At 40.3% G+C, this 71,823-nt stretch overlaps 2 protein-coding genes across 6 annotated transcripts; one reads left to right on the top strand and one right to left on the bottom strand.

Moving 5' to 3' along the window:
* Window positions 1-4,118: 4,118 nt before the first annotated feature.
* On the top strand, window positions 4,119-46,520 carry CYLD (CYLD lysine 63 deubiquitinase). Of its 5 annotated transcripts, none has more exons than XM_048959104.1 (17): window positions 4,119-5,871; window positions 25,314-25,977; window positions 26,945-27,247; window positions 28,092-28,197; window positions 29,121-29,219; window positions 30,335-30,451; window positions 31,924-32,303; window positions 33,824-33,989; window positions 34,726-34,867; window positions 35,761-35,883; window positions 37,021-37,112; window positions 38,185-38,251; window positions 39,308-39,440; window positions 40,077-40,185; window positions 40,852-40,970; window positions 41,574-41,790; window positions 43,348-46,520. In XM_048959104.1, exons 2-17 carry the CDS (start codon window positions 25,471-25,473, stop codon window positions 43,530-43,532), a joined length of 2,865 nt encoding a protein of 954 aa, XP_048815061.1. In that variant the 5' UTR covers window positions 4,119-5,871; window positions 25,314-25,470; the 3' UTR covers window positions 43,533-46,520. The 5 variants fall into 5 exon arrangements, with proteins under 5 accessions (XP_048815061.1, XP_048815062.1, XP_048815059.1 ...); XM_048959102.1 differs by lacking the exon at window positions 4,119-5,871 and adding an exon at window positions 21,293-21,476; XM_048959106.1 differs by lacking the exon at window positions 4,119-5,871 and adding an exon at window positions 21,298-21,476 and having other exon boundaries at window positions 26,945-27,112.
* On the bottom strand, window positions 5,878-17,199 carry SNX20 (sorting nexin 20). The gene is made up of 4 exons (XM_048959108.1): window positions 17,079-17,199; window positions 15,176-15,357; window positions 13,381-13,532; window positions 5,878-11,198 (listed from the first exon to the last, which is right to left on the bottom strand). The coding sequence occupies exons 1-4, from the start codon at window positions 17,123-17,125 to the stop codon at window positions 10,530-10,532; spliced, it is 1,050 nt and encodes a 349-aa protein (XP_048815065.1). The 5' UTR covers window positions 17,126-17,199; the 3' UTR covers window positions 5,878-10,529.
* Window positions 46,521-71,823: the final 25,303 nt, after the last annotated feature.

A 71,823-nucleotide genomic window follows, 5' to 3' on the forward strand; every position in this document is an offset into this window, starting at 1 on the left:
GTAAGACCTACTAGTTGTAAGATCTTGAATGATATAATAGCACTAATATGAGACCCTTTTTTTATTTGACTGATTAAAATAATTAGCTCTGGATGTCAAACATACTTCGATAACTTTGCCTTCTCTTGAGAACACCTGCAATTATTTGTGTGTGTTCTAAATATTGATCATATTTTTGCAGACTTTTTTTCCACGTTCTTTGGTTACTTTGATAAACATGTATAGTTACAAAACTGCACATACAGACACATTACTGCTATACTTGGTCATAAATCAGCAAGTATCAGTAGCTACCAGCCTGAGGTAATCAGCTTCTCCTTAGAAAAGTAACTGAGAAATATTAATGCAACACAAATCAAGAATAAAGCAAAGTTTTCTGTGTGCAGACTTAAAGGTGGCAATTCTCTCTCAGCCTGTTCTGCTCTGAGCCTTCAGAAAACTTGGTGGGAAACCCACTGGTCTAGCTCCACAGGATTTAATGTGCAATCGACCAGATGTGATAGCACAGGTGTCACAGGGAAAATTACAGTGCTGCTGCCTCTTGGCATGCCAGCATCTGCCTTGCCACAGAAGGGCATGTTCCCCAGGGTCTGCCACGGAGGTGGCAAGGGCATGAGTGTGCTTTGGGTGCAGGAGGCTGTGTGGGAAAGGAGTCTGCTGCTTGATCTGCACACAGCTTTGAGTTTGCTGTTCAGTTCAAAGAACTGAGACTGCCTTTTCTACCTCAGCAAGATACTGATCTATTTCCATTTGGCCATTATCTGGGTTAGAGGAAATGTATGCAAGCAGCCCCTGCTGATGAGATATCGGTCAGCGAATCTACAGAAGCAGGCTAGAAACAGCAGCTGGGGGAGAAACTTGCTCAGAAGGTTGAGTGGCTCTTCGTAGCGTGAATTAAAGGCCTGCTGCTGCTTTAGGACTGGTCTCCACACACAGCCTTCATCTGATACTGTATATTTATTGCAGTTCCTTTCAGTGTGAGGGGATGGAATCACATCCCTGCTTCTGGGGTCTGAGGGCACAGGGCTAACTGCCTGCAGTCACTGGAATGAGGGGCCTGGCTCTGGCAAGCATCATTCATTGCAAGCCTGAAAAGTGTTTTGTTCTGGCAGATCCTGAAAAGTGATGTAAACTGTCATTCAGCACTGGAGGGTAAGGGCCTAATCTGGGTTTGGTTTCTGGTTTTAGTACCCCGTTACCTTTTCAGCACATGTGATGGTGGCAGAGAGCAAATAGCATTGCAGAGAGCACTGAAGCTCCATGTTTTCATATGCACAGTTGTTGCAGGATTTACCCCAACACAGGTTATTCTTGGGAGTAATTTTTTTTTACTTACTCATTGTTATCCTGTTTTGTTTCATTCCTAAAAGCTTTTTTTCCCCTTCTCCTGCACTCCCATCCCCCGTTGTCTTTGTGCCTGGTATTTTTCCACACTTTATTTCCTAAAAGACTAGCAGGTTTGACGACGCATTGTGATTTCTTTTCTACAGGGCTTTATGAAGGAAGCTGGAGGCAGTTCTCATTAGTCTCACTGACATCTTTTATCACTTATCAGAGGAACAAGCAAACGGAGAGCAATTCCTTTGATCATGGCAAAAGTAGAAAGAGTATTAAAAACCCTATGAAGATTCACTAAGTAGAAAGTGGAAAAGACAGTCTGTGGCATGTTTCAAAGAAGTAACATGATTTAAAGTTGCCAGATTTGCTTGTATATATTAAAGAATTGTTAATGATGCTACATTTTACATGCATCCTAGGGTTTTTTTTTTTTGTTGTTTTTTTGGTTGTTGTTTTTTTTGTTTGTTTGAGAAAGAAGCGAAGGAGTTCTTCAGTAGAATGGATGGATTAGATCAATTGGAAAATATCTCTAAAGGGTGAACTATGTCAGAAAGGAATTCTGTGATTCAATGAAAACTGTTGAAAATAAGGTTGTATGGTGGCACAATGGGTCGGAAAGAAAAAAAACACCCAACCCTGCTCTCATGGGAGAATGTTGAAAAATCTTAAGAATTCCCTTTCTTTTGGAGGCATTCTGTGGTGAATCAATGTGCCGTTTGTGAAGGCCGCGTAGGAGCAGCAGTACTTGCAATTATCCACATGTACCTGACTGCCTAACTCTGACCTCAGTCTGTCATTCCTTCTTTGTTCTATGGGAAAATCAGATTTTTCTGAGTATTGCCTCACCTAGCATGTTGCCCTTGTTGTGTGTCTTCCATTATTAGCGACAAGGCAGTGAGAAATGACGAAGAATGCATTCCTCCCCAGAGCTATTGAGCATTCTGCAGTCTAGAGCCACCAGTGTTTTTCTAAATGGCTGGAGCTCAGTTAACCCACTGCTTATACATACCTTTCTGACTTCTGCATGTGAGCAGCTTGTATCTCAAAGCATCAGATACGAATTACTCTTGAATGCCCTTGTCTTAAGCAGTAAAAATACAAAGACCGCAACTATTTAACTGTTTTCTTCCAGCATAGACACTGTGTCATCCTTGCCTTGCAGTGTTCTTTACTGTCACAGCTAATATTTAACTATGTTGAATTTGATTCTGATATGATGCAAAGTAGTACATTTCTATAGCACTTTCTATGCAAGCATCCCCTGAGTACTTTCTGATCAAGCTAAAATTGAACTGCATACAAATTCCTAAAAGATGCATTTAAAATAAACCGGTAAATAGGAGGTAGAAATATATGTATTCAGTTCAATGTTAAAATGGGCAAAGGGATGTCAGAGTAACAGAGGAGAAACTGATGTAGTATTTTCCTCCATAACAGCCTTGGAACGTGATGCTCTGAGCAGTGCAATGTGCTGCTCTCATAATACTGACCAGAATGAGTTGTGTGACTACTGTGAGTGACCTGGAGGTGGCGGGTGAAGTAACATATAGCTGGGTTATCAGCTCTCCATGTGTGTACGTGCTGTTCTAACACTTCTTCTTTCTGATAAGCAAACGAGAAAGCCACACAATTCCTTGTGATACCTGACTTCATTTGTACGAGGAAGACAGTGGGAGGAATAGACAAATAGTTTTGAGAGACCCAAATAGTGGATCCAAGATGACTTTTTTTTGTTTGTTTTTGTGCCAGATCAAAGGCTTTGGAGATGGAGCAAACACTGGGTGGTATTTCAGCACTTAAAAAAATAATAATAAAAAAAAAAATAGTTGCCAGAAGTTGTTAGCATTGTTAGGATGGACAGGTGATGAGGAAGAAGGCTGAGTTAGATCCTTCTCCACATCTTATGATCTAAATGAAAAGCAGACTGACCTATCATCTTTCACATTATTACAAGACTTTCTTTTAATCTTTTTCTTCTTCATAAAAAAAAAAAAAAAAAAAAAAAAAGTTTAAGGTAGCAGCGTGCTCACCACTGTTTCTCCTTTACGGAAGAAAACTGCGGAGCCTGGCAGTGTGTTAAGCCTACTGGAGGAAATTAGATTTTTGCATTTCACATGCTTTTTTGAGATTAAGAATTCTATTGAAATAGGAAGACAAAATATGGAGAGAGTGTACGTTCAAGCTACAGCAGTCATTAAATAAATCCCAGCTGAGTTTGGGGAAACATAGGCAAATTAGGAAGTTAAGATGTCTGTGGAGCCTGTGCTGCTGCAGCCAAACCTTTGCAGTGAGGTGAGTTACATTTCTGTTGGCGGAGTGGTGAGGTCTGTTGAACTGCATGGTGACATTGTGAAAGGGATGCCAATGGCAGCTATAAACACATCCAGCAGAAAGACAACCTCTGGGCTGACGCAGAAATAGTCTGACAAGGTCTTCCATGTGCTTCCTCTCACTGTGATTAGATGGCCTTTGTTTTGGCATTTCCTCTGTTTGGTTGTTTTTTCTGCTGTATTTACTGCTCACTCACGTTCTCTGTTGTTAGTGTCAGTGGCATGCTACAGGGTGGGAGCAATAAGGAAAACACGCTGAGATCAGATAAAGGATCCTTATCTGCCTCTCAGCGTAGGCATTTGAAGGGTTTGGGGTGGTGGCAGCAGATGAGGGCTGTTTGAGAGCGCATCGTTTTCACAAAGAGACATGAATTACTTTCCTAAACAGGAGATTTATTTGGCAAATTAGGTCAGCTATCATTACATTACCTCACAGCATGTCAAATCATAATTTTAAATAGATTTAAAATATAATATTTAAAATACATTCCGAGGTTACAGTACAAATGAAGCTCCTTACGGTTGCTATGTGGACCAGTCAGATGCACGGGAAGCGTATTAATTGAGGAACAAGTCAGTAGGGTTCACTGCTGCTTGTGAAGACTACATAATTTATACCACTGTTTGTTTACTGGTAAACAAGTGTCCTCTGTGATAACTCCTCAAGATAAAAAGAAATGTAAGTGCATAAACCAAATCCCTTCTTCCTGTCAGTCTCTCCGAATTAATGTTTTACCTTACAAATCCTCATGACCCTTTGTTCTCCAGAGAAGATTAAATGAAAATAAACTTATGTTCTTCCTTTACCAAAGTTTGCCAACATCAGTTCTGAGAATGAGGCCATCTGTTATGTGACTGAGCTCCACTCCTTGCCCACCCATTTGTTTGCTTCCTCCCAGATTGCTCTTCTCTCCTTGTCATTCCCAAATCACACACTTCTCTTCCTGGCTCTGCATTCTTTGAGTCTCTTCTTTTGATCATCACAGTTTAGTTTCATGGCAGACTTCATAATCTCATGGGCACCAGAGCCCTCTGCCAAGGTTTATGCAGATTTAAAGCCTGGATTAATCTGGCCTGGTATTTATATAAAATGTTCTGAACATGGCAAGCACTATAAAAGCACTGTATATTATTACTGAGTCCATGGAAATCCCCCCTGCTAACTCAGCACATATTAAGCTGCTGTTCCTGGAGGTAAGGTGAAGTGACAGAAACAGCCAAATCTACGTCTCATCTTTGGAGACTGCATCTTTTTTCTCTCTGGTTTTGTTTTTTTTTTTTCTTATTTTTTTTCCTTTCCAGGATTTCTGAAAGAAGCTAAATGGATGAGAGAGGAGACCCCCCTCAAAGATTTCACCTCCTGAGAGTATTGTTTCACAGATTTTGGCATAGCTTCCCTGCCTTTCACTGCTGCTATGCTGCCCAACTCCCTCATGCTGTTTCCTAAGCACTTTTGAAAGCTGGTAGCCTTGGAAGAAACCTTTCTGGGGATATAAAATCTTGGTGCAGGGGGGGCTGCTTTCAAACTCTGGTCCGGTACCCATGCTGGGGGAAAGCAGCCTCCAGATCCCAGCTATCCCAGCAATCCGAAAGATCCCAGCACAAAACGGGGACTGTAGGCCTATAGCCAGATCTTTAAGGAGCTGCTTCCAAAAATTTTTTATTACTTAAAGCGTACATGAAGAAGATGAGTGGTGACTACAGCCCAAGGTTAGTCAACGTGTCTCCACCTTCCATGTTATTAACAAGAGGATGATGCTTGAAATAAGGTGTGTATATATTAGTGAGGCACTGGAAGAGGTTGCCAAAAGAGGCAGTGGCTGCCCCATCCCTGGAGACACACAGGGTCAAGCTGGAGGGGGCTCTGAGCACCTGATGGAGCTGTAGGTGTCCCTGTGCATTGCAGGGGAGTCGGACTAGATGGCCTTTAAGGCTCACTTCCAACTCAAATGATTCTGTGGTTCTATGCTGTATGGTAACTTGAGCCGTGGCCTGACCCACTGATTGAGCACCTGGGGAAAGAGCCCAGGCAGCCCTGGGAGCACAGGTGAAGGCAATTCAGCTGTGTGACCAGAGGGGTGGAGCCTGGCTGCATTTCTCTTAGACCTCATTTAAGAGCCAACTGCCCCAGGAGGAGGATCTCTGGTTGGAGATCCTTCCTTGGGGAAGCTTTCCCCTGCAAACTTGGAATCTTCTGATAGGGGTGAGCAATCTTCTTCCCTTCCTTTATAGTGCCTTTCTATTATCCTTCCATCATCACGCCTCTGTTGTGGCACCCTCTCCTCTTGTATTGATCTGTTGGATTGCTACGTATATGTACTGTTTAGGATATATTCATGCCTTTATGTAAATAAATTATTGGAGCTTTAAAATATTGTACAGTAGTCAAAATCAAAATGTGCCTAGCTCTCGTTTTCCCACTGGGGGTGCAGCAACCTAAAATGGAGTCAGTGAGCTTTTGTGGCACTGTTCAGAAGGTGTTATGGGTTCATTTATTTTTACTTCCCTCCCCCCATTATTTGATAGCTCTTTTAAGAGTTGCGAGTTTTACTTGGTTCCTTTTGATCAGAAGGAAAAGGTACTGCAGGAACTGAGGTGCTGCAGTGACTCTGGCTTTGAACTCACCAGGTCTAAAAGCCTGCAAGAACATTTTCTCTTTCAGCTTTCCAGCCAGCTCATAGAGCTAGCTGGCTGATAAGGGGTCCTGTTAAATTGTCCTGAAGGACAGCTAGAGAGCTGGGCACTGTAGCCTGAGCTCACAATGGAATTGATATACGTATATATTTAGTTTAACCATATTAAAACATAAGGGGCAGGCTTGAGAAGTGTGTGTATATATATATTTAACTTCAAGCAGTTCAATCCTTTCTGTTTTTAAAAAAAGTTTATTTTTCATTCGCATGCTTGCAGAGGTGCCGTCTCCTACAAATGCTGCAGCTCCATCTAGTGGCACTGCAGGCAGTTGGCGGGGAGGAGGCAAATCTGAGAAATTCCCTGACCCTGAAGGAAGGTGTTAAGATTCAAATTTGTGTTTTTGGGAAGTTATGTGGGATTTTATGGGTATCTGGGTCTACTGGAGCACTGTTTGGAATGAAAAATATTTAGGTAACTGTCGTTTGGAGAAATGAGTTGATCAGAGAAGGCCATCTATTTCTCTTTGTTATTTTCCCTTGCCCAAGTAGCCACAGACATAAAGATGTGAATTGCTGATAAAAGAAGGTTGTGTATTTTAAACTTTGTGTGTATGTATGACCATGAGGTCCTTGTAAAAGTAGTTTTATCTGAGTTTCTTAAAACATCTGGAAAACATCTATTAAGCATCAAAACACCCAAATCTGTTTGCTTCATTCATTCATCTGTCTGTCCACCCATCCACGGTATACAGAGATTGTGTGCTTGTTTATATGGGCAGTAGACATTATTCTGCTCTCAGTTATGGTGCAACAATTTATTTCAGTGTAGTTACTCTCAACTATCACTGCCTTGACGTGAAATTTGTGTCTTGTGTATCTGTATATGCAGCAAATTCTCACTCGCAGGGTGTGATGAACATATGTTGCAATGTGATCTTAATGCAAACAACAGGTTGGTTCTTTGGGGTTCTCACCTTATCCAGATGGGAGCTCACATTCAGTGTTTTACACCATTACATCCACGTTTAGTTTTTCAACACATCTAGCTCTTGCCTTTGATCTAATAAGAAAATAAACATTCTTGATTTGATTTGCTCAGCTGCTGTCTGAGCCACAAAACCTTTCTAGATTCCAGCTTGTGACCTGAGCTGGACTCCCATGCCTCTCGTACGTAACTGTTGAATTCAGTAAATGTATTTAGCCTTATTAAGATTCAGAAAAGCAAATATTATCCTCTAGTGATGCTGCAGATAACAGCAGTTAATAACAAGTATGTGATAAAGATCACAGGATTCCCTGTAAACAAGATGCTGCATTGCACAGAGAGCATCTTGTCTGCATATGTTTCATAAGTAACTAGGCATCCTCATGGGCTTCTTTAGTTATTTTAGAAAGTTGTGTAAACAGCATTATCTACTTAATGCCCCAAATGATATAATAATTGATATGGAAATGGGGCAAAGCTCAATAGATTGTAGTACAATTCTCTGTGGACTCTCGGAGATGCTCTGCCCAGATTTTATTTAAATTTTATTCTGGCTTGTGTGTATGCAGTCTGTGGTTTGTTAAATATGCTGGCCAGATGTTGGGCAACATTTTCTTTTTTTGAGCTTTCAGGGGGAAAAAAAATGTGAATGTATACTTGGATTGTTATCTTCTGTATACTTCAGAGCAAAGTGTCAGTAACAGTGAGAAGAGTAAGAGCATACTGGAAAGCTCTGGTGCATTGTGTGCTGTTTGCTTCTGCTGAATGGCAGGGGAAGCGGATCATCGTGGATTGCTAACAGCTCTGATACTCTCTACTGCTTGTCTCTTCTGGTTTAGATTACAGGAGCAAGGAAAAGAAATACTGGAGATTTAGGAATTGCTTAAAACTGGAAAGTGTGTTTGAGAATATTTTCTGTTCCTTCCTGTTGAAAATTATATTATTTACATTTTATATATTCTATATGCTACATATGCATGATTAAAAACACATAAGGTTTCCTCTTTTGCTACTTTTAAAAAGCAGCAGATAAAATATTTTACTATTCACCTATTACATCTTTTAATATATCACTCAAATTTCCTCAAGTATTTCTGCCACAGACATCGTGTGCAATTGTCTCATGGATAAAGCTGCGTTGTTGACCTCCAAGCTGAACTTAAGAACATGCAATGGAGGCGTGTGTCTGTTCTGCAAAACTGTACAGCCTGTAATGCTTGGCCATTTATCCAGACAAGCAGTGTGGTCTCCAGACCACTAAATGAGACTTGGAGAAAATCACTTCTCTTATTTGCACCACAATTCCCCAGGCTGTAAAATGGGGAGAATGATATATTGGAATAAAATATAAGTAAAACATAACTTAATAGAAGAGGGCAAAGCAATACCATTATTCACTGCCATGCCAACAAAAATTGGTTAGCTGTAGATCAATTAATCCTACAGAGATGTAAACTTACAGCATTACCACCCGTTCAGGCTAAGCAAGATTTTTCTGATGCGCTGCTTTCCTGGTACTCAGCTGGACAACATGCAGTGCTGCAAACAGTGAGGGGTGGGGGACAGTAAAAGTGGGAAAATATTTCTTCCTGTAGTTTTGGTCTTTCACCACATAACTGCTGTGGAGGTGGAGCAGAGTCATGGCTGTGTTCCCTTCCTGCCTCAGCTCCAACCTGCCTGAGCATGGCACAGACGTGCTGCTGTTGTCATGGCTTTGTCACTGATTCAGACAGGATCCCATAAGAAGGTGCTACCTTTGGTCCATTTTAACTCTGTTGGTATGGTGTATTCTGGGAAGATCAGCCTTTGAATCTCTTAATTACTCCCAATTCTCATACTCTTGATACAACTAGAAAAATATATGTTAAATAATGTAAATAATACGCACATTTTGAGTTTGATCACTAGCTGTTAAAAACTACTTAAAATATTAACTTTCCATTCTAGGCCCTTCTATTATTCTGTATTTTTTCCAACCCATTATTCTTGTAACAATGCACAACAGTTTTTTTCAGGTTCGGTGCATTTTCAATTAGCTGATATTTTTTTTTTATACACCTGGGAGGCAACTTAATACAGTTATTTCTAATTTACAGACAATGTAGTTGGGTTTTTGTTCCTGGATTACAGGTCTAGAAGTACGCAGAGAACTACGTTCTGTAGAAAATAATGAGCTGTGCTAGCATGACCTGCTAATTGTGTTATGATAATCTGTTTGCCAGACTGCTCCTTGTGTATAGGAAATATGTGAAGCAGCTAAATACAAATGTTTTCAGCTGTTAGAAAGCTTTCACAACAGCATTAGAGGCAAGTGTAGCTGTCAGATACAGTGATGGGGTCCCTCAAGAAATTAATGTAATATTCCAGAGCCACTGAAACAGTGCCTGTTACCAGTTGGGCAGTTACCGAGGCAGTGCCCAATTTACATAAACCTCTGAAAGACAACAGAGAAGCACATGCTTTGGATAGATTGTCCATTAGCCACGTGTCTCACAGCTTGATAATCAGAATTAAATACTGCCATTCTTTAGCCAGATGTTCTCCTCAATAGCACCCTTCCGTAATAGGAAGGAAGTACAGGTATATTGCATGGGTATGAATTTTGCATTCAGGTTTGAGCTGCACTTGGAGATTGCTTCAAACAAGGATGCACCTTCTGCCACATCTGATGGAGTGATTCAGTAGTATTTCTCACTCCTGCTAGGGTTGATTGTTAACCTTCCCTCCAGTCCTCCCTCCAGAGACATTAACTTGGGTAGGATTCAGCATTCTCAGAAATGGCAAAGTGCTGTTTGATTGGGCTTCACCTGGAGGAGGAAAAGCCTATAGTCAGTGTCCAAAGATGCATCCTTTAGGTTGCATTGACTGAAAAGATATTTTTCTTGAAATGAAGTAATTTTCCCATAAGCAAGCAATACTGTTGATTCTGCAGCTTTACTGCTTTGTTCATGGTATTTTCCTGACTGTCCACACAAAATGGGTTATATTCAAAACACTATCAAAATTAACAAACTATACAAAACTTTTTGTTACATGTTTATTTCCAGAAGTCTTAATAAGCTTATGTCTAGAGTAAATATAAAATTTCCCAGCATGTTGAAAAATACTTGATTTTTTTTTTTTTTTTCCCCTATGAAAGTTATGTTATCTTAACAGGTAATTTCCAATTATTACTCTTTCAAGATATTGTGTTCAGGAAAAGGAGCAGGCAGCTTTGCACTTTAGAGAAATTGCTTCTTATATTCATTTTACATATTCCCGAACTGCAAGCTCTTTCAGGGAGAAAACACGTACGGGATCTTTTTTTGCCTTCCATTCTTCCAGTTTCTCTTGCAAAGACAGAAAGTCCTTGCCGAGCTCATATGCCAAAGTGATCATTGCTTCTAACAATGGAATGTAGTACTTGTGACTGCTACGCATGCACAGGTGTGACAGAGCCTTTTCCCCGTATTCAAAGGCACTTGCTGCATTTCCCAGGTCCTTGTGGCACACCACAACAGCACAGAGGGTAGGGACAGTTGCAACAGGGTTGCCTCTGGTCAGCCTCTCCTGCAGACCGATGACTTCTAACAGGATTTCCAAAGCCTTGTTGTACTGGCCACCCCGCAGGCAGCCGTATGCTTCCTGAAGCTCAGGCTTTGTTAAAAAGTCAATAAATTTTTTTGATCTCCTGATATATTTCATTGAATACAGAAGCCTCAGGTAGTCCTTAAAGGCCAATTTTCTCTCATTGATTATTTCGTCTGTGAAGTTCCCTGTTAGGGCTTTTTTTGGAAAGGTCATATCTTCCATTTCCTCACTGAAGTCCTCCAGAAGATTTCTGTGCAGTTTCTCAAAATCAGAATAACGCCGTTCGATTACAGACTTGCTGCTGTCAAAGCTTCCAGTTTGCAAAATTATGATTTTATACATCTAAACACAACAAAACAGGAAATGAGAAGGACCATCCTAACCCTACTGCAGCCACATCTTTCTGTACAAATACTTTGCTTGTAACAGCCGTGGCTGCTGCAGTCATTGTCAGCGAACAGAATGAATTTCCCAGACTTAGTAGTGAATGCAGTGTAATTTACGTTGGCCATAATACTCAGAAATGTTTATATCAGACATTTCTAGGGATTTGGAGGCATTATTGGTGCTGTGAAAGAAGGAATATTTGGCATTAATATTTGGTGTATGCAAAAATAAGATGGAGCAACTGTGGAGTCTCTTCTCCCCTCTAAATCTTTGTCTTGTAATTCATACTTACTTGGCATATAAATAATTCAAAGAAGTGACACTTCTACAGAAGTCTGTATGTGCTAGCCAAAATCCTTGTCTAACAGCAGCACTGTCCCACATTACCAGTACTCAATTGTATGGCTTCTGTAGTTCTTCACTAGCGTAAAATAACTAATGAAAGTAAAATAACTAATGAATATGATATTCAAAATAGCTGCAAAATAACACTGAGTGTTATGTGTTGTACAAATATATTCTCCTGTGGTCCTGATCCAAATACAGCAATACTGAAGAAGGGCCAAATATCTGGTATGTGTAAACCAGTGGAGCTCCAGGGGGGCCGGTTTAGCTGTGTCCCTGTGCACCAGCCAAGGGCAAGGACTGTTGGCTCGCTAGCTTTTGGATGATGACCGTGTCCGCATTCAAGTTTCTCCCATTCTCACTGAATTATACAGCAACTGGAGCAGTTTAATGCACACGAGTTGTTTTCTGTGCTGGTATAGAAGGGTGCAAAACTGTACTAGCAATGGCTTCTTTCTGATTCTATTCCTTGTTTTTTTTTTTTTCTTAAAGAGAAATTCTCTGTTTTAATCTTCATAAATGATCTTTACAGGCACTTCTTGAAAGGCTTGTAAATTTGAGCTGACTTCTCTGATCTCTTTTCATTTATAGGCACTGTGACATTTTCCTGTATTTTGCCCTGCTCCCTGCTGAAAAGTGTATATACTCTTGAAGCGTATCCAAAGCAATCATATGAGCAGTTTTTAAAGTTATCATTTTATCAAGGGCAGCTAAGTGAATAATTTACAAGTACTTGATTTTTTTTTTTTTTTTGTCTTTATGGAGCATGAGAAAGGGGAGAAATGATGTTTAATTAAACTGTCATTCAGATTGACTCAGTTTTGTTGTAATGTAGCTGTGTTTAACTACCGGCATGTACACCAAGTGATAACCTTGTCCTCTTACAGCTGTACTAAAATATTTTTAATCAGTAAGCTGGGTACTCTCCAGCGTGTGCAAGACAGTAGCATCTAAATAGGTGTGTATAGCATGCAACAAGATCCTAGGATAGTTTCTAGACTGTAAATGTACCTGCTTTAAGTCCTGAGCTGCATGAGTAACAGCAGAATGACTATTAGCATTTTTAATTTATAGATCCTAGAGGCTGCTGCAAAACATCCCTTTCTGAGCATCACCAACCAGGGTACTGAAAGAGACCTGCTCTAGCTCAGCTCTCCACAAGTCCAGGAGTAGGATTAGAAAAAAAACAAGTCTCAGTGCTTTGAGGAAAAGATAGCAGAAATCCAACCTGTTCTACATTCCTGCCCCTCACACTCGTGCTTCACTTTAACATGGAATAGAAAAATGTCATTTAATGGACCTCTGGGTAGGGAAGGGGAACAGTCCCAGAGGAGTGCTAGCTGGTGCATGTCTTAAGCTTTGTCAACAGCAAAGAATTTTGCACTTGTGCTAACATAAATCTTCAATATGGAAGTTATATAAATATAATGCAGCTGTTAGTGCAGCCTGGCTCAGTACAAGTGTAACCTCATGGATATTTTTATACTTGTATGAATTTCTTTAATGTTGACAAGCCTATAGGTGTGAAGGGTATTTGAGTACTAATTTGCTTGATAGCACTTCTCTACTGCTGCAGGTCTTATGAAGCAATTGTCAGAGGGTTTTTTAGGGGCAGATCCACCAGCTATGCCTATGTGAACAGTGAGAACAGGTTCTACTTGGTAGGATTACGGCTTGCAAAACTCAGACGTCAGTGAGTCTTTCATGTAGTGAAGCGTGCTGTGTGCTGTGCAGATCCCTGTAGAGTGAATAAAAATTAATGATCTTCTTACATATTCATTTTTTCACTTACCACGTATTTAGACAAGTGGTGCTCTACAATTCTGGTTGATGGAATTTCAAATAGGAGCTTGACCTGTCTACACTGGCTTTTTTCATTCCTCCAGTATTCCTGAAGCTCCTTAGTAGTCATTGAAGAGTTGGGACGTAGGGATGCTTTGGAATCTAAAAATGATATATTTAGTATTTCAAATTATATTGTGTGTGGAAGGAAACCTTTTACACGTTTATTGTGAAAGCAGAGCTTGGAATTTCTTCATTGTAAAAGCAAAACCTAGAGCATGATAGATTAAATGATTTCTCTGCTAACAAAGACAGCTCCAGATGCTCTGAGGAAAACTGTAGTGCTCTGGAATTGGAAAGACAATAAATTTGCTGTAATGTGTACATTTGTTATTATGGAAAAGCATTGATAAGAAGCATTGTATGTCCAGGTTGTAACCTCTGGCACAGTCTGAGCAGGAGGTACACCTCCCGATTCTATAAGCAGCCCTGACTTGCTCTTCTGAGTCAGGTTCTTCTCCAGGGTAGGAGGAGACAAGGCTAAGATGTTTCTATCATTGCTAAGGTGAGGAGATAATACAAAGCAGATGCAAATTCAGACTAGTGTTGAAATACTGACCATATTCAAATACTGGGACTGTGCAGTAAGAGGCTAAAGCTGAGAGAGAATGAAGAGGGTGTACAGTGATAGGACAAGGGGGAATGGTTTTAAACTGAGACAGGGGAGATTTAGGTTAGGTATTAGGAGGAAGTTTTTCACCCAGAGGGTGGTGACACACTGGAACAGGTTGCCCAAGGAGGCTGTGGATGCCCCATCCCTGGAGGCATTCAAGGCCAGGCTGGATGTGGCTCTGGGCAGCCTGGTCTGCTGGTTGGTGACCCTGCACATAGTGGGGGGGGTTGAAAGTAGATGATCATTGTGGTCCTTTTCCAGGCCGTTCAATGATTGAAGGAGAAACTCAAGTAATCAGCTCAGATGAAAAAGGAATTCTCACATCCTACTTTTCTTTTGTAGCTGAAGTGATGCCACAGTGATATTTATTTGCGCACCTCCCTCACCACCCACATACAGTCACAATCACGCAAAAAGTCCCCTAAAAACATAGGTCAGCTGGTTTAAGTGTTTGCTCATGGGGGAATTTGACACAGCTTTCCAAAAGGGTGATTTCTCTGTCTTTGAAATATGGTGACAACAGTTTTCATGAGGTGGCATAGAGGCTAGCAAAGTGGATAAAAAAATGGTGTATTTGTATTTCAGTGGGCACATCATTCTCAGTCTTCTGTCAGCAATGTTTCTGTCAATGCAGTCAGCTGAAGTCTTATCCAGCATTCAGACAATGGAAGTGAATGACCACAGATGAGTGGGAGGATAAGTGCTTGATGCAGAGATAGAAACATAAAGTACTTCCTCAGTGGCCCCATTTTTACATGTTGTTAATCGTTTGGTCATACAGTTTCAATTATCAGTGCCTTTGGGGTTTGGCTCACTCTACAAAGCATAATTTATTAGAAAGAGGTGCTGTTTATAACAGTTTTACAGGCTGAAAATCTTGATGAAATTGTATATGTTATGTTTATATTTAATATTTTATTCAATAACATGACAGTAATGTTTGGCATAGTAAAAGCCTAGTGCTGCTTCTTCACAGGGTGTGTGAGAGACTACTGCCTCAGGTTCATATCAGTCAAGTGCCTGGTGTCCCTGCTGATACTACTTTACTATTGTAGTAAATAAAGCAATTTATTTTTTTTAATATAAAGGATTAATAGCTACGTGAAGAATAAAACGAAAGAGTGGTATCTACCTTGATCCTTGCAACCTTTGTCTTTTTCTGGATTTTCTTTGCTCAGTTCACAAGAAACTTCAGCTTTGGGTTGACTTTGTTCTTCGTCAGGAGGAGCTGTGATAGAAAACGTAGCGATTGTACTTGCAGCTTCCAGCAGCTCCCTTTCTGCTGTGCACTCTGGGTCCTGCTCCATTGCAAAGCTGTCACAAAAAATTATAAGAAATGTGACATTACTTAGTGACATGCCTTTAGAAGATCCAGTCTGGTAATCTTTTTTACTGGCTTGCTCATTGCTCCCTGTGAACATGTATGAAGGCAACCGTTGTTTTATGGAAAGTAAAGGGAATCACTGAAGAACATAACTTCATTGGGAGGTGATTTATTGTTCTTGTATTTTGCCCTCAACCTCACAAGTGTTAGTTCAGATGAACTCTGAGATTACTAGCATCACTACCAGCCTGGCTCTCTTACATTGCTAGAAGTTACTGTTCTAAAGACTCCCAAACTTGCCATCTGTTCTTAATCATTATGCTGGCCCATAAGGCAAAATAAAGTGATATCTGTAACAGTATAATATTTTAGTTTTATTTCATAGTTTCAGGTTCTCTCCAGAGATTTGTCACTACACGTTGAGAATAAAGTGAGCCTGATAATGCCTCGTTGGAAGGTGATTGGAGTTTACTATGCATGGCATTTAGTCCATACGCTGCGCTGCTGATAGGTTTGTAGGTCTGTCCTCCTTGGACAGATGTTTTGCCAGATACTCATGAAATGCTTAACAAAATATACCCCTACTCTGTAGAGTGGAGTGGTTATTCTGCCATGTAAATGTGCCCTTAAGATGTTGTTGTTGTTAAGTAACTATTTAAAACATCATTGTGTTCTACTAGCAGTTGAGAATGTTTTAAGAGCATCCTAACAACTCTGCCAGGGGGCTGTGCTTGGTTAGTATGAGGAAGATATTCTTCATAGTTCATCCAGTGGGTGGAAATCAAATAACATGAAAACCTGCTCTAAACGAATCTGAGTTTCCTTGCTAGAAATGTAAAAATAATGCACAAGGAGAGGTTATTAAGCAAGGCAGGCAGAGGTGTTACTACATATCGTTTTGCCACCACTTGTCTTCCACACAGTTGAGCAATGCCTGACACAGAGGTGAGGAAACTCCTTCAGCAGACCTATTGATTTCTGGTAAACTATACAAGGAAAAGCAATTACTTTCCCTGCTGGAAATAACAGAAGTGCTTTCCTCTAACAACAGCCTTTCTTTTGCTTGCCTTGGCTATACAAGAACGTACACATTGTTACTCTCGTTATTAAGAGAACCGTGAAAGCCCTTATTTTTGGAATTTGGACTAGGGGATGAAGTCTCTTCAAACTTGATGAGTAGCCAGTTATTTCCAGTTGTGACAGATTCTACCAAGAGTATAAACTTTCCAATCTTTGTTTTTCACGTAAGTATAATCTCAGATACACCAGATTGAATCAGAAAAATTTTCTTGCTTGCGAGTTTGTCTAACCTGACAAGCAAGTGTATTTATATTCAAGTATACATATTTACATACATGTATATTTAATGTTAAATATGTGTGTACATGTATAAACATAAGTGTAAAATATGATTCCTCAGAGAAATGCAATGATTTGCAAGACTTCAAGTATCTGCCTTGAAAACTATTTGTACTTCACAGAAACATTTTGTTTCACTTTCACACCTGCAAGTCACTGTAAGCAGTTTTAGCTAAACAACTATTTTTACACTTAAAAAAAGAAAAGAAAAATGGAAAACAATTCAAGGAAGCGTGCAGCAAATTGCAGAGTTTTACTTTGACCAGACACCGGGCCTGCTCTCTGTCAGAGTAAACACCCCTCAAACTGAGTTACAAGTAACAGCAGAAACAGAAGTGCACAGAATGCTCACCTGCAAAACGCTGAGGAGGTTTTAGCTGTGGTGTGTGCGTAGTCCATAGGAAGTCAGGAGAGGCCTGCTTTGCATTTTTAAAAACAGACTAATACGTGTGTGTGTGCTTTGAGCAGGCACATTCTGTGTGTTACAGAAAGGAAGGAAGAAGTCTTGATTAAATCAGACTTCCTCATCCAATTGGCTTGCTGTTTTGGTGCATTAAGTTTCCTATCTGCCTCAAACAGCTCGGCTGCTGTCTGCAGACAAGATGCAGCAATGCAGCTCCAGCCACAAGGGCAGGACTGCAAATCCCAGTCAGTTCTACACGTGCAAACATAAAGCGTGGCAGAGGAAAGCGCTGAACAGTCAATGCAATTACAAAATCAATGGAAACGTGTCCGCATGGACTTCTGAAACCAAAAAACCCCACGCTTAGCAAATAAGAGATTAGGAAAAATGAGTCAAATATGTAAATGCACTTATGTGGAAAAATATGCCCTGTAGGACTCTTTAAAGTAGAGACTTAACATCCAGTTCAGGAAAGAACATGCAGATGGTACCACAATAAATAGCCTTGTTCAATGTAAAATTGCACTTCTGACAGAAATCCTGATTCCACACAGTGCTTAAATATATGATTAATTTCAAATATCTGCTTAATTGAAGTTCAAAAAGGAACATTATCATATTTGACGTGACTACTAAACTTGAAATGAACTTGTGTGCGCCTAAAATTAATCCTGTACTTCAGCTCTTTATTGAGCTGAGGACAAAGCGAAGAAGAATGATGCATTAATCCACACATCTACTGGCCGAGATGCTTCCTACTGTAGTTCACTTTGCTTTGGAAATTTGCTTTAAAGCACTGAGATAACTATTTCTGGGGTAAGTAGTGTGGATGCTGTCTCTTTAGTAATGTAAGTTTCCCTGTTGCCAAAGCTCACTCAATGAAAAACCAAGAGATTTTAATGCAGCACAAATGTGGGAGGCAAGCATCCAAAGAACCACATGGATCCTGCCCCACACATTCCTTTAGAACAAACAATTTCAAATAATGTAAGATCAGGGCCAGAAACTGACAATGTCTCTCTTCAGCTTTATTCACAACATAAAACAATGCCAACTTTAACTTGGACTCTGTCTAAATGTAGACATTTTGCCAAAATAGTTGTCAGAATGATGAAAAATCACTCCTATGCAACTCCAGCCATACTGGCAAAACCCTTAATGTAAGGGACTGGCAGAGTCCTTCAGCCCATTTAATGTGATCCATGCGGAAAGTGATTTAAATTATAGCAGAAAAGAAATGTGTGCTTGCCAATACAGCTCTAAGGTGTAGCTGTACCAGCCAAAGCTTTTAAGTGTAGACAAGGCATGGGTTTCTGGCTCGAGTCTTGTTCCTTTAAAGTTAGATTTACGGGTTTGGTTACAATTGTGAACGAAATCCAAGGAGGATTTTGGTACATTTCACTCATGCTGACAGTTCACAAACAGATCTGAGCTTTGAATTCTGAATTTGCTACTTCATGTGTTGCCAGAAAACAGTGTATTACTTTGTGGTGCTTCATGCTCTTGTCCTGGTCTTGGAGCTGAAGGAAAAGGAGAAAGTATATTTTTCACTTAATTAAACATAAAGGTTATTATTAATAATTTCAGAGTGAGTACCTCCTAGTTTTTTTTAATCATCCAGGATAATTAGATGTGAAATCTGCAATTATGAGCATGACTGAGTGATATGAAATAGCTTATAAATCAAGGGTGTTCTGCAGGAATTCTTCCTGCCTTGGCAGCATAAGCTATTCTGTTTACATCTGGTTCCTGAAGGGTGGGTTGGAAGCATCCCCAGGGCCACTGCTAACCCCATTGGCTGTGACATCCATGTTACCTGGCTGCTGCTCCCGTACTCTCTGGCTTGTTCCAGGCAACCCTTAGCCCTTCACCAGGACCAACTGTTGTTTGTCTAGCAGTGTTTTACTTTTCTTTTACTTTACTTTTGAATGTCTGCTTGATTAGCACATTCAAAAAAAAAAATCTACATCATACGGTAGGGTTTGTTAGCAGAGTGCATAACTGATAGCTCTTGCTTTGTACTTTCAGTTTCACTTTCAGCAGTCAAATATAAAAGATTAAGCAGCAGCAAAGGGGAAGTTCACAGGAGCAGCATACCATTCTGAGACGAGCAAGTGCTCTTAAGTTCTAAATTAATCTGAATATTCATAAAACAATGGTAAATTTTAATGAAAAAACGTACTGTGTCACATTCAGTGGTGAAAAAAGGATGCTTATGCACTGGCTTACTCAGAGTTTGCATTCTGCACAAGCAGTGACTTTGGCTGGCATATATAAAGGCCACAGTATTAAATGCATTTACTGCAGTTTACTACCAGGTTTTTTCCTGTTATAGCGGGCATTGCAAACTCCTATTTGAGTTAAATATGGCTGTAATACCCAATTATAAAACCTCTTCAGCTCCAGCCCTGTGAAATACAGCTTCAGATGACCTCCTGATGATGACCTGAAGAAAGCTTGTGCTGCTTTCTGCTCTCAGACTCCAAGCTATGTGACTAATCCTTATTTATTTTAGCAAATAATTCATTAGAGCTGCAGGTAATGAAAAATACCAAGAGGGGGCAGAAATACCCAACATATTTGTCCCAGTCCTCTTCTACCATACAACTAATATTTAGAAAGTGCTGTGATGTTGACTTTTATGCTTCTGCAGGAACTTTTCCTCTTTTTTTCTTTTACTGCAGCTGCATACTTACCGTTTCCATGTTTGAAGTGGAAATAATCATATGTTCTGCATGAATATTCAGCACTTCTGGGTACTGATAAATGTATAGCAAACTACTGTCCTGGCACTGCACAAAATACTGTTCCATGATATTTATATAATGTTTAATTGTATGCTGGTGTGTCTTCTGAAAGTGGGGTTTGTTTACGATGCTTCATTATTACAGAAAGTTTTACCAAGAGTGCCATTTTAAAAAATATTGTGCTGCTTAATGGCAAATGTGTTGGTGTTACAGACAGGGCTTGTAACATGAAAGAGATGCAACAGGCCCATTTTGCGCTGCCAAAGTCCTGCTATCACTTTACAGCTCTTTCATACTTCTAAAGGAGCTGCAGAGTAACAGGCTTGGGCTGCCTTCCAGCTGTGCTCTGTCAGTGGCACGGAGCTGCAGCGCACGCCCGGCGGCTCTATGGGATGTTAACATGGGATATTAGCATGGGTTACATCTCAGGGCACTTCTGTCTGTGCACAACGACAGGCTTCCTAAATGGTGTGTACACGTTGGTCATTTTCCCTGCTGATAACACTGAGAGCCGAGTACATAATCACATAAGCACGTAATTACATGGACTAGATAAGCATTTTTAAATATTTGCTTTTCAGCTGCTGGATATGCCGTGTAGAGTCATTCCTGGCTCGTATTTTGTTATCTAACTCTTCCAACGTGTCTGTCGGCTTTTTTTTTTTTTTTTTTGTCGGCACGGCGTTAGTGCTTACAGTCGCGTTCCACGTGTGGTTTATTTATAGCCGAATGTAAACATGACAGCCTTTGGGCTAACACGATTTCAGCACACACGGGTTTGTAGGCGCGGTGTGAAAGGCAGCAAAGCGCAGCTAGAGATAGCCACCTGGAGGCTTAGCACAGCATAGCCCGCTTTGCAGCTACGGGAACGAGGCGGACCGCTTAAATCTTACTGTACTTTCTCTGCTGTTTATTGGTTATAAATTAAGCAACGTTGAGAGGGAATCCTGCCGTTCAGTGCCCACAGTGCGGTCAGCAGCTGTGCCGGGAGCCGCGGGCAGTGCGGTGGGACGGGGCTCGGCGCCCGCTCGTTCCTGCAGCACTGCTCGCCCTGAGCGCCACCGCCGGCTGGACTCAGCACAGCCGCGCTCAGAGACCGCGTGCTGAGACGTTGGGCTGCGGACGAGCTGCAGCTGGCTTCGCGAAGCCCCGTATCAGCGCCGTTTCGCGCACCTGTGCGAAGCCGCTGGCGGCGCGTCGGCACGCACCGCCATCGCGACAGAAACGGCTGCGGCCCACGCCAATGGGCAGGCAGCGAGCATGGGCGTCACCCAATCAGCTCCCTCGCAGTTCCCGAAGTGCGGCCCGCTCCCGCCTCGCGCTCCGCGCAGCCAATCGGCGCCCTCACGAAGGCCGCCCGCCTCTTCCTCTCCTCCCCGAACCTTCCTCTGCGGCTCACACAACCTTGACTACATAGAAACCTCGAGTCGGCCCGTCACCGGGCGGCGCTCTCCGCCAATGACGTCGCGAAGCGGCCGTGTCGCCGCTCCCTGATTGGCTGCGTGGGGTCAGGAGGGCGGGCCCGGCGGAGAGGCAGGCTGCGTTTCGGTGGCGGAGCCGCGGTACGCCGAAGATGGGACCGTGAGGCGGGCACGAGCAGGTGAGGAGGCGCGCGTCGTCGGGCTCCCTCAGGTACTCTCAGGTATCCTCAGGTATCCTCAGGTAGGGGTGGCCCTCGCCGGGGCCCGGCCGCTCCGCTCGAGCGCTCCCGGCTGCGCAGCGTCCACCCTCAGGCCCTTCCCGCGGCCCACGGAGCGCTTCGAGGCCGCCTCGCCCAACTCGGGCCCGGGAGCGGGCGTTGTGCCGAGCGCTCGGCTCTGTGCCGCGGCCGGTAGGGCGAAGCACGGTTGGGGCCGCGCCGCGGAGCCGCGGCGGTGCTGCCGAGTGTGGGTGGGAGGGGCGGCCTTGGAGGCAGCGGCGCCGGGACTTTCCGCCGGTTACCGGCTGGGCTCGTTCTTCCTCCTGGGCGGAGCGCGTGTGTCAGAACGGGAGCCTCTAACCGCATTTAGCTTTTAGAAATGCTGGATTTATTGATATTGGCGGGTATTTTAATTGATATTTTGAAGAAGCTTCTTAATTCTTTCCTCGCACGCCGTGTGAGAGCTGCCTGCAGCCGCTGCCGGCACCTGCTGTTCTCATCAGCTTTGTTATAATCGCTCCTGGCACGCGTGCTTCTCAGCTGGCTTTTCTGTGCCGTGGGAATGCTTATCTATCCGTTCTGTTATTATGGAACGGTGTCTTTGGAGTGGGGAAGCGGTAAATAAGTTTTAATAGACTTTTTTGTGTGGTGGTAACACGCTGGTAATGAACTTTGTCATCGTGGAAAACTCGTTAGCACTTTATTTAGTGGCTTTGTGCCATCCCTGTGGACGGCAGGACTTCCAAAGGCTGGCTGTGCACGGTGTAAAGTTGTTTTGAAATCTGATTGTAGCTATTGATGTGTTTTCTCACTAAATTCTTTGCCACTGTGTTAAGATTGCATACTACTGCAGCGCAGCTGCACGTGGGGTAGAATTAGGGGGTTGGTAGCTGCAAACAAAGCTTTCCTGATGTGTTCCTTGCTTCTCTTCGTAAGCTCTTAAGCAGACTTCTTTTAATATGTTATTATATCCGTACTTAGTGTTATGGTTACTGAAAGGAGGACCTGGATCCTTGCAGTATCAGGTAGTTGCATCGTGCGGGGCATTGATGAGCTGCGTGGAGGGACTGTGAGAAGGGGAGTTAAATAATTTCAAAAATGAAAACACCTGAAAAATGCATGATTTTCTATAAGGTGCCACAGCAGCTTTGTCTAAGTGTGGCATGACTGGCACCTGTGTGTAATATCTTGGAGATGAAGAGGGCTGGCATGGCTCTGTCGAGCAGTGCCTTGCTTGGAGGCATAGCAGGGCAGATAGCAAGGTGTGAATTCCTAGTGGCTGAAAGATGCTACGTTGCTTACTTGCTCTTACAACTGCTCCTTGGCTGTTATTTTCCTTCACGTGAAAAAGTTTAAAACTTTCTTTAAGTATGTTGAAGATAATTACTTGTAGAGTCTTTCTGATAGCTTCTGGAACTCAGATCAGACTGAGTAGGGGAAGTAACAATAGGTCTTGTGATACTTAAATGCCATTGGAGAAAAGACTTGGAGGAAAAGAATAGCAGTGTTAGGACAAAGCATATTTGCTTTCTATATACTGAAGTTAAACTTCACCTTTAACTAAATGCAAACTGGCTTTGGCTCCACAGAGTGGTGACACGACAATTTATGTGGAGGTGTTTTCTTTACTTGTATGGGACCCTTCTTGCTCTTCAACCAAAAAAATAATTCCTGTTAAGCTATTGAAGATTCTCCTTCATGTATCCATTATAACATGTAACATGTAGGTATGAGGGCTGCTCCAAAAGTAATGCCTTATATTTTATTATGTTGGCCCACAATGTCAGAGGCAGATGTTGGTGGGATGGCAGTAGAGATTGAGCCTTCCCACCAATATTCTGTTACGTTTTGTTGCCGTGTGACAGCAGATGCTGTGTGATGGCAGCAGAGGGACAGCCTGACAACTGGTGTTTGACATAGAAGCGTGGATGAAGCAAAGAGGTGTCTTTGAATTCTTCATGTGGAGAAAATGGCGTCCTCTGAGGTTTGCTGAATGTCTGGTGAGCAGGCAGTGGATGTGAGCAGAGTGAGGCAGTGAATGTATGTTTCAGCAGTAGTGACTGTCGTGTGAAAGACGAGCTGTGGTGTTGATGGCCACACAAAGCTGTCACACCATCAAATGAAGAGCATCTCAACCAGCTCTTCCATGCAAACCAGTGGATTACCACCAGAGAACTGTGCATTGAGCTGAGTATCAGCTTGAGTGTGTTGGAAACAATGGTGGCAGTGTTGGGATATCACAGAGTTTGCACCAGGTGGGTCCCACAAATACACAGAAAGAGAAAGAACACTGCGTGCGAGTTTGTCGGGACCTACTGAACCCAAACAAGGTTCCCTGGATCACATCATTACTACTGATCTGATGTCCCCAGTGTGAGCCAGAGTAAAAACAGCAGTCCATGGAGTGGCCATATGTGAATTCCCCATAGAAGAATCAATTCAAGATGGAGCCCTGAGTGGGTAAAGCGATGTGCACTGTCTTCTGGGATAGGAAAGGGGCAATCCTGGAACCCTGACATGCCATTAACTGTGACCGCTACATGGTGATTGTAAGGCCAGAGAAAAAGATAATCTTTCTCTTGCAACACAGTAACACCAGGCCCCATACAGTTAGAAGGCTATGGAGCACATTGCCAGCCTTAACTGGACTGTCCTGCCAAACTCATTGTATAACATGGATTTGGAGTGTTAGAACTTCCATCTGTTGGGCTGATGAAAGATCTGTTGTGTGGGCAATCACTTTCCTAGCAGCTGTGCAATTACAGCAGCTGTGAAACAGTGGTCACCTCTGCTGGTGCAGACTTGTTTGCACGTGGCATGCAGGCTCTTGTTCATCACCAGTGAAAATGCATAGTGAATGGTGGTGACTGTGCTGAAAGATAGTGTTTTGTAGCTGACAGTGTGCTTTATCAGATAGTGCTATTTGCTCTCTGTATCTGCTGTAGTCTCTGTGAAAATGAAGAAGAGGCGTTACTTTTGGAGCAACTATGTATGTATGTTACCTGTATTTCTGCTACCGTGAGCAATGAAATATTTTAAGATATTGTTAAGTTCCTTGATTGTGAACTATAATTCTTAGGATAATATTTAACAAAGGTGTTTTCACCCAGCCTGCTTTATTAAGTGATAAATTTCCTACTTTGTTGAAGCAAATTACCTTTCTCAAATGATAAAGAAAGCTGCTAGGTTTTTCTACGTAATGGAATGTTTCAGCACTGATACAATTTGGCTTTCATGCATTGTTTATTGCTTACTGTAACTGCCCATCTCTGTTGCTTAAAGAATTTCCATCTCTGTTGCAGAGGGGTAGAATTTCCATTTTCTGTCCATCTCTTACACTGACACAATTTTCTACTTCGCTAAAACAAAACATTATCTGAGATGACAGATGTGTACTTTGTCAGAAGTAAGTAGTCACTGAGTATGAGGAAAGGTCTTCCTAGCAGGGAGCTTCCACAAAATACCATTTGTGAGGATGTTTTTTCCAGTTCATTTGAAATTGAGATTTTTTTTTATCCTTTCACTTGAGTGGTTCCTGCATTTCAGTACGCTTTTTCCACAGCCCCTTCAAGGAAACAAGGGGAGGAAATGCATAGCACTAACAAGCACAAGTATGTGTGTGGTCAGTGGGGCTGCGGCTGTTCAGGGACTGTTTTTGCTGCCTTGGATTTTGCTGAAGTGTTTTTGTTCTGTTGGAGGAATGGTTGTGGTCACAGATGTAAATGATTTTCTGTTCTTTTACTTAAGACTAGCAGCATTTCTCCAGCTTAAGTTTGCCTTTCTTTCTGCTTTTCCTAGGCCTTCTGCTCTGGAGTTGGTTCTTTGCAATATGAAAACTGAATCGTTTCACAAAGCGTGGACCTTCCAGTAGAATTTTTCAAGATCAGTAGACGTATATCAACAGTTTTATTTTTTTCTTGAAATCTTCTGTGCAGCTTCTGAAGTTTCAATCACAATGAGTTCAGGGTTATGGAGTCAAGAAAAAGGAAGTTCATCCTATTGGGAAGAGCGCATCTTTTACCTGCTTCTCCAAGAATGCAGTGTCGTAGACAAGCAGACTCAGAAGCTATTGAAGGTGCCCAAGGGTAGCATTGGGCAGTTTTTTCAAGACCGTTCTTCCATGGGACACTCCAGAAATATTCCTTGTAAAGGCAAGAAGCTACAGATTGGATTAAAAATTCTGGAACAGCCTCATGCAGTTCTTTTTGTGGATGAGAAGGATGTTATCGAAATAAATGAAAAGCTAGCTGAACTGCTTTTGGCAATTACTAACTGTGAGGAAAGGTACAGCTTGTTTAAAAGCAAAAGCAGATTAACTAAAGGCATCCAAATAGATATTGGCTCACCTGTTAGAGTACAGCTTAGGTCGGGAGAAGAGAAGTTTCCTGGAGTTGTTCGTTTCAGAGGACCCTTGCTGCAGGAAAGGTCCCTAACAGGGATATATTTTGGAGTAGAACTGCTGGTAAGTTCCTTGTTAAGGGTGAGCATCACGTGTATTTTGTAAGATGAACTGAAAATGCTTTTTAAAGAGGCAGTTATAACAGAAACTAGCAGCTTTGTTACCCCTCCACACAACCCCCCCAGTTTTGTGACCTTCAGGCTTTTCATAAAAATCGTAAGTATGAGCTGTGTATCAAATGTATGTGACCTGTGAGATCACAGCATGTCACATCAGCCTTGTATGCTATGCCTTTAATGACCACACGGGAGCTAGCAGAAAGACTTGAACATATTCTGACTCTTCTAGTCTATGAAGAGTTAATACCTTACGTTTCCATCAGGGCAAACTTCTGACTCTCAGCTTTCTGTTGAGTACCTTGGTTTTCTGTGTGTGTCAGCAGTGCCAGGATACAATCTGTAGTGCAGACCTAGATTTCAGTGCTCTTAAAGAGCACAACAATTCAAATTGCAGCTAGTTAAGACAGAAAGTGTGACCATTGTGTGCTTCAGTGAGGCATTACTGTGCTGCAGTGGCATGAGACATGGAAGGATTCGATTGAGGAAAGTGCTACTCTTGTTCTAGGAATATATTTTCCAAAGTTTCCACGCTTTTTGCAGTTGCTGGTAAGAACCTCAGGGAACGTCAGGCCTGAGCACGTATGAAAATAATCTCTCTTCATTTGATTTCTTAACATTTGTGTTTAGTATGAAGTAATCTCACCTTGATCTGGCAAAAGTTTGATAATAAAAGCAAAATCTGCAGCTGAAGAATACATTCTTTGCCAAGCTTTCTGCCATTTAATCCTTAGGGTAGACAGTGTGTGTATTTGCTGCAAATTCTGACAACTTCTCCCAGTGCAGTGATAGTTCATCAGGCTAATTCATACTGTGGGTTCTCCAGATCAGTGGATTATTTTACTGTTTCTGAAGTAGCCAGCATTGGCACAAAATACACTGTTTTTCTTTCTTCTTCTCCCTCTGATACTTAGGAAGAAGGTCGTGGCCAGGGCTTTACTGATGGACAGTACCAAGGCAAGCAGCTTTTCAGATGTGATGAGGATTGTGGGGTTTTTGTTGCTTTGGACAAACTGGAGCTGGTGGAAGAAGATGACAATGAACTGGAAAGTGACTATGCAGCTCCAGTTGACGCAATGCAGGTAGAACTTCCTCCTCTGGAGATCAACTCCAGGGTTTCTCTGAAGATAGGAGAGAGTATAGAGTATGGGACAGTTATATTCTGTGATGTCTTACCAGGAAACGAAAGTTTAGGATACGTTGTTGGAGTGGACATGGTAAGAGAATAATCCGACTTTAATAACTTTTGCATGTGTGTTAGCTAGTAAATTACATGCAATATAAAAGAAGAAACATTATCCACAAGCTGCTTCAGTGGAGGCTGACCTAAAATGGGAATTAAACAGTAGTGTTCAAAAACGTCCCTTGATCGTAACTGTTTTTTGTCAGTAGGTAAATAGAACCCTATTTGATGTTAAGTGCTTCAGGACAAATATTCTGGTCATGCTGAGGAGCCTCCACTGAGCCACTTGCAGTGTTCGATGTCAGTCTTCAAGTAACAGCATTGAATGTTTGTCTTGTGAGACTGGCTTTGTCCTGCCTTTGAAAAAATAATTAGGTTGCATTCCTTTTTAGTTTTTTTTCTTTTTTTTCCTTTCATGTAGCTTTGGTTTGTTTGTATTTTAGTTTGTACTTAAAATTCACTATTTAAAGGTTGATGTTTCTGGGAAACATGAAGTTTGTAATTAAAACTAGAAACTCAGCTTTCTTAAAATGGACTATTTGGCAAATTTTTGGCAGTTCAAGGGTGCTTTTCAGACCAGGTGCTTCCATTTCCTTGATTGCCACAGCTGTTACTTAATAGCACTAAAAACTGTTCTAACCTGTGTAAAAATAATGGGTTGTAGTAAAGGAATGATTGTTAAAATAGGAACTACTTCAGAAAAGAACAGGGATGTTTGACTCGTTTTGTACAGAAAAGTTTGTACAGAAAAAAATATTTGCTGTCAAACTTTGATTTTCTTTTTTACCATAAATGGTTAAACATGTTCCTAAAGGCAGGTGTTCTGCATGCCCTATTTGTTTTCTGGGGATACATGTAACATGTTTTTCTGTTTTTAGGATAATCCTATTGGAAACTGGGATGGAAGATACAATGGCATACAGCTGTGCAGTTTTGCAAGTGTTGAAAGTACCCTTCTTTTGCATATCAATGATGTTATACCAGGTATGCTCTGCTTTCTTAATCCTAAGGCAGACGGATAACAACCAGCGCACGGTTACATGATGAAACAGTACTGTGGAATTACTGGATCCTGAATTCACCTGAATTAATTTGTGTTCAGTTTCTTTGGCTGCAATCTCACTTGTGGAAACTGTTCTAATATTGGACAGTGAGCTTTTCAGATTGTATGGGATATTTCGTAGGCATACCTAAATATGTGAGAGGTGACAGCAGAAATCATTCTTGAATGCCTTTCAGCTGAAGGAATTTAAATACTGTGGATCATTAAGCATATCTTCCTTGGGTTGAAATGTATTGACAGCAGTATGTATGCGTTCTGTGAGTAAACATTTGAAAAGTTCATAGCAAGGCTGTTCAAAGATTCTCTATTCCCGTAATTCAGTGCAGTTGTAACAACTGTGATCCCATGATTTTTCTTCTGAAGGTAAGAAAATAGGGCACAAATAAATAACATGAAATCATCTGATATCAGGTACCAGTGAGAGTGTGGTTTTGTCCAACATGTAGCTATTGTCCTTCTCCGTTCAGTTTGGCCAGCTTTTCCTACATTCACCTCCTCCTTGTTGGCTTGCTGAGATGTGTGTTTTTGGGCCCTCTTTTCTCTGGAGAATTCAAGGAAACGTTTGCTGTAGTTCTGTTTGTAGGGAGGAAAAGAAGTAGGAATTTCATGTGTTTCCCGTAGTGTAAGCATGAAATGTTCATTGAAAAATCTGGAGTTAGTCTGTTAGTTATGCTAAACAAATGCAGAATTGGAATGAGTAATGATTGATGCAATGGAAACAAACCCTACTAGTAGAAGAAATTGTTGGCTGTGTACCAAACACTGTTTTATTCCCATTTGCATTTCAAGCTGAATTTCTGTGTGGTGTAGAAAACTAATGTTCCATCCATATGCACCATCTTAGAGACTGTGTCACAAGACAGGAGACCTCCCAAGCTTGCCTATACCGCAAGAGGTGGTGGTGATAAAAGTGTGTTCAACCATAGTAAGCCAAAGGCAACAGGTACGTATGAGGGGTCGTTTTTTAGTGTAAGATTACAAAATTATATTGCTTGGAGGAAAACATTGCCTTACGCTTCATTCATTTTTGCAGCCACTTATCGAGTTTGTCTGAAGCAGTGAATAGTCAGAATATTTTCATGAACTTATTTTCCATAATAAGAATAGTTTGCAGTTTTCTGAGGTTTCTTTTGTTGTTGTTAAAATGCACGTAGAAGTTGAGACTACTCAACAACCAATTTGAGGTTGAGCAAAAATTCAGGGGCATGTTACCTCACAGCCCAGTCCTTTTCTGAAACTGTGGTTTGTTTGTTTTTAAGTTGAATTTGCTGTTGACTTTGTTCTGCTTAAGAAACTTCTGAATATTTAACTGTGGAGCAGATCTATTTAATAACAAATCTATCAATTTTTCTGTGATTGAGAACCAGAATGAAGTTTTATAAAATATAGGCCTATTTTGACTTTTGGTTTTGGCTAGATTTTTTTCCAAAGGGGGGAGAACGAAAGGAAGTAATAGTATCTGTGTGTGTACATAAATGTTTTTAAAAGGCATAAATCAAAGTGCAGTGTTCTCTTATTCCTGCTGTCAGTTTTGGGCTGTGGAATACTAATGATGGGATGTATGCTCTGTAAGCTGCTCTCCCTTGCATCTTCTGCTAACTGAAATGGATGGCTTTCACTGAAGTAACTGTGGTTGTATGTCAGCATAAGTTAAAGCTGTGTGGGATTGGAACTTTATTTGCCTATTCTAAATTTTTTTTAGCTTTAAAAGCAAAGATTAAAAAATGCCTAATGTAAACTGTTTCTCAAACTGCTTTCCTATATCCATATTTCATAGTAATGAAAAATTAGCACTTGTGGATGGTTTTCTTTTCTTTTTCTTTTCAGATTCCTAACTTTAATTTTTAATTTGGACGATTGATTAATGTCAGTGCAAACTGCTATCTGGTGGCAGGCTTAGAACTGTTATTTTTGATTGCAAGAGTTGCTGCTTTGTGGAAGAGTTGCAGTTCTATTATTTTGGAATTACGGTAGCAAACCAAGCTCTCCTTCACAATATAAGCTAACCTGCTGTGAAGGGCAGTGGATCTCTCACGTACAATATGCTTTCTTTTCCAGGATCTACCTCTGAGCCTGGAAATAGAAACAGATCTGAAGTCTTCTACACATTAAATGGATCATCAGTTGATTCTCAGCCTCAAGCAAAAACAAAACCCCCATGGTATATTGATGAAGGTAGTGAGAGATGATAGTCTTTCACCTAGGCATACATTTTATTTCAAAACAAGTATATGTATGTTCTTCACATAAAACAATTATGAATTTAGAGCAAAACAGTTGGCACATGTAGAGGAAAGCATACTCTGTTGTAAAGCATTTTGAAGCCCCAGTGGAAATATTTTGTCTTAATTGGTAGGCCTGTTTTTCTCCTGCATGTAGATTGCATCTTGGAAATGTATTTGCAGCACTGTGGGAACGTGCATGTCTTGCAGGCAGAGCTTAGTAGGAAGACAAGGCACTCCTTGTTGTAGGCAACTGTGTATAGTAACTGTATATTGTGTGCATTTGTCTTCCTAACCATGTAGTTCCCTTAAGCCTGTAACACTGCTGTGCTAGCTGATGAGTCTCAAAGTAGGAAAAAAAAAACTGTGTCACCTGCATACACTTGTATTTGAAATTACATACACTTGTGTTTAAAATTGTTTTTATAAAACCTCACTGAATTTTCATAAATTCGGATGCGTATACTGAGAGCACCAGGGGATCTTTATTTGCTTCTGGATCTAATGTGTATTTTTCATCTCATTACTGTTTTCTGAAGTGTGGCTGACTGAAGGGGTAAACACTAAATTAATAGCATTGCTGCAGGTTTCCACAGTAAATCAGAGGCAGGCCCTATGTTCTGTGAACTCTAAAAGAAAATTGGTTAAAATTGCTTATGGTGCCCTAACAGATACCAAGCGTGGAAATATATATAAAAATTAGTTTTAGTTTATTGTAATATGTAAAAAAAGCACTTTACTCTGTAAATATCAGTTGTGTAATAGAGGCCACATAGAGAGATGAGAGTGGATGCAAAACATCTGTGTTGTTATATCTATTTGTGATCTCATTAATTAAGCACTACATTAGTTGTGGCTCATTAAAACCCTTTATTCTCTGTGGACACAGATAGATTCCCTGTCCTAGAACCAAAACATGTTGTAGTGCAGCCAAGGTGGAAAAGAATGCTTTTCCAGTTGCAAATGATGTCCATAAGCAGTTACTCATTTCTGTATTAACTACCAGCTGAGTTCTCTCCTCAGTTGTTCAGTGTTCCTAGTTGGACCCACTACTGTAATCACTGGGGCTGTTTACTTGCATTCAAACACCAGTTCTGCCTTGGGTTACTAAAAAACATTAATTTTAAACCTTCCTGTAATTTCTGGTTAACACCTTTCTTCATGCTGCATGTTTCTATTGGTTGTGTGATGTAAGTTGTAGGGCTGTAGTAGTTTTTCCTCACCCAGTTATGTCTCTGGTGTTGTGAAGTGACAAACATCTTCCTACATTCCTCCTGCTTAACTCATCCTATGCAGGACATGCATTAAATCAGATGTAGTTGCAGATACTTGTATCGATTTGACAGCTAAGCTTCCCTTTCGGTAAGGAGATGGAGGCACCCCAAACAAAACCTGAGTTAACGTCTTGTTTTTGATTCTTAACAGTTGCTGAAGACCCTGCAAAATCACTTACTGATTCATCTCCTGGATTTGGGCATTCTTCACCACCACTGCAGCCACCTTTAACAAACTCTGTGACTACAGAAAACAGATTCCACTCTCTCCCTTTCAGTTTGACAAAAGCATCAAGTACTAATGGTGCTATTGGACACAGTCCTCTGTCTTTATCTGTTCAGTCAGTCATTGGTGATGTAAACACTACAGCTAACCAGGAAAGTCCATCAACAGGAGGCCCTGTTGGTAACTCGCATGGTCTTGAAGCAGGTTCCTTGGCTGAAGTCAAAGAAAATCCCCCTTTCTATGGAGTAATCCGCTGGATTGGCCAGCCTCCTGGGGTAAATGAAGTGTTAGCTGGACTGGAGCTGGTAAATATCATCTGATAAGTTGATTCATAGTAGTATTAATTATCTGCTTTGAGAGTTGCTGCATGTATACTTTACAGTAGTGGTCAGTCTGGATGAAAATTTGTCTGAAGTTGCTATGTGATCTCCTTGTAAGGTAGATGAAATCTCAGATGGGCTCTGACTTTAGTGGCTGCCCTAGGCTTTATTCCATTAATAGGCTCTGAGGTGGCTTTGTGCTACAAAGCATGATTGACTCAGAAGGGCCGTAGGTGACTCATTTGCTATGTAGGTTACTTGCTTAAGTGGAGTGTCCTTTGTCCATCTTACTTACTGACTTACTTGTCACTGAGGCAAAAAGCCCCATGCTATTTAAAGGCTCTGTGATACACAGTTCTGTAAAATAAAGAAATAAAAAAGTCCTGTGTGTAAGAACCTCAAATGTATGTGGCACACCAGCACGCAGGCAGTGTCAGAGTCCATCAGCAGAACTGCAATACTGATGTTGGTAATCAATGGTAGCAGTATTCTTGGTCTGACAGCAAAGTGCTTGGTGTTCCTACCAGCCCTTCATGAATTCACAGTTGCTGCAAACATGAATTACTTTTATGTACTTAGAGTTACTCTCCAGTTGCTGCCATAGTAGTGAATGGCTGTCACTTATTAATGTGTGTGCAATTAGAATAATCTAGGTTGGAAAAGGCTTTCAAGATCATGTATAGCCATTGACCTGACCTACTGAGTGCTATCACTAAATTGTTAGGGATGTGGAGTTGTTTATTTTGGGATCATTTTTGGTAAAATTTCAGATAAGGTAGTGTACAATTGTATAAAACAACAAACATTTCTAGCAAAGTAAGTGAGAATGCAACTGATATTTCAGCTGTTGGAAAAGTCCTGATGTTTGTGGCTTCAGTGGGTGATGCTCAGTGTATAGTTTGCCACAGGCGTTTGCATCTTAAGATGGTTTTTGTTAAACTGGGCTCTTGTGCCTGTTTGACATCCGTTTCTGCATTAGATCATAGCAGGTTTTGTAAGCAATAATATACCTTAAATCATGGTATCAAAGATATTCAACAATTACAAGTCATAATACTTCAGATCTAGCTTCTATTGCCTTCCTTGATGTGTCGAATGTAGTCTGTAGTAACACTGAAAATATTCACACTTCTAGTGCTTAATGATTTTAACTGAGTTCTGAAAGATGCTTGGTAGTACACGTATGCTTTTTCTACTTCAGAGGGTATCTGGATTAAGGGGCTAGCTTAGTGAAAGTCCTTCAAGTTGAGTAGGTTTAATTCTCACTCTCATCTCCCACCTCCCCCACGTTTCTTCTGAAGAAAGTGTAACACTTAATTGCCTCAGTAAATCCAGGCAAACAACACCTCAGCTGAAGCTTTGTACACACACTAAAAAGCAGCAACACTGCTTATTAAGCTTAAGAATACTCAAAGGGTGATTTTTTGGGGTAGGTATTGTAATTCAACATCTTAGTACAGAACTGTGGAAATATGAAAACGGTGAATTCTCTCTTTAATTTTCAGGAAGACGAATGTGCAGGTTGTACAGATGGAACATTTAAAGGAACTCGATACTTCACTTGTGCTCCAAAGAAAGCTCTTTTTGTTAAACTGAAAAGCTGCAGACCAGATTCCAGGTTTGCGTCACTACAGCCGGTTTCCAATCAGATTGAACGCTGCAACTCTCTAGGTACCGAGCTTCTGCTTATGGTTTATTTATCAGCTGGGAACTGACACAGGGTTTGGTTTCATTGAACACTTGGAGATCTCTATAGGCAGCACTTAAATGAGGCTTACGAACAGGAAATCAATCTATAGAATATAATGCTTCTCTGGCTTTTTTGTACTTCATGGTAATTTAAGGAAATTTCATAAATCTTGGGAATTTACGTTGTATATTTTTACTTTAGAAATTGCGAAGCAGTCTTGCTGAAAATGGTATTAGCAAATCCAGCAATGTGGGATTGCAGTATCAGAATTAAGTTATATTTCTGTCTTAAATACTGAAAGAAAAGAATGTATTTGTATGATGAAGATCAGTGGTGGAAAAGCTAATTCTCTTTCCTAACATTATTAGCTTTCCTGGGTCATGTCATTTTGCTGGGAAGAACAGCAAAGGATAAAGCATCTCGGTGTTAGCATGATGATGTGAACAGGGCATTTAAACTGAGAATTTCACTCCTACTGGGCAAAATTAATTCAGTGCTGCAGGCTATCTGAAGTAGTCCTGTGTTCACTGTGTGGAATGTGAGGCCTTGTTCACTTTCTGGAAGAGAGTGAGTCTTAGCTATAATGAAATGCTATTCTAGTCCAGAAAATGAATGTTTTGTGCTAAGGCAGCAGTTTAGCTATGAAACATTAATAGGAAAATCTCAAGGGGGATAAAATTGGAGGCTTTAAAGTGTCTTTTGAAAAAAAAATTTCAGCCTTTGGAGGTTACTTAAGTGAAGTGGTAGAAGAAAACACTCCTCCAAAAATGGAAAAAGAAGGTTTAGAGACAATGATTGGAAAGAAGAAAGGTATCCAGGGTCATTACAACTCCTGTTACTTAGACTCCACCTTATTCTGGTAAGTTCACAGTTTGTATAGTGGCGTCCCAAGGTGTGGGTTAGTGGGAGGTATGCTAGAAGCACAGAACACGTAATCCTTGTTGTAATGATTCTGTTTTATTACTGTACAGCTTAAAAAGTTTTTAGCACATACTATGCTCTTTACATTTGAGAAAGCTCTACAGGATTTGTTGCTTAACTTGAAGTACTAGTCAGTCTCCCATGTGTCCAGATTGTACTGGCCTTTCAGTATATCTAAAGGGAGTTTATAAACAGGAGGGAGATAAACTTTGAACAAAGGTAGATAGCGACAGATGGGGGAATGGTTTTAAACTAAACAAAGGAGATTTGGATTAGACTAGATGTCTGGGGACAGTTTTTTACTGACAGAATGGAACGGGCTGCCCAGAGAGGTGGTAAATGCCCCATCCCTGGAGGTGTTCAAAGCCAGGTTGGCTGGGGCTCTGGGCAGTCCGATCCAGTACTTGATCTAGTGGTTGGCAGCCCTGCCTGCAGCAGGGGCATTGGATCTCAGTGATCCTTGAGGTCCATTCCAGTCCATGCAGTTCTATGATTCATATTCTTCTGGACTGCCGTGAGTCCATGGACTTCTGAAGGGTTAGAGAGTATGTGGGTGGGACAGGGTCAGAGAGGAACTCTTCTAACCTGCTTGTGGAATCCTGCCTCGGTAACTAGTTTTGTATTGTGCTGGCACGAGGGCATGGGGTTAGAGTGGACCTTTACTGCTTAGTACAGCTGTGTTGTCTTGTCCATAATGATCTCATTTTGTGCTTGCTTAGTTCTTTAATTCCTTCCATTGCTTTGCTTTGCTCATCTTGTGTTGTTTAGGCATCTGAATGGTTCTATCTGCAGAATCAAAACCAACCTGCCTTCTTTTTCTTTCTTCTGTAGCTTGTTTTCTTTTAGCTCCGTTTTGGACACCGTGTTACTCAGGCCTAAAGAAAAGAATGATGTAGAGTATTATAGTGAGACTCAAGAGTTATTGCGAACAGAGATTGTGAATCCTCTTAGAATGTAAGTAGAGACATAAACCAGTCTTTCATCTAAAATAAATTTTACAATAAAGCCTTCTGCATACACATTCCTGTTGCAAGCCTGCCAAGTTTCCTTAGCTTTTTTTTTTTTTTTTTTTTTAAATTAACAATTGTTTTTTATAGTAAATTTCATCAGTGCTACCTGGAAATAGTTGGAAATAGTTTGGTGATAAAATACTATATTTGTCTGGATTTGGAAATAGAATGAGCGTAAAACTTTTGTAAGATTTGTACAAGAACATTGATAAATGAGTTATATTCATTTTTAATATCTGTATTTATATCTTTATTGTTGCTGTTCTTGACAACAAAAGTATTTGAGTCAACTTACATGAAGTTTCACAGTGTCATAGACTTCAGGGGGGCTTGCAGAGCTTCAGTAATTCTGCAAGTGACCAAAATGCTTTTTATTAAACAGGAAGTTAATTCCATAATTTCTCAGGTATAATGAGCAAAGGGAGTGTGCCAAAAATCTTTATTATGTTGTCTTCATATTTGTTTTTTTTTAAACCTGCAAATATAACACAATTCTGAAATTCTGTGGGCAAGTTTTTCCTTGCATTCCTGGAGGAAGATGATGTCTTCTGAACCATTCCTTCCCTAGTATGCCTGGTGTGTTCTGGGGATCTGTAGTGCAGGTAGTGGGGTGCACACAGAGTGCAGCAATCTCAAGTGGCTGAGAGGACTGAAAGGGTTACTCCTGCCTTTCCACCATGCTTAGAAAGTTCTCTGTACTTTTTGTAAAGTTTGAGATGATTGCTGAAAGCATCAGCTCCTCAGATCAGAAATACAGTTCTGTACCTTTCTTAACTCTTCATTAATGACTCTGGTGGTGGTGTTGTATGAGACACTGAAAATGCTGCATTAAGTGGTGCAAATTAGTGCTGGGTTACAGTTTAAAAAAACCCTTTTATGCAGGAACACTTGAGTGATGTTCAACATTTGGGGTGCTTTTGGAAAACTGAATCAGGTGAGTATGAGGACTCAGTAGATAGCTTTGCAGAAACACTGTACACAGAAAAAGATCTGCAAGCCCGTGTTTCAGCACTTGAGTCTTTTCTTTTCCTCTGACTTGTTTATAAACTAGCTAATAGCTTGTTAAACCCATTTATCTTAGATATGGATATGTATGTGCTACAAAAATAATGAAACTGAGGAAAATACTTGAAAAAGTTGAGGCTGCATCAGGATTCACTTCAGAGGAAAAAGGTAACTGGGAAGGCTTTTCCTTTCTTTACAATCTGTAAGAGTTATACTACAAAATACATATTATACAAAGTAAAATACAAATTTTTCTGGAGCAGTAATATCTGTACCAGAGACTTGAGTGACCACTGGATGGTAAAAAGGTCTTTTTTTTTTCTTGCTTCCTCTATTCTATAAGGAACATCCTAGCTTTATCAGTTTCTGCATCCAGTCTTTTTCTGACTGGATTTATTGCTTCCTGTGCCCATGTCTCCATGAAATGAGACACTCCCTTCTAGTAGTTAGGGGAGATCTCAGAAATAAAGACTATGGTAAGGTTGTGGTCTCTGTCCTCTTTCAAAGTGTCACTTTGCTTCCTTTGATCTTCCCACCACAACGTTTTGTTGCCGCAGTGATTATACAGTAGTCTAAGAAATAAAATGTGTAACATGTTAGGAAAACCAAATCTCAATCTTTTGATCTTCTGCCGCATATAAGGATTAATTAACATTTTCATTATGTATTAGTTCTGATTTTTGTGTGGGAGAACACCATGTTCTTTGAAAATGTTAAATGCTGAGAACTAATATTTATTGCAGCTAGTGGCAGGAAGAAAAATAAAACAGAAAACTACTGGGTGTGATTAGATCTCTAAGCTAATGCTGGTTTGTTCTTGATTAGAGAGCTCATTCTCTAGGTTAGATGAACTTTGTCATACTGAGTATTTTCATACAAGTGTTAACTGTCGTGTCTCTTCACCTCTCCAATTTCTCAGTTGTATTTTTTGGTTCTCCTGTTAAAAAAACACCAAACTGGTACCAAATGACTCCTCTGGAATACAGTGTCTTTGTAGTCTGTACTGGAAAACCCTGCTAGATTGTTGAGAGCGTGTGTCTGTTTTTAGGGCTATTTGATGCCAATAGAGAAAATAGAGGTTTGTGCCATCAAAATGTTTGTAGTTTGTCATAAATTTACCTTGATATATCATGAAATTGTACAAATGAACCTTTATATTTTTCTTATTTAATGTTTTGCAACTTTCATTCTTAAATACTGCTTTTTAAGATATTAAGAAGACTTTATTTTTTTTTCCCAGATCCAGAAGAATTTTTGAATATTTTATTTCATCATATTCTAAGAGTTGAACCACTGCTGAAAATAAGGTGAGTCTTTTCTGTGTTGCACTCATTTGTCTGTAGAGGCTGATGGGGAGGGACTATCTGCCGCCTTTCTTACTGAGACATCTTTGTCTTGTGGTTATTATTAATATTATATATTAATAGGGCTCATAAAATTACACTGACAAACTTGATGGAGTTTCCTATCATTTTTGGTAGGATGTGTTTTTCTCTATTCATCTGTTATTGCAAAAACTGAACCTCGTCATGACGTGAGTGCTGGAACAAAGATTCCTTACAGCTGCTGATGGGAAAGTCTTATTAGTGTATGTCTATTAATTGTGCTGGAGAGAGGCTAGAGTATACCTTACTAATGAGGCCTGCAGCGTTATAGCTGCTTATTTTTGGGGCAAGCTGCAGGGTTTCCTGATTTGGTGTTTAAGCCATGGAATCAGACTTGTATTTCTTACTGGCTTGTGAAAGCGTTTCAGTGGCTCACCTTGATTAAGTTTTGCTGCTTTAACTTCTGACAAAGTAACAGATGCTGACATGTAGGTAAGCCTTCGCTCTGGCTGTGGCACTACAAGGATTCAGCTGTCTCAACTGAGATCAGGAGAGGAAGGGATTGTTGCATATGGCTGACATTCTGCTTGCTGGCACCTGATACTTTCAGGTTCCTTGCTGTGTTCTGTGGCATCAGCAATGCTGCATTTCCTGTAGTTTTTACGTTCTTCCTTTATCCCAGGAATTGCATCAAGCAGAGCTGGGCAGCCCCCAAGTATTTTGAGTTGGTAATTCAGGAATATAAAAACATCTTCAAAACATACTTATGGTGCTTTTGTTTCTTAAATAGCTTTTCTACAGTCAGTTCACATGTAATGGTTGCCTGTTACTTAAGACTTTTTGTTGTTCCTGGGTTTTTTGTGTTTTTTTTCTTTTTTTTTTTTCTTTTAAGCACATATATTTCACAGTAGAGAGGATGTTGTATAGGCTACTTTTTGTAGTTAATATTTTCTTTGCAAAGTACAGCTGTTGTTATGGTAGATCTGATTTTATTCTTTTTTTTTTTTTTTTTTTTTTTTTTTGGAATTCTGTTCTCAGATCAGCAGGTCAGAAAGTACAAGACTGTTATTTCTACCAAATTTTCATGGACAAAAATGAGAAAGTTGGAGTCCCAACAATTCAGCAGTTACTGGAGTGGTCGTTCATCAACAGCAACTTGAAGTTTGCAGAGGTTGGTGACACTGTTGCTTTGTTAGAATTGATGATAGCTACATACTTACCCGTTCGGCAGTGAGAGAAAAGTGGGATTGGGTGTGAAAGGAAAATGCAGATGTGTTGGGATGGTGGAGTGCTCAGTGGTACAGGTTGCTTACATTGCAGAAATATTTTATGGTTGACTTGATGTGCGAGTTACCAAAATTGCTTTGATCTGTTCAGACAAAGCATTACCAAAATAAAACTCTTTGGTTACTGTTGGTAAGTTGCCTTAAGAACTGCTTTTTTGGGATTCCTATGTTTGTAAAAAGCTTTACAAAGGAAAAGCTTAAAACAAACAAACAAAAAACCCCACTTTAAAAAAAAAAAATCTTTGTTTTTACAAGGGGGTGTAGTCCAGTATTTAATATCATGCCAGCATATCTGGCACTTAATTCATTTGACAATGAATTAGATGCTAGTTTCATGGGTTTCAGCTGTAGATTATTTTTTTTTCTAAGACTTAAGTTTGTCTTTTTTGTTAATTTTTAAGACAGTAGGCTGCAACTCTAAATAACATCTAAATACATTTATAGCATTAGAAGAGGTATGCCTCTAAATTTAGGTTTATCTTTTTCAAGCTTGCCTGATTGTTTTCTAACTTTTCACCCAGGCTCCTTCTTGCCTGATTATTCAGATGCCTCGATTTGGAAAAGACTTCAAAATGTTCAACAAAATTTTTCCATCCTTGGAGCTAAATATAACAGATTTACTTGAAGACAGTAAGTACACAGTATCGTGTTGAATAAGGAAAGGGAGTTTTTTGAAAGCAACTAATGCAATGTAATTACCTCAGGCAGTTTTTAAGTACCTGTATTCAAAACTGACAAACATGTAAACCTGTAGCATGCCGTGATGGTGCACGTTCGGCTGTAAAATCTCACTTCTTGTCACTACTGACTTTATTGTTCTGCATTACCTAAGGAAATTTGATTTTCAGTTCTTATGCAATAACTAATAAGACTGCTACAGTTATTAGAATAATCATCTCTGTTCTAAACTGTCCCAGTGTTTTCTTTCACTGTCGCAGCCATCAGCCTTTGTTCTGCGTCTGTTTGCCAATGTCAACAGATGAAGACTGATATGACAGAGCTATTTTAATATAACAGCCTGTTTTCACTTGTCCATGAATTGATATAAATTCATTTTTATCACTGTTTGCAGCTTCCCATTTTTAAAACCTTTTTTCTTCCACATTGTTAGAGAAGAAATTAAAGGGAAGAAATTAAATGTAGTTTCTGCTTTGATTAGCTAGATGGTTTTAAGCCTTTTACAATACGTTCTCTCTCTGCAAAGGTAATAATAATCTTATTTTCCATACTCTTTTCTTCTTAGACAACTTAAAAAGGGTCCTGAATGGTAGACTAACATCTTGTTTAAAACTGCAGCTCCCAGGCAGTGCCGTATTTGCGGAGGGCTGGCTATGTATGAGTGCAGAGAATGTTATGAAGATACCGATATTTCTGCTGGGAAAATCAAGCAGTTCTGCAAAACCTGCAATACACAAGTAAGCTGCTGTCTGTTCTGCGTGGGTTTACCCCAAATGGCACGTGCTGTAATAAAAAAAGTGTAGGGAGCATTAGTGAGATACCCTGCCAGGGAAAGCTGTGGCAAATTGGGAAGGCTGCATGGCCCTGTAATGAGTTTGTCAAGCAGTTCTGTACTAAAAGTGTGGTGAAAGAGTAATTGCAGGTACCTTGGAATTTGTTCTCAGTCTTCTTTAAAACATAATTTTACGTTTTACTTGTTGGAATTGGTAAATATTTTCATGATGTAAAACCATTTAATGTTTAGAGCTGTTTGGTAATTGCATGAAGCTGTCAAATTCATGGCTTATTTTCAAGGCTTGAGCATATTAGAAAATTCTTGCATTAAATCTGACTTCCCTTCTGAAATTTTTGGGAAATACTGCACTATTTCACAACCCCCCCCAAACTATAGTGTGGGGGGGTTGTGGAATACAATAAATGTGTGCTACTGCTACTTTGCAGTTCCTTCTCTAAGACCATTGATCTTCAGCAGGACTGTTCTTCTCAGCTTTGTCTGCCACTGAAACAAATAATCTCAAGTTGATTTTTTTTTTTCTCCTGAAATATGACTTCAATTGTAGGTTCATCTTCATCCCAGGAGACAGAGTCATAAATTCAATCCATTGTCACTCCCCAAAGATCTGCCAGACTGGGATTGGCGACATGGCTGTATCCCATACCAGAAGATGGAGTTGTTTGCTGTCCTCTGCATAGAAACAAGCCACTATGTAGCTTTTGTGAAGTACGGGAGAGATGACTCCGCCTGGCTTTTCTTTGACAGCATGGCAGATCGGGATGGTACATCTTCAAATTATTCTCTTTGGTTTTCTTTTAAAACTTGTATTACAGTTCTGTAAGTTTTAGTGCCTATTTATTTCCTAACACTTGGTGATACTAGTGCCATTTCACTTGAAGCGTTCAATGCTGGGACATGAATCTCCAACCCATCCTTTCCTTAGCACATTGCTATAGCAGACTTAATGTGTACGTTCTGATTTTCAGCAAAATTGGATGCCTTAGTAAGTAGATGGTACTGAATTAACTGGAGAGATCCTCCAGTAGGGCTTTTTATGGTTTTCTGTATTTTCTAAATTTGGCAGAGAGAACTGATTTAAAGGGGATGTATTTAAAAGTTGCAAGAACACATTCCTTCAGTCTTTTTAAATGGATGTACACAATTAGCAGATAGTTTGTGGATATCTCTTCTATTGCTTTTGCTTAAATGACTTTGTTATTTCTAATACAACTTCACCGAGTAATGCGGTGCAATCTGTGCTACTCCTTTGAATCTCTTTAGAGTTAGCAGTGGGAAAAACAAATGTCAGGAAAATAAATATTCTTTTAGACATTGCTGCATTAAATAGTAACAAGGACTGTGTTGAATTCTGATGCCTGTGAAAAGCAGCAATAGATACAAGTGTTGGACTGAATGCAACAGTTCTTTGCCTGCAGAATTCTTGAGTCCCTCTATGCTCTGGTGCTTTTTTTCAGAAATTATTTTTATTTTGGGGGAGACTGGGAGAAGTGTTGCCTCTTGCCAAAAGTGAAATTGCTGTAGGACTAAGATCATCCTATCACCCACATAGCAATAAAGCTTTGTATTGAAGGGCTTGAAATGTGTATGACTTAAGTCTATTAAGAACCACTGTATTCCAGGAATGTAGTATCATGAGATCCTGCTGAGCTTAGCTTTTTTTATCACAAATAATTTTCTTCAGCTGGAGTTTAAGCTAAAAAGTGTCTGCTAGGGAACAGTGCCATGGATGTCCATACATCTTACTGTTACTTGATAGCACTTTATTAACAAATTCAGTAGCGTGCAAGGTGGAATGTGTGTTCAGGCAACTCTCCCAAAGCTGTATGGAATTTGTACTGTCAGTGTAGAGATCCTGACAGCCCTTTCTGTGCCATGGTTCTGTCGTGGTGTTTGCATGGGTTTTTCTTTGTGAAACTTCCAGATCAACTTTTCCAAATGAGATGATAAATACCTCACCATTTTTTTTCTTATGCAGATAAATATTATGGATGCATGAATGTTCCATCAGAAAAGCAAGTAGTTGTGGTTGATACTATATTTTTTCATTACACTCTGACATCTCTGTGCAGAACAAATTGTGCACTGATTTTCTTTAAAGGCTAATTCTAATGCCAGAAGCTATTCTGTATTTTCTCTGGAGCAAATATGCTTCTCATACCTCCTTGTGAACCCTGAAGTAGTCCAAAATAGCAGTTACATTTTTTCAGAAGGCATTTTCAAGAATTAGCGATGCTGCTGTAATTGAAGCATATTATAAAGGGTAAATGTATGTAGATGGAATCCTAATCCTCATCTGTCTCTTTCCTCATGCATAAAAGGAGGTCAGAATGGCTTTAACATTCCACAAGTCACCCCATGCCCAGAAGTTGGCGAATACCTGAAGATGTCTGTAGAAGAACTGCACTCACTGGATTCCAGAAAAATTCAAGGTTGTGCACGAAGACTGCTCTGTGATGCTTACATGTGCATGTATCAAAGTCCAACCATGAGTTTGTACAAATGAACAACGCCCTCTGGGAAGCTGAAGAAATGACAGATTTCTACTGTTGCGTTCTCTGCATTTTTTGTTCGTTTTGATGCAACCGTTGCTGGCGATGGATGCGATGACAAGGAAGAAGTTGACTGAGAACAAAAGGATCACTGTTCCAAAAACTACTTGTGGAGTTCTGAGGTGGAAGTATTTAAGCATTTTGCACTCTAGGAAGTGTGCTTGTGTGTGTTTGTTTTATAAACAAAGTCTAAATGAAGTTACTAAAACTTAAAGCTTTAAGTGCATTCATTATATATGGACATTAAAAAAAAAAAGAAAAAAGTGGAGTTATTCTCAGGAGAAACCTCCTTAGTCCATTGAGAATGTAAAGATGTGGTGTTACTGCTCGGGTGAGTTTCTGTGGACCAAGGATGATAATTCTTGTTTCTCTCCCCCTCAGCACTGCCTTTTTAGCACCATTAATTCTTCAAGAGAATAACTTCAGTTTTAATAAGATAAATGTTAAACTGTTCATTGCATTTTAATTCTGTCCTGTTAGCTGTCTGCTGTCATACATTTACATCTTCAGAAATTCATGTCCATTACTTAAACATCTCAGTTCCTGTCCTGTGGAAGTCAAGCACACTGACTTGTTGTTTGGGAAGTCGGGATTGTTGGAGAGAAGAAGAGAGCAGTAAGAGGAAGGGTAACTGCTTAAAATTAGCAGTGCAAGGGTATGTATCTAACTGATACGTAAAGAAAGCAGACTGGAACAGATCATCAACTATATACAGATGATTGGAGGACAAAATAAAGTAAGGGTTGCCTCAGGGAATGGTATTGAAACGGAGTTTAGTTCTTGGTGAAACAAAACTGACTTTTATACAATACATTAAGCTACTACCTAGGAATACATTACACATCTGACTCTTGATATCAGGATTACTAATGAATATTAAAAATATCTGCTGGGAAAAATGAAACCAGAAGTACAGGATCAGAGTTTTACAGTTTTACCTAGTACTTAATGAAAACTAATTTGAAAAGCTGCAAAATCTGTATTGTGTAAAATGCACTTGGAAGTCTGTTGGTTCCTGTTTGCCATGAATTTTTGTGTTGTTGCTTTTTAGCTACTTCTGTAGCTAAGTGCTATATATAATGTGTGTACACAGTGAAATCTGGTTGTACAAAGGAGTTAGTTACAAATTGCATATATGTATGAGCTGTACATTTTCAACTAGAGATGTTTTATATGGAAAACTTCCTCCTTGGGATCAAGTCCATATAGAAAACGCAACAGGAAAAGCTGCTTTATCCACTGTTTTAAAGAGGATGGGGAGTGATCCTGTGTTGTAAATGTTACTTTATGCTTCTTGAAGAAAACAAAACTCTCCCTGTGGGACATGCTCTACCACTGGGTTCTGCTAGAGCAAGGTAGGGAAGTGCTCTAAGGACTACTCTGTCAGCTCTAAGGAAAACAAAGGGGGGCTGAGAGCACTGATCTGTTCCCTGGGCAGCTGCATGAAGTGTGGTCTGAGTTTTCACTCTCAAGAACAAAGAACTTTTTGGTGTCACTGCTGCTTTTGCCTCTAATAATCTCCTGGCTTCCAAGGACCCTTGCCTTATTTATCTCATCTGTGCTCCTGGCAAAATGCTGATTCTCTAGTTGCAGTACTGAGTTCTTAAACTCCTTTTCTCCCAAAGAATTCCTGTAAGGCTTTATTTACCTGTTGGATTCGGTAAACATCTGTCAGCAGAGGGCTGTTGTTGGCAGTGGTTCTTCCTTGGCTCTGGGAAAGCAGCTGCAGGTGCTCAGATGTGTTGACAAAGATGCCATTGAAGCAGTGGGTAGGGACTATAAGGTAAAAATGACTAGGCTGGTATTTACTTTATAATGCCACTTATTTACACAGTGGGAGCACAAAGTATGATTTCCACCCCCTCCTCCCCCAAAAAAGAAAAAAAAAAAAAAAAAAAGAAAAAAAGAAAACATATATTAATAACAAACAGGACTGAATTAAAGTAGATGGGTGTGAATAAATGAACTGCTTGGCTTCCTGGCTGCAGTTTTTCTCATCTGACTGCTCTGTGGTAATCTAGCAATGTAAATGAGATGTCATGGAACCTAACCTGGGTTTTCTATTTCAGGAAGGATTACAAAGCAAACGTCTTTCACTCTAAAAAGAAATGTGTAAAATAAGTTAGAGAATTCAGGATGTGCCAAAGGGGATTGAATAAGCTAATTTGAGGAGAGCCTGCATTTAATACCTGCCCTTCTGGTAAAGGCAGTGCACAAAAGTTCCAGTGACTGAGCACTCACCATTGATATATATATAATGCATTTGGGAATGTCCCAGGTATTTTTTTTTCCTATTTCTTTTGAAAATGCAGATGCACCCCTAAATTAATAGCACTTGTTAAACGAGATGATTGCTTCATGGTTCACCTCTCACATCTTGCTAATGTGGTCTTAAGGTATGAGTAAAAATGCACATACAAGGTACAGTTCCTAATGGCCTGCAAACAAAGTTGAGAGAAAAAAGGACGGACTGCAGTACTTAGTGCTCACCAATAGAAATCCCCAAAGCGCTGTAGGCTGCAGCAGAAGGCTGGTGTATTTTGGTAACTGGAGAAAAAAGCTGCAAAATTATCTTCATCTTTATCCTGAACATATGTTGAAAGTGTAGTACTGTGTTTTACTGAATAGCTTCAGCAGTGGCTACTTTAAGCAAGTGTAGTGTGTGACAGGAGTTACAAATGGTTGGTTCATTTCAATGCACTTATTTTTCTTGTGCACTTTATGCTCCACTGAATAGATAAACTTGGTCACCACGGTCCCTACTGCCAGCCTGTGTCACACAAAGCTGGAGCACAATTGGCTGCAGATTGCAACTTGGTGTTTCAGACCTGAGATGGTGTAAAAAGCAGCTTGAAAGCTTTGTGTATTTTTACCACTGTAACAAAGCATGTTTTCTCTGTTCTTGATGTTTTGCTAAATAAACATCTCATGTTTTGTGCACAGATCATCTCCTTAAACTTTCGAATGCTGTCTGCAGAATGGGGTAGGGAAACAAACCATTGTATCAGGTTGCCCTGAACTAGCCTTAACTTTTCTTCCCCAATGGTAGAAAGCAATTAGCTGCTGCTGCAATGTACCATGTGTTCTTTCTGTATTAATTAAAAGTATTATTCTTATTGCTCTCTGTACTTCTTTGGGTGGGGGGGGGGGGGAGAGGAGGGAAGGGGCTTTGAGTTTTGGAGTGTCAAAGGAGGAGAATGCAGTGTCAAAAGATTTCTTAGATGTTTCTTAGACGAGTAACTGCTGGGTCACGCTGTAGCTTCAGCACTGCTTCCCTTGCTGCCATATGGGCTCTGCAAGTACACCTTGGAATGTTATTTCTCTCTGAAAAGATTGGCAGCCAGTATCTGAAGGTTTCCCTTTTTTAAATTCACAACAAAGACTTTTTTACATCCTTATTACAGATACTGACATACTTGTAAGAATATCTGTAAAATATATCTTAAGAAAATTCATTTCGTATTTCTGTAGTGAAAAGAGCTTTCCTCCACTCGTAAAAGCGAGCTTTTTTCATTGAAATAAAATGAGTACTGAACTTATCCAAAGTGAAAGCACAGCCCTTCTGTGCCTCACTGCGGGAAAGGCCCCCAGCTGCTCACCTGCTGCCCGCAGCGAGCTGCACGCAGCTGACGCTGCGCCGGAGCTGCGGCTGCGCTTCGCGTGTTCCGCCACCAGAGGGCGCTGCCTGAGCCGGCTGGACTGCTCTGCTCCCGGGTTAGCAGGATGAGGATTTGCGCTCAGTGCGTCCGCAGGTACCGCAATGCCATTCGCACGGGCACCGCAGCAGCTCTTTCCGGGGCGCAACGCAGGTGATGGCAAACGGGGTCCATGTCGAGCTGCTGCCTGAGGGACTAAAGCGGGTGCTACGGGGAGATGAAAATTGCCTAAGGAATTCTGAGGCATTAAGATCGTTCACTAGAAGCAAACGAAGACAGTAAACAGTGTGAAAGCAGCAGGCATTTGTTCAAACACAAACAGGCATGCAAAAACCAACGTGAGAGAAAGAGAAAAGCACGAGGTGATTCACAGTCCTCACCCTCACCTGCTTGGAGGGTGAGCTGGCCGGCTCAGTCCATACACACATCAGCACACAGCAGTGCTGCAGGTGCGGTTGATGCAGTTTATAACTGAGCTAACAGCACAGTTAGAACATTCACAAACAGGTTATGGGTGGGGAGGCGGAGGGAAGCCCGCTTTCTGGTCTGAATATTCAAATTCTGCATCTGGTTTCCATGTGGATGCAGTAGTTTGATAGCAGATACAGGTATTTACACGTTTTTACAAATGTAACAAAACCTAGTGCGTGCATGCAACTGTTCTCAATGGACACTGAAAACAGAAAAAAAAATTCATGGATGTATTTTCTATCTCCCTCTATTCATGAATTTCCATGGCCTCATTTATTTATTTGGTACTGTTGATGCTGTCTTACCTGATAGCTGCAAACCACAGCACCTCCCCCCATTCCTCCCTTTCCCAATTCAATGCTGTGCCAGTGGGTGAGGCCACAGCACTGCCACTCCTGTGATGGACACAGAGCTGGTGGGGCTGTGCCTCCTGCCGTAACACTCCTGTCCTGCTCACGGGGACGGTGATGCTCAGTGTCTCACCTGGAGCACAGGACTAAGAAATATTTTGTGATGACCTCTGGTGCAGGCCAACCCCGCCAGGCAAGGCAGTCAGAGCCTGAAGGCAGGAGTGATGCAAATTCACTTGTTGTAAACAGGAAAACCACCTAAAACAGAAAGGCAGCCCCAGCTTCCCCAGATGGTTTGCAAACTTCCTACCTTTATGTTTCTGATGTTAGAGTTCTTTTCTCATCCTATTTATCACTCATTTTCAGCTGGCTCCCCATTCCATGAAGAAATCACGTACCTGAGAATGTAAATAAAGATTGCATATGAGTTCCACAGTCATTTCCTTTTTGCACCAGCACTGAAGTTGGCTGGATTCACCTTCATTTTCTAATGAGCCTGGACTGCATGCCAGTGCTCACACATCATGATGCCATCCACCTCACATTCCACACTGCATGTTTTGTATTCTTGTTGGTTTTTTTTTCCTTTAAACCATGCAGCTTTCCCACCTATCAAATTTATTTGCAAAAGTAATTTTCTTTCTACTCATCTATTACATTAAATCAATGAATAAATAAATTATAATGCAGCAATTACATGCGTAATGGGATGAGGAAGAACTATTCATAGATGCAGAGCTAGCTGCCCAAAGGTGAACAGACTTCCCCTCTCTCCTTACAAGCCAGGTAATGATCTTTCTGTGGTGGAGAAACAAGCATCTGCTACACATGTAAATGAAACCAAGGGATATATGAGTTCACGCTACAGTGCTGTTCTTCAGCCTCATTATTATTGTCACATTATCGGTTCTTCGGTGACTTTTTCTCTGAATATTTAAAGATAGGGTAGGGGATATGCAATTATTTTTAAACATCCTTCTGTCAAATGCCTGTCTGAAAGAACACAGGAGCACTGTGGAGTGCTGGCTCTCTTTGCTACCCTCTGCCGTGCAGTGCAACTGAGTTTTATCCCAGCAAAGCTGTTCCCAAACCAGTGCTGTTCTTCAGGAAGAAGTCAAAAGAAAAGAGAGAAATTCTGAAATTCCACAAAGAACAGAAATCCCTTTTTGAAATAAGAAAAACATCAGCATTCAACAGCAAAGCTGAATGAAACAACACAGAGTGTACACTACCTATCAGTAGTAGTCTTCTAAGTTTATGGCTATCAATTATAGCATTATTAGTATGTGCTCAGTAGCTTGGTACTGCTGCAAGGAAAAAACAGAATGCTCTTAATCCTTTTTTTTTTTTTTTGTCCCAGAGTTCTGGCTGCTTTAGTTGGCGTGTTCTGGGATGCTCCATGTCCTTCATTCCAGGTCTATCTATGGTGATCATATAATAACCTAAGTTGGAAGGGATCCATAAGGATCATTGAGTCCAACTCCTATTCACAATTACCTTCTGGTATGAAAAATCCTCATTCCTTACTTCAATAGCCACAACAGTGGGAAATGCCATTTTAGTCCTTCTCTTTCCCCCAATTGCTCTCTCTCCCTCCTTTCCCCCCATGCCTGTGTTTACCATCCCACACACACTCCCCCATACAAGATCACATTATTCAGAAATTTATTTTCAGAGGAGTGACTGATGCCTTTACTGCTCCTGTCCCAGCCTGAGCTGACTCTGGCAAGAATGAGCCATTAACACCGGAGTGAAAAGACGCAGCATTACCCAGAATGTCAAGTTGCTTATTTCAAACTTTTTTATACTTAGAAAATTAAGGCTTTTCCCCCTCCTTGCACATAGTCTGAGAATTTCAAGGGCAGCTCCTCAGTTAGCAGAGATTTCAGTGAAGCTACTGTGGTTGATTTATTATAATCGATGGCAGGAAACAGAACTATCTCAGCAAATCAGTTGGGCTGATAGGAAAGCTGGCCGGCTGATAAGATGCAGTGCTGACATATGACTGGGCCTGCAAATGCTTCTGATGGAGTCAGGCAGCTTTACCTATGAGGATGAGCTGCTGCACAACAGAAGGTGCTCAAGAAGAGCAATGAGCAGGCCAGGGATGTGGCAGGGCATGCATGCAGCACACAACCTGGGAGCAGCGTCCTGCAGGCTGCCAGAGGGTTCAGGCTAAGGGGAGATCTGTCAGCTGACCCATTCATGGCATTTAAGCAACAGGTTCCAAAAGGAAGCTGGACAAGTTTCTTTCTTCTAATCACGTATTGCAGCCACGGAACTTCAAAGGTATTCAATAGGGTTGCTATTGAAGCAATTGTCTTGCTTTCCATTGCTGCACCTGTCTGGGCCCTTAGCACACAGCAGCAGCAGCTGTGATGAGGTCCTACGCAGCCAGTTTACCTGCAGAACTTTTACTGAAGATATAACACTTCTGATATTCCCTACAATCTGGTCTTTTATCCAGGCAAACATGAAAGCATCTCGCTCTCCCCCAGCACTTCACTGGCTGCCTCCGCTTTACCTATTTACACAGATAAAAAAGAAATCCCAAAGCCTGTAATGAGCCTGTATATGTTCCTTAGTGTTGAACACACCCATCTCTAGAGCAGTATGCAGAAGCTGATTAAAAACAGTCAGAGAAAAATAATACAAAATTATAATGCAAGCAGATGATATGAAAACCTCAAATTTGAGAGGATTTCAGTTTGGGAATCATCAATAACTGTGTCCCTCTGTCTTCACACATCTGTGTGGCTGCAGATATTGGGATGAGGGTGGTGGAAGCATTTCTACCTGCGGGACACCTCATTGAACACCCCTGTCAGCAGTGTGCAGAAATAACAGCAAGTTTTGCACTGTGGTTAGCAGCATTCACACCTGGCAGAGGACAGGAAACGTACCAGACCTTCTATAGCCTGAACCAATGGTCGCCTCTCAGTTCTTACAAGCGTGGGGAAATCACATGATAAACATAGGCAGAAATAAAATGATAAACATGGAGGGAGGAAGGGAAAAATGAACCTTTTATTCAAGGTAAGAACTCAGTGATAAATAGATCTGTGCATATTTCCCAGCCTCATTCCTCACTTGCCAAGTCTGATGCTATTTTCATTAGGTCATGTTACCATACATGTCATTTTATACAAAGGTGCAGTATATCACAACTGGAGGTTGAGGTGCTTGTAGTGAACACAAATGAGCTTGTAATGGTCCATCTGCTTTGATTTTATTTAGTGATCCCTCAAGGGCTGGGAGCTAGAGTGAGAATAACAATGCTTCAACCCATCTGCTATTGTAGTACCAGCTCCAGTTGAATTATCACATGTTCTGAGTGGCTGGCATATGCTGTGACATAAAGCTACAAGAAAGTGTTGCTCTCCAGCTGTTGTGTTGACAAATACTTTTCAGCCAGTCATTAAGTTCAGCTCAATAACCAGGGGGAAACTGCAGCTAAAAGTTGATTATTATTTTATTTTATTTTAAGCATTAGAAATCACAAGTACAATATGTTTTATTAAAAAATGTGTCACAAATGTCACACATTGTATATGAGCCCTAACAATAAAAATTTCTTTGTGATGGCCATAAATTTGTGTGTTATAGGATTGGATGGGCATCCCTGTAACTGACAGTGTAAATCTTAGTAATGAAACTATGGCTAACCTAGTTTTAGAAGGAGCACATCTGAAGCTGTGTATAAACTCGTATAAACTCATTGGCTCTGTGGTGCTGGGGCCATGGGCATGCTCGACTACACAAAGAAGGACTGTAAAATAGATGTGATCTGAGGCCACGTGCAATGATAGATAGCAAGACTGCCTTTAAATTGAGGTGGAAAGCAACAAGGGCTGCAAGCACTGATCTGGTGGATGCAGTGGGTTCAAAGGCTCTCCTGGCCCTGCGCTTCAGTCCCAAGGTGTGATTGCCAAAAGTGGCTGCTAACTTTTACGGCCTCCTGCACTGCTGGTGGCCTACTGAAGAGTTCTCATTACTCTGGAGGCACCCAAATACGTGCCCTCACTTCAGAGAAGACTTATTAGAGTGTTTGGGGACACTGCTGCTGACAGATTCCCTTTCTCCTTCCTCTCCTCACCTTGGTCCTCCCATGGCTGCTGTGGGAATGGAATTCACTACTCTGGGAACAAAGTAAAGGGAATTTCTCGTAGGTTCAAAGGCTGACATACAGCCAGATACCTGTTGAAAATGTGACATTCCCTGCACTGCCTAATGCTCTCCTTCTGCAGACAACATACCCAGAGAGAGGATGTGCCTTTTGGGCACTGTCAAACTTCCAGTGTTCAATGAGAACTGCACAAATAAAACTCATTCTTGATGGTATTCAAAGCCTTCTCTAGAATTCCCACTGTTAATTTGAGACAGCTTGCTGCAGCATGTGGAGGTAGAAGGGATCAGTAAGAGTGTAGAACCAGACCCTGCGTGCACCCTCAGTGCTGCCCCTGACCCAACAAGGCAGTGCGTGCTCTCTGGAGCATGGCTCTTGTGCATTTCTATTAACTGCTGCATCAAGGATTCAGTTGTTAAATACAGCTTATGTTTGTATCTTGTCTCAGAAAAACAATAGGCCCTGCTCGTACTGAAGCATTTCACTTCTAGAGGCTTATATTTCCTTTTGTATCCAAAGACCTGTGGGTGCCAGCTGTCATGGTATTATGATCCCCTGGCTAGTGCAGGAATTGTTGATTACGTTGCCTTTTGAATCAGTTGATTACCATGAATAATACGCCAAAAAGGCTGTCAGCATTTTGACTTTAACTATAACTGTTACAATTAATTATGGGTTTAATTAGCATATATGCCTAGCAGTAGAGAATATAATACTTCACGGGTAACAGATGATCCTGCAGCTGTAACATAAAGTGTGATACAGGTTGGGATACAGATAGTTATTAATAAATGGCTTCTATTGTGCGAGGTCCTTATTTATACAAATTAGCAGGCATGACAGAATCAACCCAAACTGTATAATTTATAATAATTGATTTCATTTTGACTGACCACCAATCGGCCTACTACATGCCCTCAGAAGAAAAATAGCCCTATTAGGATAAGTTTAATCCTAAACATAGCTAATGAATCCTATTACTTTAAGGTCATATTTGAAGCTTTTGTTAATTGTCAGAACCATTTTAAATTGATTAGAGTTAAATTAAATCAATGTAATGTTTAGAAAAACAATATTTCTAATGGATGAGGCCAAGCTGACCTCAAATAAACATATTTATCAACCGATTTCAGTGAATGAGAAGGCTAGCAGCTGGGCTCATAATTCACAATTGTCTATAATATGGGAAATGTCACTATCTAGGCAATTAATTATGTCAGGTAATAAATCTGTTGCTCACAGTTGACCATTTGCCAGTTGGGGTGACAATTCCCTCAGCAAGTTTATGATGTTTAGAGACATACTCTCCCTAAAACCACACAAAATCTCAACACAGTGTTATGGAGAATTAATGTGATGACTTTTCCTCACTGCCAGTTACCCAGCAACATGCCAAACTGTGATAACTTGGTATGGAAACATTTTTCTACCTCATCATTTTGAATACAGGGATGCTATACAATGAAGAAGTTCTGCTGAACTGTGTAGCAGCATTGCCCAGGCTAGAGGGGTCAGAAGGTATTAGCATTTCCTTACAGGCAAAGTGGCTGTTTTGCAGTAAACTACTGAATGGCAAAGCGAATAGTAATTAAATAAATGTGTGTCTTACAGAAGCCTGAGAGAGTCAGAAATTCAGAACAGTTTAACGTGAATGAGCCTACATTGTATTTCACAGTTAACGATGGGTACAGTTTAACAGAGCAGGGTGCAGGAAAAATGGTACACAGAAGTAGGATCAGTTTAAGGTTAATCCCGCATTCAGCAGCTTAGCAAAAATCCCACTATTCCCATTCAGAATTTAGTAAAAAGTAAACAAACAATCCACCACAAGAAAAAACAGCAAAGGTAAACTTTCATAAAGAAGGGATGATAAAGTAGTACAAAAATGGAAGAAGAGTAATCAGAGGCAAGTAAATTCTCTTTGTATCACATATGCAGCACAAACTGTCCTGTACTGAACATCTGACAGTGGAGTCAGTAAGACTGAGTGTAAAAAAACACAGTATTTCTATTAAAAAGAAGTAGGATAATTGAAGAAAAGTCCACAAAACTTAAGAGATTCCTACCCTTATTTTAGGGTACTTACTGTCTAGAACTAGACTTCTTATTTTGGACATCAATACAAGATGACATGTTCTGGCCATCATGCTGAAGTGGTACTGTGTTTGCAATGGGCAACTCACAGAATCACAGAATGGCAGGGGCTGGAAGGTACCTCTAGAGATCACCTACTCCAACCCCCTGCCAAAGCAGGCTCCCTACAGCAGGTTGCACATGTAGGCGTCCAGGCAGGTCTTGGACATCTGAGGAGATTGCACAAGTTCTCTGTGCAGCCTGTTCCAGTGCTCCATCACCCTTACCATAAAGTTCTTACACACATTTGTGTGGAAATTCCTATGCTCCAGTTTGTGGCCATTTCCCATTGTCTTATTGCCACACACTGCTGAAAAGAATCTGGCCTTGTCCCTTTGCCTCCCACACCTTAGATATTTATGGACATTGATCAGATCCCCTTTCAGTCTTCTTTTCTCAAGACTGAACAGGCCCAAGTTGCTCAGCCTTTCCTCGAAAATGCTAGATGCCCTTTATCATCTTTGTGGTCCTCCACTGGACTCCTTCCAGGAGATCCTTGTCTTTTTTTGTACCTGGGAGCCCAGAACTGGACACAATACTCCAAGAGAGGCCTCATCAGGGCAGAGTAGAGGGGGAGGATCACCTCCCTTGACCTGCTGTCCACACTCCTTTTAATGCACCCCAGGACACCATTGGACTTTTAGGCCACAAGGGCACACTGCTGGCTCATGGCCAACCTGTTGTCCACCAGGACACCCAGGTCCGATCTCATCTCCAGCAGGTCATCCCCCAACCTGTACTGAAACGTGTGGTCATTCCTCCCTATATGCAAGACTCTACACTTGCTCTTGTTAAACCTCATCTGGTTCCTCTCTGCCCAACTCTCCAGCCTGTCCAGGTCTCTCTGAATGGCACCACAGCCTTCTGAGCGTGTCAGCCATTCCTCCCAGCTTCATAACATCAGCAAATGTGCTGAAGGTGGATGCCATCCCCTCAACAAGGTCACTGATGAAGATGCTGAACAAGACCAGGCCCAGCACTGATCTCTGAGGAACACTGTTAAATACAGGTCTCAAATCACAGCTTCAAATACAATCACAATGGAGTCAAATAAAGCAGTGAAAATGAGTACTCAAATGCCAGTTGTAAGTACTTATATTATGAACAGGTACATAAAAGGCCCTTCGGTGATAATGTATAATAACTTCCTATGAAGAAATGAAAATACAGATGATTTCTTAATGTCCAAACAAACATTCACTAGAAAGTCCTGCCAACAGGGTTTTTGCATCATTTTGTGTTAGGAAACAAGAAACAACCAACAGAACTAGAAGTCATCAGACAGATTTCATCTTCGTTTGAAGTGCCCAGAATTCCACTCAATGGACAGGGAGACCTTGGTCTCTGCTGCTCCTCTCACAGAGCTGACAACTAGTGAAATCCCTCTCCCAGTTCACTTTCTCATGATGGGAAACGTTTTGGGTCGCACAGTTCAGCTTCCCTCATGCTTTGCCATGACTCTGCTGTGTGGGCTGGCTTGCCCAGCAGCTAAAGGCAGCTGCTCTGCCACCACTTTTGATAAGGTTTGGCACAACTCATCACAGTGGACAAAATGCAGCTTTTCTTTCTCTTAGGACAAAATTCTTCCATTAAGCTATTTGCATCACTGAGAATAAGACATCAAGCCACAGTAAAAGAAAAAGGCATCACAGACTTTACAGGCCGTGCAGAGGCTTCATTTAGAGAAGGATGAAGCTGCCAATCGACTTCAAATCCCTGGCAGATACTCTGTAGATACTACTTGCCATTAAGCATTTAAACAGAAATTGGTTACATTTGTACAGAATTTATCATCAGGTTAGGAAGAATATGAGAAAATCAAACCACCAGCTGTGAAACGCTATAGTGAATGGCTGCTGTAGGATTTCAAGACACTTCTTTTGTGTGTCTGTGTATGTGCAGGAGAGGATGAGAGACTGTGTTTGTATGTGTATATATAATTACTATTTCATTTCTTGGGTAACGTTCCCCCTCCTTACCTTTACGGCAAGGAAAATTGCTCTTCTAACCTGTCTTCAAAATGTAATAACTTTACTTGCAACCAACCACTGTAGATACTGACTGGACTCTGAATTATTACTGTGAGATGAAACATTTCTTTAACAAAACCGAGTCCTTTAATATCCCCCATCTCTGTTATTAGATGGACAAATGAATTTTACTTTGAACATAACATGTGGCATTGTCTGAAAATTGCTGGTATGAACTGAGGTTGGCAGGTATTTTCTTGCTCTCCTCGTCAGTGATTGCCATTTATTATATGTTGCACCTTTATCTGTCAAATACTGCAGAGCGCTATATTGATTTGTGTCTGCTGCAAAGCAAAGGTCACTTTGATCAACATACTACAAAACCAGAAAAAGTAGGGTTCTGACATTTCATTACCTGGGAAAAAAAAGGACTAAAATAAATAAGAATATGTTTGAGAACAGAGCACTTCAATATCACAGTGTGCAGTAACTGTAATTAACAAAAGAACTGCTCTATTGAGGTTAAAGAGGAAAAAGAGAAGGCAGGTTTTCTCACAGAGACTATTCTTTACATGACTGATTCTGTAACATTACAGCTGTGATCTTACTGAAGGGTTACATTCATTACAAATCAAATACATTGGCTTCTCAGATTCGGACTTCTAATGAGCAACAAAGCTCAGGAATTCTTCAGGAAACTGGGCAGCATTTTATAAAACTTTTAATTTTGTCTAAGAAACCCTAAAGGGATTTCCTCTGCTACACTCAAATAAAGCGCTGGTTCCTACATGAGGAATCTGCAGTCTGAAGAGATAAACGAACTGGACCCAGTGCTACACGTGGCTTGCCCAAGATCCATAAGGAGTGGAAGGAAGAGCTGAAATTTAAGCTCCAACCTTCATTTCCTAATTCTAATTCGCACCAGATTAGTCCTCTTTCACAACTAGCATATAATTAATTCAACCCTTACTCCTAAGAGCCACCCAGATGCCCACACTCCCTGCTCTCATTCAGGAGCTGAGGTGCTCGGTTGGGCTCTTCCCTGAATCTCATCCTGGTGAATCACCTCTCTCCTGCCCTGGAACTTGGCACACGGAAAAAAGGAATCTGTGATCCTCCAAGTACCTTGTTTGACCTGAACACAGGATACAGAATGGTCTAAATGTTTTCCCATCCTTATTTCTGGGAAGCTTTTTTTTTTTTTTTTTTTTAAACAGAAAAATCCATGTTCGCATTGAACTACAGCAAGCAGTTCTACCCAAAGTCTTTTGTTATACCTAGGATCACTGGGGTGCATATTGCAGCTTGCATGGCATATGGCAGTGCTTATCACGTCGATAACAAAGTCTGAATAATGCAATTCTTGGTTGTAATTACCTTTTATTATTATCAAGGGTCATTCCTGGGCTCTTCATCTTTTCATCATCTCATGTGGAATTTTCATCTTCCTTATTAATTAAATAGGCAGCGTTATTGAATTAACCAATTAGCTCTGCCTGAAGGGATGAGCACTGATCCAAACACAGGGCCTGGTTCCACACACTTGTTGCTTTGGGGGGAGTCTTGCACGGGGCTGGCTGGCAAGAGTGGGCTTGTGGGACATGGCCAGCTCTCGGCTGCCTGTCCCGGTTAATTTGTGCTTATTATACAAGGCCAACATTTTTTCACTTGGATATTCTCCTACCAGGAAAATGTTGCTTATTAAACACAAAACCTTCCACTGGGGACACATTTGCTTTTATTGCAAATAATGTATTAGAAACAAATCAGGCATTGACATACTGCGTCCTGACGTTATCGTTCATTTCCCAGAGTGATTTAAAATATTTTTGTTACCATTTGTAAAGTTTAAATTGAAAATCAGACCACAACTTCTCAACGTTAAGAGAAGAGCCTTGACTCCCCAGTTATTGGAACTATTTTGCTTTAAAATTTTATATTGCAGAAACTGTTGCCATAGACAGAAAGTTAGATTTTGTCTCACCAACATCCATACCCTCATCCTAAAGCACAGATTTAAACCCTCCACACTGGGCTATGTGTATTTGAAGTATCATTGCCTAAACTGTGCACTGGTTATGCATGCAAATGCAGCTAATCTCTCTCACACTCCACCATTCTCACTTCCTCTTCCCCTCCCTTTATCGTGGCGTGTTTACTATTTCTTTAACACTGCGCTCCACTGAGGAGCAGATTAAACTTCAAAGCAACTTTGAGTTTGAAATTTGTTTCCGAGCTCCTAAGCCATTCTTTTTCTGACAGCAGTGGATAAGGAACTGTCACTACTCCTGGTGACATGTCATCAGGAGATACAGCAATAACAGACGGGCAGCAGGGAGATAGCAGCAAGTGACTTTTCAAGAGACTGTGTTGACACCACCAACTGTGAGAGCAGAGGCAGAACGACCCCAGAAAGGCATCCAATCCGCTCTGTTCTTTAGGACCCACAGGTGTTTTGCCTTATTTTTTACATAGATGACATCGGATTTAAGTTTGTTTGAGCCACTAAAACAACTGTGTTAGAATTAATGAGAACTATTAGTAAGGATTAAGAAAAGGATGAACAGATTTAGTCACGAACTTCAATATTTTAAATGATGCCACTGAAATAACTTCAAAACTGCTGATGTAACCAGCACAGATGAATGCCATTAATAACAGTCAAGAATCCATGACTGCATTGTGAGATCAATGGGTTATGACATTTTGATGTCAGGCTGATAGATCTGACTTTTTAAATGAAGAATGATTGATTATGACTCTTAAAAGTATGGCTCATTATCAGCATATCCAGGCAACTGTTGACATCAACCATGTATAACTCCCATTGTGGCATGTCAAAACCCATCACTTGGGTAGGTAGCCATGATTTCTGAGAAAATTAATTGTTCTGATTGCTGCAAAATGTTATGGTTTATTGCATAAAACACAGCAGTGCACAGAGGCTATGCGTACTATATAGGCAAAAACAAAATGGTGATTTTCAGCCCTGAGTGCATTTTGTAAGCAACAGATGGCCCACACAATCTATAAGAAACCTGTTCTTTCTAATGGTAGTAGCAAAATTACATAAAGCACAACAGAGCTACAAATCTATCTTCCCGACTGAGTCACACAGAGCATGAGAAAACATTTCTTAATTTCAAAGACAGCAGAGTTAGTACTAATTAGTTTTGGAAGTTCCCTTTATGCAGCACTATATACTTTATATGGTTTTTTAAATGCAACAGTGTTTTATTTATAATACATTCCAGCCTGTTGTGCGTGGGCTGTACAGTGGGTGACACAGAAACTGTCATGCAGAATATATTAAATGCAGAGCTATTCAGTGTACTCAGAGCTATGCAGAACAATATTCATGGTAATAATAACGAACAGTCCTGCCTCATGCACCAGTCTGTAGTGAGCATTACTATCAAAAGAAGTTGATATCACAGAAGATAATGTTAATTATAATAAAAAAATATTGTATTAAACATGGTCTGTGCAGTAACACCCTATGACCCTATGGCTTTCTGTATCCTTTAGAGCTCTTGGAAAGGTGCTGGGCCACCGGAGGAAAATCAGTCACAACAGAATTTTTTGCTACAAAGTCTGACAAAGGGAGAGCTTTTTCTCAAGAGACCAAACCCCTACCTACCCCCATTACTACCACCAGAAGCTTAGGTTATGCATGATTTCAGACAGGCAGTTCAAGCAGTTTCAAACGAACACATTTAACACTATATTAATTTGGCTTGGGGATATCATATTGTATTGACTTTCCATCTAGAAAACTAAGATGTTAGACAATTACAAGTCCAATAATATCACTAATTCTGCCAGGTCTTGCCAGCTATTATGCCTCCCAAAGGATTAAAAATACAGAAAAGCTTCCTACAGAGAAAATTACCTTTTTACAAAATATTAAAGGAAAATCTGTTGTGAAGAAATGTTCTTTTAAACCAGGAAAGGATCTGTGGCGTGAGATTTTTTCTTTAACCTCCTTTAAAAAAAAAAGGAAAGAAAAGAAAAAAGGGATCTGGCTGAAATAAGGCAGCAGACTTCCAGGTGCAGGTTCCTTTTAGGTTGCTTCTACTGGGAGCTGAACTCTGAAGCTATGGATCACTTTTTGAGAAGTGTTAAAAATAGCTTCTTGATAACAATTAATTACTAAGCAATCAATTTGCAAATTCCTCTCTGTTTCGGAAGGTACCTGATCATTAAGCAGCAGTGATTTAGGCAGACCATCTCCTTTTAGTGGCTGGAGAACATCAGAATGGCAGAAGCAGAACTTTCCTACACGCTACCTGCCGATCTGCTGTTTCAGATAATGAAACAGGAGGTCCCTGTTTGCTGGCTTTATGTGTTCATATTCATGTATATGGCATTGCCTGGAACTTATACTGGACAGAACTTGTTACTGCTCTGACCCAGGGCTGAGCACACACAGAGAAAGCCAGTAACAGTCAGGGAAGCACCTGAAATGTCTGTCTGTGAGGTCAGCTTGATCTCACCAGTATGCAGCCAAAGGTGCCTGACACCACTTGCTGAGAAAGGACAGAGCTATTACGTGTGCTGTTTGAAAGGCTATGAAGACAACTGCATATACTGTTCCATCTCAAAAACACAACTGGAGAGAAGAAAAAAAAAAATATCTGCCCATTACTGTTAAAGCCTTTCTTTTATTTCTTTTTAATATTTTCCCTGTGACCATTAAAGCTTCTTATCTTACTATAGCACTTTTGTAAATGGTAGCACGGCCTTTGCATTGACTTGTATACTACATATTCGGCATATGTAAGTTAGCTCAACTAACAGAAAACAAAACAAACAAAAAAAAGGCATGAAAAATCATCCATTGCAAAAAAACCCAAAACACATTATGGATTTTTAGCAGGACATGTAGGTCTAACAGTTATGGAAGCAGCATACCAACAACTGTGACTCTCAGACTGGTTTCCTCACATCGCAGGTGGCTCATGACATTGCATGACATAACTAGTCAGGGACACCAAGGAGTGTGTTGGTTATAAGACTGCCAGCGTATATTCTCAGAGCTCTGTGAGATACTGAAAGTCCAACAGGGAGATGCAGCTTTACACCACAGACTGATTCACATCGCAGTTCAGAAACTCACAAACATCCAAATGCAATCAAGAGTAAGCTTGTAAGCAAGTGATGGCTGGCTTAATGCAAGCGCTATGTAGCCTTGATCACCTTTGGAATAACTTTCCATAAAGACGGTTCAAGATGTTTTCCAGAATGAGCTGCAATATTCATTTAGTCCAGTAACTCTTAGTGAAGGTGCACTCATAAAAACCCCAAGCCCTCAGCATGCTTTGTGAGGGAAGAAGTAGATCATCCCTAGACCCCCAGTTTCCAAGTTTTGGCAGCATTTTGCTGTTAGATTTCCAGACAAACATGAGCACAGGGTGACCAAAGCAGCTACTTCTATCCACAGAGCACTTGGGACAATCACCTTGTTGCCTTACTCGTTTCTGGGAGGTGTTAACCCAGGTACCCAGAGATGGTAATTTAGATGTCACGAGGAATTAACTGAACTCCCCACATAAAAAAGACCTGCACATTTTGCTGTGAATGACATCTCATCTCAGTGTCACAAGGGGGTGACAGCTGAGCGATAATGCCACTACTTGTTTCTTCTTCCATCAAAGAGAGGCACAGCACAGTGATACAGGGTACCCCCTTGCAAAGATGTGAAGTCACTTGTTATATTGATAAATATTTTTTACTTTTCAGACTGTACAGAGGCATAACACCAAGCACGATGCAACTGATGAGCCAATCCTCAAAAAACTTTTAAAGAATAACAGTTCTATCCACAGAAAGGTGTGCTAATGCAGTCCTGGCGAAAAAAGCAGTCTTCTACCTGAAGTTTCTCTCAAGAGTAAAATGAATGTTAGTTCTCATTAGCTGAGCTTGGTTTGAGAGCTGGAAGAGTACCACTGCCAGAATGAGCTGGAGGCCAATCAAAGACAGGATAGAGCTGCGCGATTATCAAAAGGGTAGGAAACAAGGAAGATGCTCCAATGCAGAAAAGTAGTACCTGCCCCCTCCCTTCTCTGATTCCCCTTTCTTGTTAGGATGAGTCTGAAGGACTACATTTTGGGAAGAATAGTATACACTTAAATAAAAATACAAAATTTCCTTCAACATAATTGAAAAACAGCTTAACCATTGCACTGATTTCAAATTCTCAAATTTCGAAGGAGTGCTGCTTTACAAAGGTGCAAAGTTAAGCCTAAGACTTAAGGCACGAGCCCAGCTTCAGTTTTAAGAAACCATTCTCATTCATGAAAATTCCTTCCAGCCACTTAGTCAGACCACTAAAGAATCAAAAAAGTAATACCTAAGCTATAACACTTAGGGCATCACTTCAGTGTTTCAAGGTTATAACTTAAAGATTAGATTTACCCCACCCCCTATCCCATCCCACAGAAAACTTGAGATTTTTTATGCATGTATTAAACAAATGGCACAGCTGAATAGCTTTTCTTAAAAACTGGACATTCACCAAAAAGAAGTTTGCCAGCACAGACAATTAGGCTTTCTTCTTTTAACAATAGATTGACTGACTGGCACATTTGAAATGCGAGCGTATTTTTTATTCCTCCGCTCACCCTTTGAGCTGATAAACATGAACAATAGGAAACAGCTGGGACAGGAAAACATTTTAGTTTGTATTTTCAAAGCAAGCAAGAAATAAACCCATCAGTGGGAGCCAGATCACATCTTCTGCCTTAGGGGTAGTCAGCAATTGGGGGGAAAAATACGATCCATATTTTTAATCAAACATTACATATTTATTAATGTGCAGCTGGCCTATTGTGTGCATGATTTTTTTTCTTTAATGCTGCGCTGCGTCCGTCAGCCTGACATTGTTCTGTAACTGACATTACTCTATAAGGATCTGGAAATGCACGGATTTAATAGGAATCATTGAGACAATTGCTTTCTGTATTATTAGGTCTGTATGACGTAGGTAACATCTGAAATTCAATTTTAGAAGAGAAATAAGATATTGTTCTATCAAGACAATTTTGTGCACCTGTGATACAGTAAGACTATACACCCCCACCCCCTATTTTCTTCCTCACTTGTCTAACTTTGTGGCTATTTAGTGATACATGCCACTCTTTTGTTAAAAATGTTTGGGCAAATGTATTTTGATGCTTACTGAGATTAAACTTTCAATACATCTCCTTGGTAGCAAAGGTTGGGCTGTTCATTAGTTGGAGGTTTGGCCTTGTCAGGTTCCATTGACTGTTGGCTAAAAGGATCACTTTATCATCATTTGTCTGCAATGGAGACAGTCTTTATTCAGCCTTGATTCCTCTAGGGTCGTAGTTGTCATAACTCCACTTGCTTTATAAGCAGAGCCCAGTTTCACAATCCCCTTAGGTAATCGTCTAATATATTCAGTTTACCTTAATATAGGTAACACGATACTTAGAAAAACAAAGGAAAAGAAGGGATGATTCTGCTTAAAGCACCATCTTCCTCACGTACTACTTGGGTTCATCATTTGGAAACGATGCTGGATGCTTTTTTCTGAGTTTTCCTACCATTGCTTATTGACAAATGTCCAACACAGAACCCGCAGGCTTGTTTTTCCATTAGTAACTCTATAAATTCACAAGCCTATGGTGCTTTTGAGACCTTATCTTGTTTTTGTATTTAAGATTCTAAGAGAAGTCCAATGGAGCCTGGTGTGTTTTTATTTCGGGGAATTACTTTGGTTCTGATATTTATTGAAGCACATTGCAAAGCTGCAACACAGCGTACATTTTCATACACACGTTTGAAATGGTTCGCCTGAAGAAAAATAGAGTTTAATTCAATCTGAAACCATAAGGTCAGATACTAATCAGCAAGGAAAAAGATATATGCTACTGCTGTCCTTTTTCCAACTTGGCACCCACCCGTGGCTCTGAGGAGGGTCTCTCTTCTACAGAGCCACTCCAACTTTGCATCTCTGACCCAGAATCTAAAAATTAGATGATTTCCTTCAACACGAGGACACCGAATTAGTTTGTCTCCAGTTCATTTAGTTAAGCTTAAAATGTTTTAGGAAAATTGGAACAACTCCCTCAGGGTACTGCAATAAAGTCTATTTTTGTCCGCCTCAGTAGCTAATGAATACCCTCCTCATAGGTTAGATGTTGGCTTTTATAGAATCAGAACCAGCTAGACAGCCAAGAGGAGAGGGCTAACCAGTTCCAACATTTAATCTTCTTTAAAATTCCCATGAAAGAGTGATAAAAAGAAAAAATCAGTTTCATTTTTCTCACTGTTGATACTGCTTCATAGTACCGTAAATAAGATGCTCACACTTCTCTTTTTTTGTTTTATGTCTTAGGGACTACAGAGAAACATCTGAAACCTTCACTGAAAGCTGTTGCCACAGCATGTTAGCAGCACAAGCAATAACACATTGCTTTCCACCTTTATTTTTTCCACTAGAAAGAATGATGTTACTGAAGTATCTCCGTGCAAAACAGAGGTAGTTCTGAACAAGAAGATACTAATGTAAAGAAAATCCATAACGAAAAGTAAAGAGCCTGCAATGGGATGTGAACCTTCGAGGAGGGAGGTGGGTTTGGGAAATTGTACCTGCCTTAGCACCTGTGGAAATTCAGATACATAAAGGCTTCACATCTCCTAAAGAGGCTCCAAACACCAAAGTCTCTCCACCATTCACCTACTAGACCCTTTTTTATCCAGTCTGTTTCTTGAATGAGTAACTGCATTTAAAAAAAATAATAAATGCATACATACACTCTCTCAGCAGGATACTCCTACTGAACAGTTTCAAATTCCACACCATCATACCCTGTGTTTGCATCTATACACTAGCATGTATTGAATTTCCAGCCAGTATCACAGATACATTTGTATTTCATTTAAAGTTCTCACTGAATGCCCAAACTCACTGCACTGTAATAGCTTAATTACTGTCGAAGGTTGATCACCAAACATGGGACTATAACCATAATGCTGTGGAAGGTGATGCTTCCCTGTAAATATTAGATTTTATTTGTTTATTTATTTTTAAAGACATTTTTCTCACAAATATTTTCCCTATAATAAATTAATCTAAAAGAGGAAAATAAGTATGATCTAGCAGAAAAAACAAAAAGCAATATTTTTGAATGGTTGGCTAAAAAGATGGATATAAATGCCTATTTCAAAGTGGACTGCTGGACCATCCATGAAAAGAGCCCTTAAGACAACTCATCTTACAAACAAAAAACGTCACTAGATATAGAGTTGATCATTAGGTGCACTACAGCACATTTGTCTGCTTGCATCCCACTTTGATTAGCATACAGCAAATGCAGCCACAAGCACTCAAAAAGTTTTATTGAGGTTTAAATCTTCATTCAAATGATGTAAAGGGGCATTGAATGAAGATTTAGAACTCTATAAAGCTGCTTGGCAGTGTTTGTTGCAATCTATGCCAAGTGAAAACTGAAATGCTTCTACTTTGTTATTGAAACGTTTCTACCATAATTCCTTAATATTAGGTAGCAGGCACAGTGTTGGGACATAAGCACATCTGCAAGTGTTCCTCTTAGCGAAGAGCTCGCCTGCTATTCATCGCATGGGATATCATCAAACGTACGCAGTGTTGATGTTCAGGAGATAAAGGAAGAGGAATTGTTACTGCAATTACGTATTATTACGCTTTTCAGAAGATAATGCGGGTTCATTCATGTGAGTATTTTGAACTAGAGAATACCCTAATTGCTTCCATGTCTGTTAAAATCCTATATCCAGTTGACACATCTGATGCACTGCTGCTTTTTTATCTGGTCAGTTGCACAGGTACTCTTTAGGATCATCTTCAGACCTGCGTAAACTGTGCAAACAAGGAACACAAGTGTCCGTGGATTCCCTTTGCAGTTTTAGCCTGAACACACCCAGGAAAGTGTTATTTTGTTGTTTTTTTTTTTTCCTCTTTTTTTTCTTTTTCCCCTCCAGGAATACAGAATTAGCTTGTGCAAGAGCAGGATAAGTGCAAACGATCTGATTATGCTATAATGACAAATTTATGAAACGAAGACCATATGTGTTGATTCAACTGTCCTTTTACAACATACCGGATTGACAGACAACGTGTGGCAAATTATTCCCCCATTCACTTAACCAGAAAACAAAGGGAGATGATTAAGGAACATCAGTATTCTGAAGTGACAACCAAACTGACCCAGCCAAGAGATGCTGCAGTCATTTAGCTTTATAACATAGGTTTATGGCCAGCATTGTTTTCCAAACTTTCTTGTGGTAGCAAGCAGGGAGACCGAGATAACAACAGACAGCTACAAGGGAACAGGACTGCGCCTGCAGCATCCTCACATTCACATTCAGTGGCAGAAGGTGTTTGGAGAAAGGATGCGTGCTTTTATAAATTCTCGCTTAATAATCCACTAGGGGGAGCTTCAGTATAATCTCTGCTAGGCCAATTATGTTGAAGAGTTTGGTTTTGTGTAATTAACGTAGATGAGGGGAGATACATGCACTGCTTTCTCCACAGTCCTAGTTGGAGCAGAGTGCTTTTGGTCTTCAGACATAACCAGAACAGCAACCTGCTTTTCCCAAGCAGGAGCAGTGGTCTGATTGGACTTGGTTGGGATTCACTTCCATCATCAACAGACTTGAACCTGAGAAACAGGTTCCCCACTGATGAGGAAGATGAGGATATGTACTGATGATAGAAGAACAGCAGCAGAGTTTAACTTTCAATATTGTCTAGCTTTGTCTATTTTAATTCTGACTGTAAGCCAATAACCCAGTCTCTCTTTTTCTGTAGAAAGAGAGAAACAAGCTGAATTGCAGACACCACTTCCTTCTTTCAGTACAAGGCTTTCAGCACAGTGCTTGGCTAGAAATGTTTGCTTTCCAAGTGGGAACTTTGTCTCCCTTCTCTGGGAGGAGCCGATATAAAATACTGTGAAAGACATCACATTTAGTACTTGTGATAATGTTAACTAAGAACAGATGTGTTTAATCCTGTCATATTATAAATATGAACTTGGGTTTAGTAACAAAGGTGCAACTGCAATAAGAATTTTACCTAAATCTAGAGATAACACACTTCCAATCTACATACTCACAGACTACATACTCACAGCCTAGCTAAGTGGTCAGATACGCTATCAAAAAGTTTACCGTAACACCTGAAATTGCTGTATCCTTTACACTCATTGATGTTGCCTTTTCTCTTTTTTTTTTTTTTTTTTTTTTTTTTTTGTGGAAGAGAAAACTTATGACTACACTTCAGCTGTCACCAGCTTTCAAGGTTATACTGATAGGAGTGAGACACATATTCCTAATCTGCATACCAACACATTGAGAATGCAAAGGCAGGCTTTTTGCCATTGAATAGATGACGATAAGGTCTTTAGTCTTTTGAATTTCTTGTGTTGTACTTGTATTATCATATGATTTCTTAAGCCAAGGATGAATATGTAAATTTCTTGCCACTGACTTGTTCCAAAATAATGGACATTACACTTGCGCTGTGGCAATTCAGAGTGTAAAATTGATTAATATTTGTTTTCAAAATGACATGCAATGATGTATGGATCCTTTTACAACTTAAATTAATACTTTAAAGAGATGAATGGTGTCTACAGAGGATGTTAAAGTTCAAGCTGAAAAATTTGCATATTTATATTACAGCCAACTGATAATAATTGTCAAAACAGAACGTAATGTGGTTCGTTTTTCATTGTAATCTGGTTGTACTCAAACACAGGACCTCATTAACTTCCAGCAACTAATACAGCATTATCAGTCCCAGTAAAACAGGCTTGCCTTGAATTTATGAATTTCAAAGACCATTTCCAGTGGTGAATCACTGCTAAACACTGGGTCAGCCACTAGCACGTGCACTCCATGTCATATGCCACAGCTGCATGAAAGTTACTTGGGCCAAAGTGCTTGAGAATCCCATGGCCAGCTCCCCAGTTGCTAGCTGACACACGCAGTCACGATTAAGGTGTGACAAAGATATCCTGTTGTAGACGGCTCACTCAGACAGAAAATTCTGTTCTGAGCCATCAAAGACATGGAATGCAACTCCATTCATTTCCTAGGTATGGTAGGAGCATTTGACAGTAAAAAAGAGCAACAGTTAAGTAAAGGTGTATTTTATATAAGGAAAAGGCTGAACTTCTGCTAAAGATAAGAACTTGGAAGTCATTGAGGCTACAGCCCAAGTAAATGCTGTTCAGCCATGATTTAAATAGCAATAGAATTAGTAGAATATTGCTTTTCTCTCAGACAAGAACAAAGTAAACATGCTATAAACATATCTTGGGGAAGACATTGATCTCCAAATTGGTATTGCGTTACAGCCACTCCTGTACTGGCTGTGCCAGAAAAATATACCTCTAAAAGAATGAACAGGAAACAAGGCACTTCATGGTTTTTAAGTTCTTGTTGTAAAATGGATATTGTGTCTTCTAATGGTGCTTAGTTCTTTAATCCACAAGTTGATAGCTATAAAAAGAAGAGAGATTGCTTACAAGCAAACTCTTCAGCTCTTCTCATTTTCCCAGATAATTTTTTATTTAAATATGGCATGATTACCTTATTTCTACGAGCAAAATTATTTTGGAGAAAGTATTTTTTCTCTTTCAATTTTTGACAGCTAGCCTGAACAGATCTGTGGTCTTAAGATTCCATAGGTCCCAGAACTCATATTGACCCAGATATTTTCATCTGTTCCAGAGATGGCAGGATGGGACAGCAAATGTTACAGTATTAAAGTAGAATAAAATTATGACTAAAAATAACTAAGGGCTACTCTCAACCCTGAAAGGGCTGTCTGACAGTTGGTAATAGCTGGAGTATGGATACATTTACAGACTCCTATGGTTATTCTGACAGGGTAACATTATTAAACTGACTTCCTCTAGTCCAGATGTCGGCTTTGTGCAAAGAACAGGTCTGGCAGGTCAGCCTTATGGCTGCTCTGTGCAATCCTGGGAAAGTCTTGAAAAGTTGAAAAGATGAGGAAGAACAAACAGCAAAGAAAAGTGAATGTGCACACTTAGCGTGAATAACAAGAACTTTTACTTACATGAATGAAAACATCTAAACTACCAATACCTGGAATTATAATGATTATTTCCTATGAAACCACCCAGACTTCCTACTATAATCTGACAAAGAACTTGTTTGTAACTCTTCCTATCAACTGCCAAATACCTAGAGAACGACCTGCTTAAAATACACAGTGGACAGTCAGTTGTTGGAGATTTGTAATGACGGAAGAATGCAAATCTCAGCATGCTGCTGGCAAAATCACTCAGAGAACAGACTAGAGAGATGCCCTGTTGACCGCCCTTTCCTGAACAAGCTTTATTACACCTAGACCACCAGAAACTTGAAAATCCAAAAGGTGAATTTGGTAAAAGGAGAAAGTAGGAAAGTATGAATTCATCCATTCTACACACTGGTCACTAAAGTATAGCTAATTAAATGATTTTCATTATGAAGGGAATGTACCTTTTGTAATTGTTAATCATGACTTAGCACGGGCAGTAAGCGTCAGCTCAACGATAAGGCAAGGAATTAAAGAACTACTACAATCTACAGGATACAAAACCCTTGTTTCTTGAATATTTCTTGAATACGTTGCAGATGCAGATCTGCAGATCTGCAGACGCAGATACATTATAATATGCATAATAATATTGTGAAAAGCAACAAGGACAAGCAATATTTTGGAGTGTTTCAGAGAAATTAAATAAACAGGATTCCTTTGATTAGGGAAGCAAATCTTGGAGGGGGGATTTGAGCTGAACCTATGCGATTTTGTATTAACGCAGAAAAGATGAATTAGTAATAAATGTTATTTCTCACGATACATGAAACTGGGGAGCAAACAGTGAAAACACAAAGCAGTAGGTAACAGGAAACAAAAAACAGTAAAGCATATTTAGATGATTCTTTTTTAATTGAAACATCATACAGCAGTTGGAAGTTAAAACAGCATATGCGTTCAGAAGAGGCCTGGAGAAAATTCAGGTAAGAAATGTCCATCAAGGATTATTAAACACAAATAGATGTAAATAGCGGTTCCTGAACTCCAATGAAGACAGCTTCAGCCCTATGTTGCTTTTTTGTTTGGTTGGTTGGTTGTGGGTTTGTTTTTTTTTTTTGTTTTGTTTTGTTTTTGTTTTTTTAAACATCTGCAGGAGACAAGATGTTAAGCTAGATGTCTGCACGTAGCTCAGCTGCTGTGCTCTTATGGACTGAGAACGGCAGCAGCAAAGTCAAGAACTGGAACACAGGAATACTTGTTCTACCCTAATCACAGCTGAAGGGATCACTGAATATTTTGGTTTCCAACCCCACCAAACATACTGGTAAATTTTCACAGGCTGAGAATTTTGCTACACTGAGAAACCAGGCACGTGTAGTATGAATTCTGGCAATCCCTACGAGGCAATGAGAGTGTGTTAAGCCATGAGAAATATATATTTACACATGAAAATTGTTAGCAGTACTGCTTGTCTTTTCCCTAGAGACAGCTCCATTGCAACAGTCTTGGAAAACTGCATGCACACACACACAGAAACAATCAATAGGTACACTTTGAAAGCCTGTTATACCATGTTGTGCTCCACGGATTTTGATAATATCAATCATAATTGAGTTAGATATAATCCATCTGACTTTCAGTGTGCTGGGGTCAGCAGGGGACGCAATGCCTCACTTCACATCAATTACCACATATAGTAAGATGGCGGTAAGCAATTCCATTTGATAGTTTGCAGCTATAAATAATTATATGGCAATAGCAGTAAAGTTGGCTCTTGGGCACAATACAGAATCATGAATTTTCATTTACTTATATCTCAGAAGCTGTTAGGCCTACCGGTTTGAGATGTGAACCTCTGATTAGGTATATCAGTCTTTACATTAATGCAGTATAAGCAGCTGAGAGATGCTTTTGAATGAACATTCTATGCTTTCCATTATTTTATATGAGAATATTTTCATTACAAATGGGAAAAAACAATACATAAAGACTGATTAGAAATTGCTACGACAAAACAAACTTGGTCTCATGTTTTCTTAATACCATGTGTCATCCTTCATCCTGTTTAGGGCCTGTTCCACACAAGCCTTGGTGGAGTTTCAGTAAGATACTTTTTACACTACGTAATTTTGGTAACATAGCCCATGAAAAGATAATGCAGCCATGGCTTTGGAAGGCTCAGGTCACAGCCTGCAGAGCAGAATCTTGCTGGTCAGAGAACTGGTATTTAGCAGCATGGACTGAACTGCAGTCAACAAGGAGCCTGATTTGTACTCTAAACTGGTGTTTAGTAGCACGATCTGAACTGCAATCAGGGGAGAACTCAGAGCATTTTCTATGAGGAGCAAATGGATAGCTTCCAATCTCATTAAATAAAACATTTGTAGCAACTTAGATTGGAAAAGACCCAATATTATTTTTACGTGAGATATTCAAAAAGAACTTCAGCACTTCAGAGGAGACACCTGCACAAGAATGT

Source organism: Lagopus muta, chromosome 12 (genome assembly GCF_023343835.1).
Source record: "Lagopus muta isolate bLagMut1 chromosome 12, bLagMut1 primary, whole genome shotgun sequence".
Classification (NCBI taxonomy): domain Eukaryota; kingdom Metazoa; phylum Chordata; class Aves; order Galliformes; family Phasianidae; genus Lagopus; species Lagopus muta.

Excerpts from the sequence above, each read along its gene's own strand:
- CYLD (XM_048959104.1), top strand. The coding sequence starts at position 25,471 with ATGAGTTCAGGGTTATGGAGTCAAGAAAAAGGAAGTTCATCCTATTGG. Across the intron at positions 33,990-34,725 it reads TGAACGCTGCAACTCTCTAG|CCTTTGGAGGTTACTTAAGT; the intron begins GTACCGAGCTTC and ends AAAAAATTTCAG. Across the intron at positions 37,113-38,184 it reads ATTCACTTCAGAGGAAAAAG|ATCCAGAAGAATTTTTGAAT; the intron begins GTAACTGGGAAG and ends TTTTTTTCCCAG.
- SNX20 (XM_048959108.1), bottom strand. The coding sequence starts at position 17,125 with ATGGACTACGCACACACCACAGCTAAAACCTCCTCAGCGTTTTGCAG. Across the intron at positions 15,358-17,078 it reads ACCTCCTCAGCGTTTTGCAG|CTTTGCAATGGAGCAGGACC; the intron begins GTGAGCATTCTG and ends TTTTTGTGACAG. Across the intron at positions 13,533-15,175 it reads CAAAGGTTGCAAGGATCAAG|ATTCCAAAGCATCCCTACGT; the intron begins GTAGATACCACT and ends TATCATTTTTAG.